The 71,676-nt window shown below is 47.6% G+C and overlaps 1 protein-coding gene across 11 annotated transcripts; it reads right to left on the reverse strand.

Annotated features, from left to right (window-relative positions):
• Positions 1-24,530: 24,530 nt before the first annotated feature.
• EXOC7 (exocyst complex component 7) lies at positions 24,531-57,821 on the reverse strand. 11 transcript variants are annotated; one of them, XM_054047342.1, is made up of 22 exons: positions 57,670-57,821; positions 51,219-51,284; positions 49,328-49,512; positions 48,523-48,628; positions 46,089-46,311; positions 45,231-45,398; positions 43,847-43,858; positions 38,381-38,473; positions 37,185-37,253; positions 35,742-35,887; positions 35,454-35,606; positions 34,345-34,443; positions 33,487-33,549; positions 32,092-32,158; positions 30,248-30,286; positions 28,962-29,027; positions 28,096-28,216; positions 27,499-27,594; positions 26,405-26,468; positions 25,574-25,615; positions 25,303-25,436; positions 24,531-24,769 (listed from the first exon to the last, which is right to left on the reverse strand). In XM_054047342.1, exons 1-22 carry the CDS (start codon positions 57,727-57,729, stop codon positions 24,667-24,669), a joined length of 2,175 nt encoding a protein of 724 aa, XP_053903317.1. In that variant the 5' UTR covers positions 57,730-57,821; the 3' UTR covers positions 24,531-24,666. The 11 variants fall into 11 exon arrangements, with proteins under 11 accessions (XP_053903317.1, XP_053903318.1, XP_053903323.1 ...); XM_054047343.1 differs by lacking the exon at positions 43,847-43,858; XM_054047348.1 differs by lacking the exon at positions 38,381-38,473.
• Positions 57,822-71,676: the final 13,855 nt, after the last annotated feature.

Raw genomic sequence — 71,676 nt, forward strand, 5'->3', positions numbered from 1 at the left:
ATATATTGTAGCAGTGAGTTCCACGGGTAAATACCACAGGTGAGTTCCATTGGCAACTGAAGGGAATAGCTGGCCTTGGGAAGCTATTGATTAGCTAAGCATCCATTCCCCCCTAATGCCAGCAGCATCCTAGGCAACTGGGCTCTGTCAACATGATGAGTATCACCTTGCTATAAACATCCGTAGCCGAGACGCAAAAACCCAGCGAGACCAAGGGTGACATGGTCTCTGGAGTAAAACAGGAATTGTGATGCAGCTCACCGCTCCTCCATCAACATCTGGGAGCAGCATTTCTACTCACTTCACAGCAAATCAAAGAGAGGTGGGAGGCAAGACGCCAAAGTTCCATGTAAAAATTATAGCGCTTTCCCCAGAGGTTTGGAGCTTAATACACGGCTCGCTCCCTCCAACACGGAACGGAGTAACAGGATAAGCTGCTAATCAGTGGCCCATCTGCCACTCCACCTCACCACTCATGTCCGAATCAGAATGTGCCAGGCAAAGCATTTGCCCTAATGCATTCCACAGGCAGCCAGCGCAGGTTCCTCTTCCAGTCCCCCTGTTTATCCTCCTCGCTCCATGTCCCAGAACAGAGTTCAAAGCCATTGGGCCCTATCTCCGGTACTTACCTGGTGCTCAGCATGTAGCATCTGTGATGAGCCCAGGCTGAGAACTTAGACTGCCGTGGATTCGAGGCAGGGCCGGGCTGCTTTACAGATGGGGCACACGGTGGCTAAGTGACTTGCCCAAGTGCACACAGGAAGCCTGTGTTGGAGCAGGGAAATTGAACCCAACTCCAAGCATAGTGCCATAACCACTGGGCTATCTGGCCTCTCCTGCTGTCAGGCCCCGATGATGTTTAGCTGCTGACTGCCCCTGGGGTTACCAAGGCTGATGCCAGGCCGTCAGTGTCAGCCTCTCTGCCTGATATGGAGACAAACCAGTGTAAGTGAGACACTAAACTTAAGGCCCCAATGACTCTAATGCTCAACTCTACATTGGGACACATTTCCAGGGAGCACTCTTCATGCACACGGGACCAGGGCAGGAGTCCAGCTCAAGCCCCCTGGGAGCACAAGGGAAGTGGGTGTGCTCTTATGCAGTGGAGGACAGTGTGTGATGCCCAAAGGGGCATGGCCTGCCAGCTGGTGGGCACAACCAGCCTTTTCAGCTGGCTAGCAGATGTTAAGGTCTGCTGCATTTCCATAGCCCTGCTGCACAACGGGGCTGTTCGCCCTGCTGTGACGAGCTACAATTCACCAGCCGGGAGAGAGAGCTGCAAGAAAATTAGGAAAGAAACAGGATCATTTTCTGCTGGGGTTGGAGGCCAATGATGTGCATTCCCCTGGCTCCTGGCCCTCCACTCATTCATGGAGCTCTGGAGCTACATCTGCTCTCCCATGAGGTCGGGGGCAGGGAGGGGACATGGTACAGAGGCAGCTTTCCCCTCCCTCCTGTCAGAGTTGCCAGTTCATGCAGCGGTTCCCCTCTGTCTGGGAGTCACACATGCCCTTCCCTTCGGTTCTTACTCAGCCAGACTGAAGTCAGCCTGGGAGTTATGCTAAATGATGCCATCAGGGTCTGGCCCAGGTCATTGCTGAAGTAGACAGTCCCATGCTACAGAGGGTTAAAATGGACCCGCTGCTCTAACTTGAAATGGAGCGGTCTTTGGGGGTGGGGCTGGAGTACACACTGCTAATTCATAGGAAATTGCTACTGCCCTCTCTGTGCCTCGGCCTAATGAGCTACCCTCTCCCACTCAAAGCCTCAGGAACATTCAGCCCATGGGCACTTGTGGCCATTACGCTGGCTTTCCCTGCCTGCGTTCCTCAGCTAGGAAAGATGATGCTTTCCCATTCATTGCACACAAAGAGCCAGCATTAAAATACCTGCGTCATAGGGAATTCAATTCCCGCAGGATAAAAGGCTCAGAGCAGCCCTACTGTTTGGGGCAATATCCAGGGTCCCTCTCTCCTTTGGCTACATGCCAAGCAGACTGCAGACCAGCTCCTACGTGCATGGTCAGGCTGTCTCAGCTGGACTAAGCCAGACTGGCATGGGGCACCATGCTGGGAACAAGGCTAAGAAGGGCATGCAAGCAGATCACGTGGGAAAACTGTCACATTCCAAACAAACCATTCAGCTCCACGGCAAGGTGGGGATTTTTTTTTCTTAGTAATGGAAAATAAATTTGCAAAGCAGAGAAGAGGGAAAAGCTACGAATGATGGACTGAGAAAATTGCTAGGTTAAAAAAAGATTTCAGGGGGAGGTTGTTTTTGTTTTCTTAAAATCAGGGAAGAGAGCTCGCTCTTAACTCTAGGCGCAGAGCCACTAAAGATCACTGGATAATACTACAGGGATTGATGGTGAGCATCAAGGTATATATCTGGTGCCAGTTTAGGGGTTGCCACGGACTTCATACCAAGGTTACACTTATCATCAGATATAGCATCTTTCCCAGCTGCAGTGCCTTTGTGCTCTGATAATCACCAGCTGTTTTGCCATTACCTGCTGGTGAAAGTTAGAGAAGCCCTGAGGTTGCTCTAACTTGTGCCAGTGGCTGAACCAGCCCCCTGCAGACCTGAGGCTCATGAGAATTGCAAAAGCAGGTACTCAGCCATTTTTGCCCCTTGCCCTTGGGACCAGAACCATCAACATCACAACTGGCTCCCTTTCTGGCTGAGTGTTCAAAGAAGCCAGACAGTGAACATTTGGGCTGCAGAGTGAATTCCCCAGTCAGCGTCAGCAGCAGCCCCTCCAGTCTTCACAGGTCTGAAGCACAACAGTTAGTTAAGTGTCTGCTAGCTGTCCTGTTGATAAAGGCAGTTTTGCTTGCCATACTGGCATCAGCCCTGAGAAAAGATGTTGGAAAACTTACCGTAGAAGGTACAGCCACACCATAACAATCTCAGCAGTGTGATGCAATTATCATTGTTCAGTTGACACCACTCATATTCAAGCATCTATCTGCTGAAGTGTGGGAACAAAGCTTGAATTCAATCAATTCAAAAAGCTTTTTTAATGAGACCCACTGAATGTTCAATCATCGTTCAATGTGGAGTTAAATAAAAGCAGATTCAACTGGGAAGAGAAAATAAATGGAACAAATTAGACTTCCATCAGAGTCCACGGAAGTTCAGTCTGAGAACCGTCATTACACTGGGACCTTGCTTTACTTAGATCCTTCTAAAGGACAGAGACTTCTTGTCATTAGATTATATGGGCATTGTGTATTAATAGCACCAAATTCATTCCTTGATTTCCTCACGCATTTATAATCAAGGACATTTGGGAACTGGAATTCTGAGTTCTTCACAACTAATGAAAATATTTAGAGATGAGTCAGAACCAGAAAGCAGAGCCCAGTGAGAAGGTATCTGGATCCGAGAAGTATCACTGGATCCGAGTCTGCCTGAATAGACTGGCTCTTTGCCAGAGTTTAAACAAGAAGGGGTTTCATTTCCAGTCCTTTTTTGGATGTAGCAGAAGTCTCCCCAAACCAACCAGCTGCATGAGCAGAAGGCTGACAAGATTAACAAATCTCACAGCATTTTGGTCAGTGGAGGCCAAAGTCTGATGAGAACAGCTTTACAGAGCTTGGTGCCAGCCTCCAAATCCCACCTCCTTCCACCACCTTCCTGGGTTTTTTTTTATTTACTTTAATAACAGCAACAAATATAAGTCTTGACCTAAACTTTCTCCTGAGCTTGACTATTCCTAGAGCTTTTCCCTGCAGCACTCTTCGGTTTGTGTCCCTAGTGCCCTCAGACCCTAAAATTCTTCTATACTCTGGGACTGTTGGTAATAGGACCTACCTAATCTGGCTGCCAGGGTGAGTCAGCAGAAAAGCTCTGCAGTTCTCTGAAAGGTCCTGGAACATGGCACCCTCTTAGATGCTAGACTTATGACATGGACACTTTTCAGGTACAAACTGGACAGAGATCCAGTTCATTTTATGCAGGACCCAGAACACTCAGCAGCTGGTAATAACGGTCAGTCACTACCAAAGTTCTGTTAGCATATAAAACATTATTTGTGATTATATTTTATCCTGCAAAGTCGGGAGGCGGGGGGAGGAAGTAGAGTATATAGACCTATGAAAAGTCGAGGTGGGAAACAAGGTCTGGGATGAGCAACTCCCCCCCCTGTTCCCCATAGCAAATGGTGCCTCTGCTTCTCCCATGGCCCATCCATTCCCCTTTAAGGTAGGGTAGGGAGAAGTTGGATTTAGATTTTGGCCCAGAAATATCCCAGTTACGAAGATCAGAACAGTTTTGCTGTCCCATGGTGTTCACCAGTAAAAATGTAATGGGGTGTTGTGTGTCCTTATAGGATTGTAATCTGATTAAATCCAAGGAAAAAGAAAAAGCTAGCCAGGGAAAACGATGCATTTCATTTATTTACCATAAGCTTTGCCTGTATGAAGTTAAGAAAATCTCCATTCAGATTTCTGGTCCTGTCCGCCGTCTATTCTATTTCTGGTGTTCAGTTGCTTCAGTTGGCAGGGTTCCAGCTGCCATATTTGTGTTGCTTCCAGCGCTACAGAACGTATCAAGTGCAGACCACTTGGAAAAAATCTTGTTTTGCAAAAGGTGGGGTGGGCGTTTCCCTGCGCAGAGCCTGGAGCTTTGTCAAAGCTGGAGTCAATGACCATTGTTAATTAACAGGCCTTGTCAAATCCAAAAGACATTCCTTACCATAAAAGCCAAGGAACTTCTGATGCTCTTACCCCCAAACACCGTGTGCTGTTTGATCAGACCTGAGCAATCAGGGTCAATCTGCTGCAGCCTGGAACATGAGAGTCTCTCTCCTTTGTTCCTCCAACCCCAAATAAAGATGGGGAGACGCGAAGAGAGAGGCACTGGGGCTCCAAAAGCAGGCGTGGCACTAGATCCACTTCTAGCTCTCGGGGTCCAAATCAGTTTACAGCACATTCTTCCTCTCATGGGATACATGAAAGCAGGCATCTGACGAAGTGGGCATTCACCCACAAAAGCTTATGCTTCAATACATCTGTTAGTCTTAAAGGTGCCACAGGACTCTCTGTTGCTTTTTACAGCTCCAGACTAACACGGCTACCCCCGGATACTTGACATCATGGGATACAGGTAAAGAAGCTCAGTGAAATAGGGGCTGTTTACTAGGCAACCGCCAGATCAGGCTTTGAAAGTGACCGTGATTGAACAGAGGCTAATGTCTTCCCCCTTGCTACTGCAAACAGGAAACCCTGTTCCTGGCTGTCTTTTTAATGACCTTGGTTTCTAGAAGACAGCGCCTGACGCTGATCCCATGACATGTGAGATCAACCACATTCCACCCATATTTCCAGGGCTTTAAAATGTGGCCTATGAGCATGGTCTCGGAGCACCTTCCATGAGGAGTCAGCACAAAAAGAATCTCTCTGCGGGTAGGAACAAGCTTCAAGTTATTGACTTTAGATGTAAATAACTAAGGTGATGCCTAGCCAATGTCGTGACACACCATTAACAATACAATTAAATCTCATCGGCATTAAAATGATCAGCTCAACAGGAACTCTGTCTGCCGGCGACCTTCAGAGACTCCTTCCCACATCGGCATTGTCAGAGGAAGCAAACTTTTAAGGCCCGCTCCAAAAACCCTGATTGTTGAGTTGTTTTAAAGATCTACAGCGAGAGTTTGCCCATGTGGCTGATGGGGGAACTCCAGGAAAGCTGTGTCGAAGAGACAATATCTTCTTACCCCAGAGGAGAACCCAGCGCGTACCCCCTGACTTAGGAGCTCTCTGTCTATCCATCAGACCCTCAGGGTTAGTTAACTTTGGCCAGGGAAGATGACCTTTGCTGCCCATTTGTGTAGAGGAGAGAAAGACACAAAAGTTCACTTTGTCAACACGTTTTTGTCTTACCATGGCAGGCAGGGCTGAATGCAAGACAGAAGCCTGCAGTGTGCCGAGTACCTTCAACTTCACGGTAGTGAATAGGAGCAGGATCGGGCCATGCAAACTAAATTCAGAGGGTAGGCTAAGGGCACCTAACCTGATGCGACTTACACCTTCTTCTGGCCCTCTTGACATAGATGTGACCCCAACAGGCCTCCTCTGAGCTCGCTAGCACGTAGCCACATGGAACATGCCCCGTCCTTGACACACCATCTTGGAATCTGGCCCATCCAGGCTATGGGGGTCTGAGCTGGTGTATTGCGCATGCTGAGGGAACAGGGGAGCGAAGGGAAGCCAGAAAAGCATCTAACAATGTATCTGTTAAAGCAGCACACGCACCCCAGCTACAGTAATTTGCACTTTCTTCTAGCTGCTCAGTGCGTCAGTTACACCAGCTGACTCCTTTGCTCTCAGCACATATTGGGGCAATTTACACAGCACCTTTGGTTCTGGCCTTTAGCGGAGCCTCGGCCACGGTCTGGAGTCCTGGAAAATTGATTTCTATACCTGGAACTGCACATCATTAGTCTCTAGGGAAAGAGCACCAAGGGGCACAGCATTGTTTATTTGCAGCCACTCAAGGCAAACAGCAGCCACCCAACCCAGGCATCAACAACAACAGAGCCAGTGCCTGCAACAGCACCTCTGAGAACAATACATTAGCCACAAGCACCACGCCACGCGAAACAAAAAAGAGAAGCACTGAACAAATGAAAGCAGCAGCAGCCCAAGCAGGAGGGCTGATGTACAATAATTGGCATAACAGCTCTGCTGTGTCCCTAATGGTGCAGAGCCGTCACTGCTCGGCAAAAAGGGATAGGAGAGAAAATGGACGCGAGTTCCTCTTGAATCAAACATTACCAGGCGCTGAGCAATAGAAAACAAATCGTACCTCAAGAACTAGTACAGGGGCAGTGGGGAGCCAGCAGGCCAGGGGAGATCTTGTACATATAAGTGCAGGAGCAGTTGAATCCCAAGCCACGCCCACAGACTTCACCTTCCCGGGCTGCTCTCATGATGCTCTTGATCCCCGCACTGAAGCCAATTAAGTTTGGGAGCCAGTGCCCCAAGCGCTGCTCCTGACTTGGGTCTAGCTCAGATGAGACAAGAACTCATTTGAGAGTCACTGATTTAGCCACTGTTTCTGTATGGTCCACAGCCGTCCGGGTTCCTGCAAGCTAGCTAGCTGCACTCAGGCCTGGTTAATAGTGCGGTTTTTGCCCTGGACGTTCCTGCCTGTCTGCAAATGGCACAGAGTGTTCGGAGCTCTAATCTCCCTAATAATAGAAGGTCAGAGTGACCAAGGCTTGACATGCAGGCCCTGTCCACAGTGTAACAGCCCGGCCTTTCCCTGCCAGTCAGGCTGGGATAAAACACTCCTCATCCTCTCTGCTATGTTCTAGAGCTAACACCTCCATTGCCAGACACACCTGAGCCTCCCCACATGCTGAACGGCCTTTCTGATGGCAAAGGTATAATAACAATATCCCTATCGGTTACAAAGTCCACTGAGAAACACAACCGTCAAGAGGCAGACCCGAGACACAATGACTGGGGGCAAAGAGGGAGCTTGGGTAGAAAACATCCTTGGGTAACCCCCGTCCAAGTGCCGAACCATCCGAGAATGGCCCATTAAACCCCCAGTGCAGATCATCCAGCCAGACACAAACTAGCACTTTACCAGCCTCTGCCGAGCCCCTCTCCATGATGCACCCCCAATTCCTCAACGTTTGGAAATGCTGAGAACCCCCTGAGACTGAAGTCCCCCTGTGACCTCTGCTGGGTGGTGGCGGATGTCCGGGAACATGGATGGGAATTAAAAACACGGCAGCCTCTCGACAAACATGTGGCTCCAAGGGGTCCAATAAACAGAGTTTTCTGCAAATCCCTAAAGACCTCATTCGCTTTACCCGACGCCTTCACCCTCCTCCTGTTCGTTCAGCGATCAGCAGGCTGCATGAGGTGGCATTTCCCCAGCTCCGGAACATCCCAGAAGCATGAGGGAGTAAGACACGAGAAGGCTGATGGGCAGCAGATTTCTTAAGGAAAAGGTCTCCCTGTGGGGCATTACAAGGGCCAGCAACTCTTTTCGCTCAACCCCTGCCCCCCTTGAGAGTCCTTCACAAAGCAGGGTTCTGCCCTTCCCCCAGACAGGAACCCCACTCCCTCCTATGTGGGGACAAAATGACAGCTCAGTTTCAGTAAGCTCATTGGCATGGCAAAGTCATGGCGTGTGGCCCATGCTGAGTATGGTGCCAAGCCAGGGACACTCCATGGTGCAGGGGCCAGATGGGTTTGACCCTGTGGGTGAAACCCTGCCCTCGGCAGACTGGGTTCACTAGGAGAGAGTAGGCAGAGTGTGCAGGGACAGCCGCACCCCCCAAACCTCCACCCTCAGACTCCCCCCCCCCCCCCCCCCCCGCCCCGTGAAACAACAAGACTGGAACCTACCACTTGAGAGCTTGTCAGCTTGTGGGGGGACTAGCTAGCCCCCCAGCTGCCACCCACCCCACTTTGTGTTGGCACATCTCCAGCAGAAGGGTTCCTAAGTTAATACCCCTCTGGGACCTTTTCCTTGGCCTCACAGCTGACCAGCTGCCAGGCCTCATCTCTTCAAACTCCACTCCCCGGGAGCTGCTGACAGTGGCAACCCCCTAGGCAGGCAGAGCAGGGGGGCAGGGAGTGGGTACCAGCTCCAAAGCAAAGGGGCTTCTCTCTCATGTGGGCGCTCTGCCCGGAGAGGACCCCCGAGCATCTCTCCCTAGCGCACAGCTGGTGTCGTCGAACACCACGCTCACATCAAGAGTGCACCAAGGTTCCATTTACAACCACTATGAACGATTAGGAGCTAGTAGCTGTAGGCACAGTGCTTAACGGATCATCCCACAGCATGAAGGCAAAGCAAGCTTCACCACAGATCCAAGGACATGGGGTAATAAATCCCATTACAACATGCGGCTAAGGGGTAGCCGTGTTGGTCTGGATCTGTAAAAGCAGCAAAGAGTCCTGTGGCACCTTATAGACTAACAGACGTATTGGAGCATGAGCTTTCGTGGGTGAATACCCACTTCGTCAGATACATGCATCCGACGAAGTGGGTATTCACCCACGAAAGCTCATGCTCCAATACGTCTGTTAGTCTATAAGGTGCCACAGGACTCTTTGTTGCTTTCATAAGGGGAGTGTCCTGAAAGTCTTTCCCCCGCTTTCCCTCCCCACATGGCTGTGTGCTCATTGGTTACACTAGAGACAGCCGCATTTCAGCGGTGCTCTCTGTACATAGGTTCTCAGCTCGCATCGCATTCCTTGAGAGGGTGGTTTGCATGTGCAAGGTGGCACCTTTGCAAAGTGCTTTGGAATCCTTTGCTGTTTTAACGACATGGATTATCACTACCACCACCTCGAGCCATTTCAAATAGCCGCAGGGTTTAAACATTTTCAAGGTCTAATTGTGCAGACCTGGCTAGGGTGACCAGCCAGCAGATGTGAAAAATCGGGACAGGGGGTGGGGGTGATAGGCTCCTATATAAAAAAAAGACCCAAAAATCGGGACTGTCCCTATAAAATCAGGACATCTGGTCACCCTAGACCTGGCCCACCAGTTGGAATTGCCCTAAATAAACAAGTACTTTAAAGTTAGTACGAGTCAAAGAAGATGTTTGTAGCCCAGCCAGTCAATATTTAAATATCTTCTTTTCGTGCCCACTGACGGGATAACGATACTTTCAGAGAGTACATAGAAAGATCAAAAAACGAAAACCAGAGGAAGAAAGCAGCATCTAAACAAACAAGGAGCTAGACATGGGTCTGATCATAGACAGGAGACATAGGTGAATGGAGATCACTGCACAGTATCGCAAAGGGAAACAACTGGTCCCCCATGCCACACTCACAATGGGTATTGGCTTCCCTTTGTGAGTGACCATTGAAAGGAACATGAAAGCCCAGGTACATGAAAGTACTCACTCAGGAGCAGCTATCAGACAAAGGAAAAGGCAGGTGGTCCACCGAGAAAGACAGCTCTGTATTGTCAAATACAAATGCTCTGTTTGCACAGAGGACGAAAGTGAGGAGAAGGGCTCTGGCATCATAATCAGAGCCAAGCAGATCCCCTGGTGATGGGGGCCCTATAAGAACGCAGACAGCTGGCTCCCTGAGCGTTCCTCGCACCACGTCTGATTCGCCTGGTGGAATCCCGCTGCCTGTGCTGATGCAAAGAGGCACTGTCCGCAGGGAAGACTGTCTCTTCGCTCACAGCTCGCTGATTTCAAGCAATCGTGGCTGATGCTGTAGTTGGGATGTCCTGTTTAAGCTGATGCCCGGGAACAGCGTGGTTCAGCTGGTGGGAGCACAGGCATGGGGGCCAGGGTTCTAGGCCCTGCTCTGCCGCTGACTCCAGGGGACCTTGGGCAAGTCATTCAGAGACAAATTTTCAAAAGTGGCTTCTAATTCTGGGTCCTTTGATTGTCCAACCTTCAACACCTACACACTCATGTTGAGCACCCCCAACTCCTACTGACTTCAGAACCTCTGACAATCAGGCCCCAACACCAGCATTTTCAAACTGGGGTGTCTTACGTTAGGACACTACATCCACGCTTGGGCACTGTGACATTCTATACCTTGGGGTGGTGGTGGGGGCATACTGTAACCCTCATATTCCTCATTTTCATATAATCGTGATCCCACCGATAAAGCAGGCCTTGTAAGGTAGCAGGGGAAAGGTTCTGATCTGCTGAAAGTCATTTCTCTAGCCATATATGTGTATCCTTAAGGCATATGAAATTATGAGAATTGTGGTGTATGGTGGTCACTAAAACATGCTATAAGTTGGGGAATCAGCCAGATATTAGCACGCCAAAGGCAACAGCAAGGAAAGTAACCAATGCCCGGGCGGGGTGTCAAACAACCCATCAACAGCCATTGTCCAGCAAGGGAGCTACAATGCAATGACTCACCTGCATGAGGCCACAGCAGGGGAATTGCTCAACCTTGCTTGGAGAGACTCAGCCATGACTCCCAGACATGCCTGAACTTGTGCTCCCCAAGGCATGGGCTGAGGGTATAAAACAGAGTGGACACATACTGGGCCCTTCTCCTGTCCCCACCTTTACTGCAAGCAACTAAGACACTGAGAAGAAGACAAGACTCCAACAGAGGAGACTGGCCCAGGTTTAAGGAACAAACTTGTATATTAAGGACTGCACTATCCAGTGGGGTGAGAAAACCTGCTTAATCTAGATATTGTCCAGTCTAATAGGGTTGAGAGTTTAGACTGCGTGCTTATATTTTCTTTTGGTAACACTGACTTTTTGTCTATCACTTATAATCACATAAAATCTCTTTTTGTAGTTAATAAATCTGTTTGTTTATTCTACCTGAAGCAGTGCGTATTTGGACCGGTGATCTGCCACGTCACTCCAATCCTTGACTCTGGGAGCCAGCCTTACCCTGCTCTGCTGTGAGAACCCCCACTCCTGGGCTGTTCACACACAGAGCCTCTGGCATGTAAGCTGCTCCTTGGATTGTGCAACCGAATGACACTAGCCAATATCTCCGGTCCCAGACACAACCCGAGGAAACTCCGTCTTGCAGTGTCCAGTTATGCCCGCTGGACGCTGCAAGCTTATATGAGTTTGTCAATTTAACAAAGAAATTGATATGTACCAGGCTTGTTATCCCAAAGGGAGTTTCTGACATGCTTCAAACCAAACGTGCTGCTTCAGGTAGAACAAACAAACAAATGTATTAACTACAAGTGATAGATTTTAAGTGATTATAAGTGATAGGCTCAGATATGCCTACCCAGGAAGAAGGCGTGGTCATGGTCCATTCAGGGTGCAAATCAGGCCAGTGAGGGGTTGTGTGTCACTGCCTGTCCTGTAACCCTGGGTGCCTCGCAATGCTTTGCTGTTGTAGCTTCCAACCTGGGCTGCTCACAACTAGCCTATCAACATGCAGGTCACACCCTGAGACTGCCCGGGTTCAGCATCTCTGACCCCAACAGCCTTGTCTACAACTTGCAGGGTGACCCCAACACACTCCCAGTCCCAACACCGTGTGCTCTGCAATGTCCAACCCTCTCCTAGCCAGGTCAGTGAAATAATATGGTTCATTTTTTCCTCTAAAGACACAAAACCACATCCCAGCTTATGAACTAAATGGGGGGTCAATACGCCCTTCCCTTTAACACACTGCACTGAGTTGGTTTATGGTAAAAATGAAATAAATGCATTCACAAAATATACATAGTATTAAGAGAGTTCAAGAATAAGGAATGAAGATAGTTACAAGTAAAACAAAACAAAATAGGCTTCAAAAGGTATAAAACTTAAATTAGCAAGATACCACCTTTGTTCAAGATGGTTTCTCTCACCAGTCATTTTTCTTCCCAGCCATGGCTGACCTTCCCTCAGTCAGAACCTTCCACCAAAGTCAAAGATGCTGGCTCCCCTTGTCTTCTTAGGTGAACAATCTTTGCCTAATCAGATTCCTCACTTCCAGAGACTTCAAGCCCCCCTCCCCGAGGTTGAAGGACCCATCTTTCTCAGCTTGCCCCAGTTCTGGCCTCTTGTCTAGCGATGGATGCCAAAGATGGCCTCTGTCCTTGCTTATAGCTTTCAAAGTTCAATGACCTTGTTTCAAGAGACAAGATGACCTCATGCTGTTCTTTCCTTCCTGTGGCCTTCCCATCCCCTATACATAAATGAGGCTTCCATTGTTTTGATTCTATCATGCTTAATTTACACAGGAGACAGGTAAATAGCTCCCCCCTCATCCTTCCCGTCTGGGCGGGAACTATTCCTTCTTTTGTTCAGCCACGCTCTTTAAAACATACTATGAATGAGTATTCATAATTCCTCCTATAGCATTCATACAGGCATTTTACAATATCAGTCACCAGCGTGTTACAGGCATTCATAAAAGACCTTACCTAGTGCACTACTATTGCATTCAATTGGTTGATTCAATTGCTTATTACACCACTACCTCGATACAACGCGACCCGATATAACACGAATTCGGATATAATGCGGTAAAGCAGCGCTGCGGGGGGGGGGGGGGGGAGGCAGGGCTGCGCACTCCGGTGGATCAAAGCAAGTTCAATATAACATGGTTTCACCTATAACGCGGTAAGATTTGTTGGCTCCCGAGGACAGCGTTCTATCTAGGTAGAGGTGTATTTGAGGCAGAGGTGTATTTGAGGCTTGGCCTCCCTGTCTTTATAGCCCAGTAAACCTTTGAACTGGATTCTTCTGAAAAGTGAAACCCAGACCAAGCCCCTCTCTCCTGCTGGGTACAGCCATGCTGTCTCTTCCCCCGCTTGTTAGCTTTGTCTGCCATGCCAACGTGCCTTCCTTGCCTTCGCCTGACGACCAAGCTGGTCCAGACATGCTGACCCCCAAGCATCTTGGGAGCTTTAATAATTCTGTTTACTGCACATGTAAATTGCAAGCTCATTGTCTCTGCTCAACCCTGTGTCATTTGTATTCAAGACCTGGGCAGACCGGTGTTCCAACTCCCTATGGCATGCCTGGTTTAAACACACTTTAATCATAACTGCAGCCTATATTCATAACAATGCACGTCGCATACTTCCATCACACAAGAATATTAACCATCAGCGAGTTAGTCATTTTCAAATGATACCTCACAAGGCATATTTCATACCAAGCTTATTCCAACGGCGTGCAGGGTGTGAATACAGGGGTGCTTAGCGTCACAGGACTGGAGAAGAGGACACAAGTGGAGGCTACACTGTGGTTGTGAGACCCCTTGTGCCCCACAGCATAGTGCAGAATGCCTAAATGGCTTCCCTTGATCTTGGCCAGCTACAGGGCCAGTAAGGCTTGATCAATGTCCATTGGTGGAATGGACTCTGGCAGCCAGGGCACCCAAGAAAATCATAGAAGCCTCATCCAGCAGCCTCTTGGCCCTTGCCACTTACAAACGGCCATCGATTCCTCCGAATTCCTCAGTTGTGGTATGACCATCAGCTGTCGTGAGTCAAGAATGATTTCACTAGCGGTGCTCACAAGCACCTCCCCTCCCCTTCCACACGCACTCGCCACACACGCGTTGCAGAATCTGGAAGAATAAAAGCAGACGCAGCAGGGAGCATGTGCAGTGATCTGCATAACCCCACGCAGCCTGTGGTCCCTGTCTCCCCCTCAGCTGCTTGCAGCCAATATGCTGCAGGACCGGAAGATCTGGACTGGCCATCAGGTGAGCTGGGGGTGAAAAGCACTTGCTCCCCTTTCTTCCTTCTACAGCCTTCCCCCCACACTCCCTCTTTCACTGGATGCAGTCACATAGCCGAAGTGTGACTCCGGGTCGTTGTCTCTCTGCTGAAGCTTAGATATGACGTGGAAGATTAAATCCCCCCACGTGACACTCCAAAGCAACGGGAAAGTGCATTTTTATGTCCCTCTGTGCATTGATTGTAACTGCAACTACGATCTCTTTTACTAGCCCTGCGATGTCACCAGCTGTGATCTGAGCTTCATCTCCATGAGCAACACAGTTGGGTGAGCGTGAGCTGCCGAACCCAGCTCCTGCAGACAATACTCTCTAGAGTCAATTCACCGAGAATCTCCTCTAGTCTCCTGGAAGTCAAGGCTCAGACTCACTGTAATCTCACATGAGGCAGATTTGCACTCACCTCTACAAAGGGCAGAGCCAAGGGGTCTCGGCAAACAACGTTTTAATAAAAAAAGTAAATAAAAGACATGGAAGTGAAAGGTGCTGGATTGGAGACTGAATTCATTATGCATGGGACATGGCAGCGTTCATGGCCACATGCGTTGCAACTAGGACGGGCAGGAACCACTCAGACTGGAGGAGATTGTTCCGTCTCCATGGCCTAGGCAAGCCCTTGGGCTCTCTGTGAAGATTGCCAAAAAGGAGGGTGGCTGAGGGGGCGACTAAGATGTGGCTGCTTAGAATCACCAACTCGTTTCACAGAAGGCGCCAAAAAATTGCCAAGACAATAGCTTCTGGGTACTTGAACTGAGCCCAAATGGGTCAGTTCCAGAACCTGCCATATCAGCAGATACACAGCCCCGGCACTTCAGTTACATTCCAGCTCTTGTGAGAGCAAGGGGAAGCAAAGAAGGAATAGAAAAGCCCTGCTCTGTTCATCCACGAGAGCATGAACTGAAAACCTCTCCTGCAGGAGCCCACCGTAGAATCAGCTGAGTGGGCAGGGGAAAGAGGCCGGTTAAAGGATCCGGGCTTCAGGAATCCTTTCCTGGCACACAGACAGCAGCAGCGGCAGTGATGTGCAGATTTCACGCTGATTGGCTCTTGGTGTGGGCAGTGGGATACCAGCACATTTATTTTTCCAGTCCAAGCCCTGAACTTCCAGTTTAGTTTGGATGCAAACCAGTGCGCGAGCAATAAAGAGCTCTGTCTCCCAGTACTAATTTCCCTAAGCCATCAGTGCCCCCAAGTTTACCTATGGCCAGAGTGGGGAGAAAAGGAGGGCTGCAGGATGTCACAGGAGGGAAGGTATACCGGGCTGGCAGATTGTACAGGACAGGAAAGTGGGTTAAAGGTAGAGTAATAGCGGGCAGCGTCCCCTCCCTACATAATAGCTCTTCTAGTCCTGGCTCTACTACCCTTCGTTCCAAGTTTCTGCTTGTTTGTTCCTTCAACCTTTAAGGTAAAGAGCTGGAATTCCAAGCCAGCACCTACAATGAAATTCTGATCATCAAGCGCGAGTACCTTGTCACAAGGAGGAGGATGTCACTCAGCGGAATGGCCCTATCCCACTTCAAGGTGACGGCAAGCAGATCACTCTGCCTGTAACTGCTGTAAATCCTCCTCCGACAGCCAGGGAAGGGGAAAAACCAGCTCTGAGAAATTGGGAGGAGAAGTGGAAGCCCAAGGAGAGCAGTTCTACAGTGTTTTAGCTCCTGTTTTTACTGGCATAGCAGTCACAGAGTCCTGGACTCCCCCCTTTCCTGCCCCCACCACTCGGTCCTGGATACACACCCCTCCTCCCCACACTGGCCATTTCGGTGCTGGATTCCTCCCCGCCTCCCTGCACTGGCCATTCCACTCAGTCCCCCCCCCCGACATCCCTTTATTGGCTGCTCCACTCCCTACCTCATCTCCTAGCACCTGCAGATCTACCCCCAGAGAGAGGAAGACTGGCTGTGTGGTTAAGGCACTGGAGTGGGACTCAGGAGATCTGAGGTCCATTTCCAGATCTACCACAGACTTCCCGTGTGTTACTTGGGCAAGCGACAACCTCTCTGTGCTCACTTTCTCCACCTGTAAAATGGGAGCAAACGTCTCTACGTCCCAGAAAGACTTTGTTAATGTAAGGTTCTCAGGGATCCGAGCCATATCAGTGGACAGAAAGTGATCAGTTCCAAACATGGCTGACTTTAGTGTTAGCTTTAGAAGCTAGTTCGGGTCAAAGGAGCTAAACCCAAGGGAACTAAGTGAATGGCAAGATGCGGACAGAGTAATGCCAAAGTAATGGTTAATGAGCTCTCGATTTGGCAGCTGGTAACGGTTAATGGTATTCCAAGTTTTGTGAACGTCCCAGACTGTTTTGTGAGTTTGCAATGTTTGGTTTCCTGTAACTTAAACCCAGGTTTTAGTTTTTGTCCAGGGCAATTTCCATTGGTAATGCACACTTCACACTTCCCTCGGGGTAGAAAACCTGGTTGTGAATTAACCCCTACCAACTCGACTAACCAAGGGTGGGGTATTGGGCTGGGGCGTTTATTTCTCCATGAGAAATCTTTTACCATGTTTTTACCCCCACTCCTCTCTGCTCGCCTCTCCCCATCAGAGCACAAGGCTAGTAGCATTCAAGGCAGGTTCAACTCTCCGCTCCCTAATGTTGGAGTGGACTCAAACAAGTCCACCCACTGCTAGTGCTAATACTACTGGAAGGTGGGCTGGTCCACCCCGTTGCTCCATTTATCCATGGCTCCTGACAAATGCCCACCTTATTCCTCTTGGGTCTCTCCTCGCTGGAGATATAAAACACAGCCATACTCATCATCCTGTCTCTGATCGTGCCCAGTGTTACACTCGTCTTGGTTGATATTTGTGGGTTCTTCCTCCGCATCCGAGACAGGCTCTCTTATACGGTCACCCTGCTGCCGGCGTACTTGGTATTCCACTCCTCCCTGCTCAGTTCCCTGCCCGGGTTTTCCTCCTGCAACCCTCTACTTAGTAAGTATGGGCAGCCAGCAGCTACTGACAGGTTACACGCAGGCCTATAATTGAAGAGATTGAACCTTCCCCCCTTCTAGTCTTCTAGCTGGAGAGAAATCAGAGTACGGCACCAGTCTTCAAAGACTGTGGGTTTTCTCCCACAGCCCTGCTTGCTCTCTGCCACCTCTCATATGACCAACTTACAGCAGGACTCAAGCTCTGGTCCAGCAACCCTGGAGGGCCAAGTGAATCATGACAATCTAGTCAGGAGGCAAAGACACTGCAGCCCTATCCAGAGCCAACGGTGAAACCATGGATTATGACAGCTAGTAATTCCCCCCTTTGCCCACTCCTCAGACTGGTGCACACCAATACAGAGGACATCACATTGCTAGGTTGAGCACATCAAGCCAAATTCATCCCTGGAGCAAGCCCAGTGAAGGCACTGTACTTTCTCTAGGGTGTTACAGGTTCGATTTAATTCAACAACAAGAGACGTCAAATAACTGGGCTTAATCAACTGTATTAAATCAAAGACTATTTGTCAAAGATTCATACTGCATAATACAGGAAGGAAGGCCAATACATTACCAACCCGTCCGGGAAACAGTGGTGCACCAGTTCAACTGTCTCAGTTTAGGGTTGTTTATAACAGATGAGGGTTTCACCATTTCTTTTTATTACTTTAACCCTGACATATTATTTGTCTATATCGTCTTCCACATGTTTTTGGAAACTTTTTGCTAGGCTTGCCCCACAAACCTTGCAGTAAACAGGCAGAGATTGTAACTGGTTTGTTATCTTGTTTTGATCATAGCATTCCAAAAGTCAGCAAAACTTTAGAGTCACCTTGCATCAGCTATGGCTTGGTACGAGGGCATGTTAGCTAAACATCACTAAAATAGTTTGTCTTGTCCTTTTTCTCTGGAATGTCTCTATACCCAACAGGGAGATTACAATACTGCACATCTCCCCCAAACAGCTTACCATAAGTAAAAAGCAATTTGGAAGAGCTTAACATGAATAATCATCAGCACTGTGATATTATATATGATATTGGCCAATGCTATAAACCTTATAGACTCTCTCTTATCTGGCTCCATATATACCTGCAAGACAGAAGATCTGCAGAAGCCAAGCATTGCCTAATACCTAAAGGCTGGTGGGTGGAATGTACTTCATAAGCCTTGTATTTCCCTGCAGTATACAGAGCAAGAGTTACAAGCACCTAACTGTAGTCCAGTTTTAGAGTTCTACATTTAGCAGGATATAAAACATTCTAAACAGAGTTCTATACTTATTTACTATTAGAGACTTTGGTTACAGAACATCATTTTTAATCACACTTGTACCTACTGCAAATTCCATTTTTTGATTAATGGATTGCAAGAGATGAATGCATCTATTTTCTGTTAGTTTGCAAAAAGCTGGTTAATAATTCTGTTTGAGAGAGCTGTTTTCTCAAATTATTCTGTTTACGAGAGTCAGCGCCAGAAACCTTGATGAAGTCCATTCCTTCTCTGGTAACTGTCCCTCCAGCAGTTAGCAATGTACTTAGCTAAAACTTTGCAAAACAGTCATTTCCATGTTGCCTTTAGCCTGGCTGCAGAGCGCCATGGGGCTTTGGTTTAATTTGGTCAACAAAGGATTTGGTCCAAATACTCCCTTCTGCTCACTTGAATATAATTCGAGAACAGGGAACAGAGTTGCCCTCCCAAGAATAGGCTAGGCCCCCTTCTTAAAACAAAATGATTTCTTCTTAATACTCGGCATTCTTGAGCATGAGGTCAACAGAGTGGCTAACATTTGTGATGATGTCTCTCTCCCCCACCCCTCTGATTATTACTTCAGTGGTCTGCTGGTGTTACTAATCATCAGCACAATAGAGACAGTCCTGATGACTAGAGTGGTTGCAGAGAACCTCCATCCCTGGATGAGGTGCAGATTTTGGGGTAGAATTTTCTCAGGCCTGTCCAAATCAGCCAAAGATCAGTGCCAACATCAGCACAAGAAAGATCCAGGGTTAAAAGATAGGAGCAACATGTAGGGGAGCCCCGAGTAGTGAACAGTCCCATCTCATGCAGCACGTGGGCAGGGAGTTGAGCGATAAATGCATTAGCCTTTCTCATGTAGAAAACTCCACTCTAATCTGCAATGCAGATCACCCATGCAATGAGCTGAGAGTACTCAACATAGTCCCAAGAGGCGGTTTTTCCCCTCTAACAAAACCACCCCAGAATTAGAGACAGTTCCTTCTTAAAGCCCTCTTCCTTTGCAGAGCCTTTCAGCAGTGACCTTCCCAGATTGTGGCTTCTAGCCGTTTGCTTTTTAACTGTTTCCTGCACCACCCTCATCCTAGTGTGACTGAAGTGCTCCTTGGGGCAGATGTGCTCTTTGTGAAGCATCACACCCAGCACTGCACAAATTATCATTGCTCTTCTTCAACCTGCGGATACCAGGAGGGAAAAGGGGAGAGCTCTCAGAAGGGACCCTTCAGCTGCTGGAGAGAGGCTCTTCTTTTTCATTTACTTAACCCATGTCGTCATGTTCCACATCCTATTTCTTGCCACCAGGGTTCCTTTGGAAGAGTGAATCAGGTCAGCCACCCAGAGACGTTTCCCAATTCCGAGGCAAACGTGGACAAGGAGGATGAGGTTACTGAATTATACAACAAACTCCTGCAACCCAGGTCACAGTCCCCATGGCACCAACACACAGTTACCAGCTCGAATCAGTTCCTGGTAGCATTTTATATTTAGTTTCTTTCAGAGCAGCAGGTGGAAGCACATATAATGCTAATTCAAATGTTCTCAATTCATGGTTTTAGATGATTCATGCTCCTCAAAGCTAAACACACGAGTGCACAGGAGCGAGAGGGGATGTAGGTCTTTTCTATAAGATTTGTAGGCTATCAGCCATCATTTCCTTTGTGCCAATAGAATCATGGTTCAGTAAATCGTGTTCTGGGCTTGGAATTAGGTAAACCTGTGTTCTAGTCCCAGCTTTCCCTCTGGCCTATATAGTGCCCCTGGGTAAATGATTTAACTTTTCTGGGCCTTGGTTTTTCCACATATGGAATGGGATTATATTCACCCTCCTTTGTAAAGCACTGATTTCCAGATGAAATGCACTATGTATGCAATAGTACAATTATTCCTTTCCACTATCCTTCTTACCAGGGCTTCAGAGCATTTTAAAGCCATTATTTCCATCTACAGCTAATTTGCCCGTTATTTGTAATCTAGTCTTTTACATAAATGTTTTGCAGCAATATTGTGCTGATAGAATTCTGACTCTGCTGAAATTTCCTTGGTATCACGAACAGAACTAGTTTGAGCTATTCAGGAAGCAATGGTTCAAAGCATCTAATCTCAAAGAGCATTTTCCAGTAGTTTGGAAGGTGTGCACCACATATGGACATTAACACCAGAGGGCATTGGTCTGAGAGTCATGAGACCTGGGTTCTAATCCTGGCTCTGACACCAACTTGCTGTGTGACCTTCGGCAAGACACTTCACCTCTCTGTGCCTTTCTTGACCTTTCCACTATGTCTTATCTATTTAGGCTCTAGCCTCTTTGGGCCAGGGACTTTCTCTTACTTTGTGAACATTGAGTAACACAGAGGGCCCCCAATATTGGTTAGGGTCTGTGGGTAACACCACCACTACCAGTATTGAGCATGTCCCAGTACAAGGACCCATCTATGAAACCTACCTTTCCAGAGCCGATGGTTGTACTGGGTACATCGAACACTTTTCCAGGACACCAAAAAAAGAGTACTGCTGGCGTACATATGGCAGCAAGGAAGGGGTTAAACCACAGCGCTCCCAGTGTTCTACAATCCTCCATTGTTCTCTTTATTGTACCCGCTCTCCACTTCATACCTAGCTCCAATTTCACTCCCCACCCCCACCAATTACCAATGCATTGTTTTCATTGTTCTGGGCACTCGCACAATGACACTTCCACTGCTGAGCTACTTAATTAGGCATTGATACATAGATTAGTTCTTGTAAACATGGGTCTGGTTGACGAATGAAATTATTCCCAAACTATTAAGCGCTGGGTACTGCAAATGTCGACATTTTACTTAGAGGGTTTCCATACAGTTCTCAGGGGCAAATAATAAAGGACATCTTGTAGCACAGTAAGCAGGGGAGTTAGAGAGGAGGGCAGCAGGTGCAATATAAGATGTTAAGGTTAAGACTCAAGTACAACTATAGTAACTCCTCACTTAATGTCGGCCCAGCGAACGTTGTTCCATTGTTACACTGCTGATCAATTAGAGACCAGGCTCGTTTAAAGTTGCTCCCTTATAATGTCGTTTTGCAGCTGCCTGCTTTGTCCACTGCTTGCAGAAAGAGCAGCCTGTTGGAGCTAGCTGGTGGGGGCTTGGAACCAGGGTTGGCCTGCAGCCCCTCCATCAGCTCCCCACTCCCCTAAGTTCCCTGTGCCACAGCCACCCAGGAGGCTATCAATTGCCGGCCATTCAGCTGTCCCTCCCCCTACTGCCTTGGAGCTGCTCCCCGGAGCCTCCTGCTTGCTGTGCGGGGGAGGAGGGAAGAGGGGGAAACTAATTTTAAGGTGTCCCCCTCCTCCCTGCTCCTGCACCCCACTTCCCCCTGTCCCATGGAGATGGGGTATGACACGACAAGGCTCAGGACTGAGGGAGCTTCCTGGGAGCAGCTGCTGTCTCAACTTGCTGATCTACTTAACAAGGCAATGTCCTTAGAGTGGGGTCAGAATACTTAAGGGGCAATGCGCATCACACACACGCACCCACCCAATGTCTCCAGCTCAGGTCTGCCATGCTGTCTCCCCTCCCTCCATTCATGCTGCCTTGTAGAGACTGAGGCTACATTAACAACAATGTGTTAACCCTTGAAGGCTCAGCCAAGTGCTAGTTCATCATTTAGCAGTAAGGCATTCCCTGAGAAATATCCCACCCTCCGACTCCACAGCCTCAACCAAGTTTCACAATCATCATCGCTGTGTACAGTATTAAACTGATTGTTTAAAACTTATACTGTGTGTGTGCGCGCACGTGCGTGTGTGCGCACGTGTTAGTCTTTTTTCTGGTGAAAAAAGTTTCCCTGGAACCTAACCCCCCCTATTTACATTAATTCTTATGGGGAAATTGGATTCACTTAACATCATTTTGCTTAAAGTCACATTTTTCAGGAACAAACTACAACGTTAAGCGAGGAGTTACTGTACATGCACATCGGGATGCTTTTACAGGATCTGGTTGGAGGAGGAGGATGTCCAGCAATTGCAGCAGGGCACATGAGAATCATTCAGAGGCAGACTAGCCCATCACTGGTAGATCAAATACGCACTGGCTCAGTTTTCATGTCTAGCATTTCAGCCTCTCACCATGGGAAGGGGATGCAATCAGCTTTTCCAGAAACAAGACATGTTGGATCAGAAAAGGCCAGGAGATATGGAAAGAAAGGGGAAAGATGTTATGTGGGAACAACGTACTCCACAGAAACCCAGGAAGGGTTCATCCTTTCCCCACCCCACCCACCCCCACCACACTTTTCCCTATGGTTTTACTATGCTAAAGACAGGCTAAGAAGAAAAATTCACTAAGAGAAAGGCAAAGCCATCACTGATTGCTCATCCCGAGCTCTTGTACAGTAGGTGACAGACTCCAGTGATTCTGGGAGCAGGGAACTTGAGGGGAATAAACTGGAGTTTGGTGCCCAACTCCCATAGACTTTCAATGGGAACTGGGGGCCTGATTTTCTTAGGTCTCTTTGAAAAGCCCAGCCTAAGTTCTCAGAAGTTGACACACACACACTGTAGCTCACTGCAAAGCTCTTACACAATGGGAAGGCCCAGGGTTTATTTCTATTTTGCTCCGATTCTCTCGGATAGGCTCCGGGGCTACACTACTCGTTACCATGCGGCTGCAGGAGGAGTGCAGGCTCACACCAGCACACCACAAACAATACAAGGCAGGGACCATCTCTAACAGTCCCCACTGCACTCCTTTCACATCAGATGCAATCAGGCATTTCTTAAAACCAGACAATGCCGGTGCTGGTTCCACTGGACCAGGAATTTGGGGCTGCAAGTCCAGAAGTCAGGGTCCTCAGAAGCTGAACCAGTGCACAGTAAGTTGGATTGGTTCCGCCCAGGCCCACTCACTATGGCTAATTCAGTACAGACCTCACTCTCAGCAATACGCGAAACCAAAAGGAAAGGAGCTAAGCCAGGGGCAGACACCAGCGCGTTTTTTCATCTCCTGGAACTCTCCGGTTACAGAGGACGAACGCGGCACTGTAGCTTTCTGCACAGCCTCCTGTTGGTACAACTGGCCTTTCTAAAGGGAGGACAGCTGAAGGGGGAGTTGGGTTAATCTTGTCATCAAAGAACAACCAAACATGACGCAGGCGATTCCGTTTATTGGAGTAACTAAAATAAATAAGGGTTGGATGGCTCAAGGAACTGGTGATGGGCAGAACCTGGGCGGCCCAATTCAAATCCAGCCCTGGTCAGTCAAAACTGAAATTTGTTGCAAGCTGATGGCTACTGGGTGACCTAAGAAAGGAGAACCTGGTTGCTGTCACTGTCCAGTTGCCTGATCTTCAAATCACACTACAAACAAAGCTGACAATCTCGGCAGTAACAAGGGCAAAACAGGCAAAGACTTTCTAGTAGGTAAAATACTCCAGGTCCAGGTGGGCTGAGGAGCGGGTTTGTGGGGATCAGCACATGTCCCAATTGTAACCGTTTGGTAAACGGAGGATTTCAATCCAGTATCTTTTGGCAATACCACTGTAAATTAATTTACACATGCAGATTAAAAGCCCACTAAGCCTTTTTCACCCTGATCTGAATCTTTCCAATTTCAAAGAGCTTATGTCACAGACTTCTAGAAAGAGACTCAAAATATACAGCAGAAGTTAGCAATTTTTTCCACTATAAAACAAATGCCATTATAATATCCAAACTCTCTATAGTCCTTATCCTATAGCACAAGGCTCACTACTCACTTAGCAGTGACTGTCTTACCGATGAAAGAGAAACACTGCTGGGCTCTGAAAGGAACACTCTCCAATCGTCAGTGACTAATATAGAACGTCTGCAACTTATGGACTTTAGTGCAGTGGTGGGAAAATCCTTAGAGATCTAATAGAATCCCTTGGGGGAACTGAGCTACCATGAACACTTCTCTTAGCACATCCAAGTTGCATTAAGGAGGCAGTCACACCTATATATGCAGCATGTTCTCTCCACCAGGACCAAGGATTTCATCCTGAGGAGCTAAGTATTTACAGAGCTCACACGTCTTCCCTCTCCACTCAGAACGTCTCCATCTGGAGACACATGAGCATAACAGGAACCACTCTGGAGTATTTCATCTGTCATCTAAAAGCTTCCTCTGTGATGCGCTTTAAAAAGGCAAAGACAGACAAGATGGAGTGTTTTCGCGGGTTTATAAATCTGATAAATACAAGTATAACACCAGCCCACCAGAATGGGGCGGGAAAGGAAGCCTGGAGGTGACCGGGAAAGCGCTGACTTGCAGATGGGAGCATACGAGATAATCAGTGGTTCATGCTGATGTGTCGAACAGCTTCTCAATCATCTCACCCACCTGGTCGACTCGATATTTGATGTACTTCTCGGGGTTCTTGGTGAAGGGCACATTGCCATACCTGCCGAGGACAAGCAAAACAACCCCGGTGTAACACAGCAGACACTGCACAAAGCCACGGTGCCTGGGACTTCCCTTTTCACTACCATCAGATCCTGCTCTGCTTCTGCCCCCCTCCCAGTGAAACAACATTCCAGCTCCCACATCTTCTGTTTGAGAGCGTGACAGACACTTGGGTAGAGCTCTTCACGGCACGAATACCATCCTAGCAGGGTTGATTCAAATGGGTATTCCTGGGTTTCCATTAATATCAAGAGATTTCTCAATGGAGCCCAGCTTTGCATAGCTAGAACATGGCCACCAGTTGTCTTGCATTTAGAAGCCATTCATGAATGCCGCGATCTAACTGAGAACAATCGTACCAGCCTACCTCAGCTTGCAGAATCTCAAGGGAATCTCAAGAGCTGAGGATGGCTTTGGAAAGCAGAGTGCAGCAAACTGCCTCAGTTTTGGTCTGCTTTGGGCCCAAGAGAATTCAACACATCCCCAGAAGAACCAGGGCAGAGGACACTGCTCCTGCAGAAGAGTTGTCACCTGTGTAAGAAGGCATTGTAGGTCTCTTTCACAATGGTTTTCTGGGCCTTGCGGATTTTGTCCCTCTGCTCCATGTCAGGGATGGCCCAGGCCTTCTGGATTTTACACAGCTCCTCCAGGCCGTCATTGAAACCCTTTCCATTAAAACAGGAGAAAACGGTTAGCGACACATCTGTGTCCAAGTTTCATATGGCGCATTGTACCAGGGAAGCACAGCTCAGGGTTAACACTGATCCAGGGAAAGTTCTCCTGCCCCCCAAAGGCTTCTTACCTTAAAACGCTCCTTTATCATCTGTCTCTCCTTATCCTTGAGCTGGGAGGAGAGAAGAAGGGATGTTATTTCCCCCTCCCAGTATAAATGTCATCACTGCTGCTCACTCTCTAAATTCCTGTTTATTTTATGGGAATGCTCAGATCAGCCCTGAGCCCCAAGCATTTCCAGGAAGCAGCACATTATATGCAGGATCCCACTCCATTAACAGACATGAGCTCTCCACCTGGACTGACCAGCCTTCAGGAGAAAAAGCCAAAGGGTTTATTCCTCGAGAGCCTCTGAAAGGCTCTTACAATCCCACCACTCACGTGGTGCCATCTTTATTAGCGTTCACTGGCTCCCCCTCCCCACACCAACTCTCTCCTGGAAGTTGGTCTTACATGCTTTAGCTAGGACTCAGGAACGGGAACATGGTGGGGAGGAGAGAATCCCACTTTCAATGAATGTCTCTCATCTAAAGATTATTTAAAGAGGGAAATTTGGGGCCAGGACAGGTATTACTGTGCATCTAGAACAGCTTTTGTGCTAGGTGCTCAGGAATTTTATGAGGTGAAGTAGGATCATATGCCCCAGTTTAAGAGAGAGACACTGAGACACTGAGCGGTGAAGGGATCTGACTACGGTCACACAGTAAATCTGGGACAGGAGAAAATAGACCCCAAGCCTGATTCCCAATGCACTCTCCATAATGTAACTCTGCCTTCCTGTAGTATTACTGCTTTCCGGAGACGTTCTCCCTGGATTTTAAAAATATATATCTATATATAGCAGGGCAAATGCTTTGGCCGATTTCCATTATCTGAAATTCATTCTTATCTATCACCTCACCTTGACTCCTGATTGAAAGACAGGCAAGTTTCTCTCCGAGATGTATTCTGTTACTTTTAACCAGCTGCAATTGACACAAGAGGGGATGCATTATAGACATAAGAACAGACATTCTGGGTCAAACCAATGGACCATCTAGTCCAGTATCCTGTGTTCCGACAGTGGCCAATGCCAGGTGCCTCAGAGGGAATGAGCAGGCAATCATTGAGTGATCCATCCCCTGTCGTCCACTCCCAGCTTCTGGCAAACAGAGGCTAGGGACGCCCAGAGCATGGGGTTGCATCCCTGACTATCCTGGCTAAGAGCCATTGATGGATCTATCCTCCATGAATTTATCTAGTTCTTTTTTGAGCCCCGTTATAGTTTTGGCCTTCATAACATCCCCTAGCAATGAGTTCCACAGGTTGACTGTACATCATGTGAAGAAGTACTTCCTTTTGTTTTAAACTTGCTGCCTATTAATTTCATTGGGCGACCCCTGGTTCTTGTGTTAGGAGAACGAGTAAATAACACTTCCTTATTCACTTTCTCCACATCAGTTAAGATTTTGTAGACCTGTATCATATTCCATTTTAGTCATCTCTTTTCCAAGCTGCAAAGTCCCAGTCTTTTTAATCTCTCCTCATGTGGAAGCTGTTCCACACCCCTAATAATTTTTGTTGCCCTTCTCTGTACCTTTCCAATTCTAAGATATCTTTTTTGAGATGAGGGGACCAGATCTGCATGCAGTATTGAAAATGTGAGCATACCATGGATTTATATAGAGGCATTATGATATTTTCTGTCTCATTAGCTATCCCTTATTATCTATAGACAGTGAGTTATCCAGCAAGGAAGCTCACAGAAAGCTAGTAATACTCTCCTTAGGGCTAGAACGTGGACAGTTTCCACATCACATATCTAGATGTCTTTCCATGATGCACAAGTCCCATGGTATGTTAAAACTCTTTCAAATCATGATGTTTGTGGTTCCCTTTTATACTGTTCTCTCCCACCACTCAGTTAGGACTGGACATTAAGGTCTATGCAGAAAGTTGACAGTCTCTCAAGCCATAATGAGGACTAAGGAAAGAGAAAAGACTAGCCCTCCTGACCTGCGCTGGTAGGTCTGGATCTGCTGTTCAATGAGCTCCCTGTAAGACCTCTCTACTGTTTTCTGAGTCACGGCCACCAACTGGATTAGCTCAGACCTGGTAGAAGGAGAGAAGAGCTTATCAAACACCCACAAACCAGCTCATCTCCTGCCAACCCACTGTTGCTAATTAGGTGGTGGGGTTTCAAACCTTCATTAGCAAGGCCCCTTGGCCCTTTTTTAATTAACAATCCCCCATTTTGCAGTGACAGCAGTCAGAACGCACAAGCCAGGACACAGAAATTGCTCCAAACTGGAGGCTTTCCAGCGCTGAATTCTTACTGCTGAGAAGATGAAAGAATCTGAGGCACTCAAAGGCCTGTCTGCTGTTCTTCTTTTCCTCTCTCTTGTGCAATGTAAGAAAGACTTCAAAGGGCAGTTTCAAAGGGGGAAAAATACCAGAGAAGATGAACCAGTGAGGAAACGCAGTCAACATATTGGAGTTAAAAAAAGCAGCAGCAGGGGAAAAACCCATCCCACCCTCACAACCTAAATCCCCCACAGCAGTGAAATTCGGCCTGTTTGGAATGCACGGGGATTTGTCCAGAGATGCACTTACTTTTCAAGGGATTTAAGGATGTAATTGTAGTTGTTGTGCAGGAAGATGGCACTCAAAGCTGGGTCCTCATAAACCTTGGATTTACTGAGAAGGTTTAGTTGCAAGTTGCCCAATACTTTGCCTTAATGAGAAAAAACACATTAATAGAGGAGAAAGGATTTTTAAACAAGACTGTGGAAGATGATGGCCCACAATGATGCCTTGTTATTACAGAAGAGAACATACAGGGCTCAATTTGCAAAATCTTTAGGTGCACAACTGAGCATACATCTACTACATGCAAATCTGCTTAATAATCTGTGCACATAATCATAACCGTGCACACGAATTAGGCGTATAATTTTGTGCATTTTGCACATCTACCTTGTCTGACATTCCAGCACACAATTCCTACTATTCATGCAACCATTTCCTTCAAGGAACAGCTGAGAGCTCCACAAGAGCTCGTACCCCTGCTGCACCATTTCCTACAGTGGCATCTCCACATATTGCATGCCATCACGGATTCCATTAGCGGCACAGGACCAAATTTGGCCCTCGCATCAGTAGCCACTGCTCCCACTGAAGTCGCTGAGTGTTCCATCTGCTCATGCCAGGGCTAAATTTGGCCCAGGAGCTCTCTTCTGACATCAACCAAGTTTAATGCTGACATGCCCCATCGCAGTGGCTGCTGCATGATGACTTCAGTAACAGTCGGGCTCTTCGGTCCCAGGCCAGAATTACCAGTCGAAAAACTTTAACAGCCCTAGCTGCGCCACCCATCTGTACGGTCCAAACACTGCACCGGAGAACATGCCTCGCGGTGCACCAGCAGAGGTGTGGAGAAAGGAGAAAGCAATTGAAGGAGAGCTGTGCATGGTACTCACAGATATAGGTGCTGAGCAGTCGTCTGCTAAATTCAGAACTGTAGCTGCTAGCTGAACTGCTGGTCTCTGTAAGGAAAAGAACCTTAAACCAGTTAACATGCCACCCCCGGAGCCTGGTTTGGTTAGTCTGCCTCTACTCAAACAAGCCATTTTATTGTTGCTATGGAATTATAATGCCAGACTCAAGTTGTCAATGAAAATTGCTCTCCCTCCTCAACCCAGATACACATCAGATTAGCCAGAATAAGAAAGGACAGACTGCACTCAGTTTGACCTCAGTATTTGCACCAACTGCTAGAAAGCCATGCTAAAGGACAGACCTATTCCTTCTTTACTATCGTTTTAAGAGTAAGAGAATGGGAACGGAGATATAGAAGACACCCTATTAATCAGAAATTGAGCAATCGAATGTAATAAAAACTCTTTTTTTAGCACTAGATGTTCTCAACCAAGGAACAGAGAAGTTATTTTTGTTAATAGCAAGCACTTATTGTACCGTACCTGCAACATTAATCCAAACAAGCAGCCTCACTCTGGAAAGTTTCAGCTAACACCCCCCTTGCTGATAATAGCCTGCCCCGGCTCTGCACAAGGACTGTTCAAGTATCATACCCCACCCACACAGGTGATGGGTTTGGCTTGTGCAAATTCTATTGCCTGCACGTGCAAATGTTTTAAAAGCATACACACACATTCTTCTGTGGGCCACACGGTCAGGAAACGTAGCGTGTGAGCAGAATCCAACAGAGGCCACTGTTGGAAAACTTGGCCCATAGAATTATGCATGGCTGTAAGCCAGACCGAGTTTGCTTGAAAGGTTGGGAGCCTTTTGAGTTTGTAACAAAATCCCAAACTGCTTTTGGAGCTGGGTCTGGTGGCGCCACCAGAGAAGCAAAGAGGGCCTTTGCTCCTGTGAGGAGTCTGGACAGTTGTCAAAAAAGGAGCTGGGTCCGCACAGGACACTATGACAGACCAGTCGGGCCAACTTCCCCTGGAAAAGCCTGTCCCCATCAGCATAACAGAGAGAATTCAGTGCAACGATACAGACTTTATCCCATTTTAACTAACATGGCATCCTCCCTGCAAATTAGCAGCTACATCCACATGTTCACTGTAATACAACACGGACTCCCCTCTCCCACTGAGTCAGGGAGCAGCTGGGTTATTTATTTTTTAAAAGACAACTGCTTTTTAATTAGATATCGGTTTAAGAATCAACAGAAATACGTAACTATAGTCAAAGGTGATATAACAGGTCGAATGGGTAATGCACACACTCTGCTTACCTCTGGGATCTAAAGGAATATTGTATGTGTCCCCAAGAACTACAAAGTTTAAGGCAGAGCAGAGAGAAAAGGGGAGGGAGGAGAGAGAAAGAAATGCAAAGTGCAAAAAGACAGGTTAGAGACCACCATCCCTTCAAGAAGAACAAAGCAGATATTAACACAGAGCAGCCACGGAGCTAAAGGTCGAGCAAGCAGGATTCGCTCCTTCAAGACCACAGAAATGGTGCTGGAGATTAAGGAGGAAATGTATATTTTGTACTAGCGCAAAGCAGAATGTAATGTAACACTGTCATCACTCAGGATAAAAAGTATCACCAAGGGCCTGACCAAACTCCCAATAAAGTCAATTATTTCAGTGGGATTGGTCCCCCAAGCAAACTGGGTACTGCTGAATAGAATTGAGTGGCTCTGGCCCCCTCCCTTACTGCAAGCTACAGACCCTTTCTAGGATATAAGTGGCACTTCTGGATGAGACAGAGTCTGCCTGGATATTGTTCAATGCAGGCAGAGAGCTGGTGCTCACCACATTTATTTGTTCTCGGGTGAAAACGTTCGTGTTTGAGCGAAACATTTCACCAGAGCAAACACCAGCCAATCACCTCAGACAGAATTAAGAGGGTGGCCACAGCACTAGAAAAATCTACTGAGATGAACAACTCTGCACCGGCAGGGTTAGGTACCCTGTACTGGGCTAGACTACCTATGGCAACAGGGCTAATTTCTTTGATTCAATGATAGAAGTCCCTCGTATTGTTGGTGCTGCACGAGAACACAATTGGCAAAGTGGGGAAGTGCTTCTGACACTGGGGATCCGGGAGGAGAGAGGATGGGCTAGAATACTTCGGTCACGATTTAGCTCACAGGCAGTTCTGAGGCACCAGATGCCAAGCTGAGTCATCAGAGCCGGAAGCCTGCAAAGGTCTGTAATTATTCTGACCTGTCATTTTACTGAGTAAACTCACTGAAGCAGCATTTTTTTCCTGCTGACTGCCACCACCATCTTTCTACATCTGATGGGACAATTAATTATATTTAAAAACTGAATGAGCTTCAGTCTGATGGTTTCCCAGGCATTTCAGTATATGAACCACACTAAAGGCCATTGTAAGCCTTTTGTATTGTCTTCCCTGTGACACAGCTGCACTTTCCCTCCCTTTAGTAAATAACGTGAACCTCACCTTTTAGGAAACATACAAGAAAATTGAATTTGCACCATCTCTTTGGTCAATGAAAGAGTTAACTCCACAGATGTCTTTCGCCATGCATATAGTTTAGCAGGGAAAGAGAGCAGGTGTTAGAGTAGAGGAGGACATGACGGTATGCTGAGGAGATAGATGCTGAGATGGGTTAGCCACTGATGTGAATATTCTGACTGCTGTTAATGAGAGATGACTGCATGAGGGGGCAGAATGTGAACATGGCAGGTAAAATGTGATTCCTCATTGTCAAACCTCATTACCAGGAACTCAGCGGGAACAATTACTATTCTATTATTCACTCTAGAAACTAGATCTGCACTGATCTGCCTCACCTATTCTTTATACGACAGGCCATTTGTTAGCCATCTTACTCTACCTCACTTCATAGCTATAGAGTAAAGGTTATCCAGCTGTGCATGATGGCAGCACATCTGGAAGGCAAAAAGGGAAACAACTGCAGATCCCTTTGAGATCTCCAGGCAGCTATCTTTTTGTCATGGCAGATCACACAAGAAGGCAACCTACTGGCAGAGGGGAAGCTGGCATGCTAATGAGAGTTCTCGTTAAGGAGGTTTAACCTTAAGGAAAATGGCTCAAACATTGTGGGAAAGTCACCCCTGCAGCCAGGGAGTCCCATGCATGTACCTTGGGAGGCCAGCATGGCGCCTGCTGTCTCCTGGAAATCCAGCAACTGCTGCAGGAAGAGAATGGCCTTCAAGGGAGGGGGGGAATAGAGAGGAAAAGTCAAATGTAATTCACATTGGGTTTCTTATCCTCCATTATTAAACACAACAAAGATGCCCTCGCCCACAAAGTCAGCCAAAAACCTGCAAGAAACAACAGTACGGTCATTTCAAGTGGCATTTAATAATATCTTATCGGATCTCAAAGCACTTTATAAACCTACACCGGTACCAACTGTACAAAGATCACCTGAAATGCAGTCATCTCCAGGGTGGAAGACAGCACCTGTTTAACAGTACGCAGCTACACCTCAGTTTAGGACTGGAAGTGAAGAGGAAGAGCGTATTTAATGGTAAGTGAAGGGGGAATTTTGACAGAAGGATGTAGCTACAGCTGGAGTTTGGCCAAGCCACTGAAGTTGGCATCCCTTTCCAAGAATTACCATTTGATAATTAACATGTAAAAGAGGTCAGGGAGTTGGTTTCACGGCATCTCCAGCAGCAGCACAGAGCCCTCTAACCAGGGGCGGCTCCAGACACCAGCGCGCCAAGCGCGTGCCTGGGGTGGGAAGCCGTGGGGGAGGGAGGGCCTGACGGTCAACATGAGGGTGGAGGTCAGGCAGCCTTCGGCAGCTTGCCTGCGGGAGGTCCGCTGGTCCCGCGGCTTCGGTGGCAATTTGGCGGTGGGAACGCCGAATCCGCGTTACCAGTGGACCTCCCGCAGGCGCGCTGCCGAATCTGCGCTACCGGCGGACCTCCCGCAGGCGTGCCACCAAAAACTGCCAGCCTGCCGTGCTTGGGGTGGCAAAATACATAGAGCCGCCCCTGCCTCTAACACCACACTGGGACACTGGTTCTGTAAAGACTGCCAGGGAAGAGTGCTACCTACTGAATCACCAACACTATATCCTGCAGTTCTGTTTTTCCTGGAAGTCTCCCATCTACAGACTGACAGTTACCACCCTGCTTAGCAATAAAAACAAGCATTTTCCAGGCTGTTGGCTAAGTATATGTTACATCTGTGCAGTGTCCAAGTACTGCATCTTATGTTCAGATCTCCCAGGTTTGGTGGGACACACAGAAACCTTTAATTGCAGCCCCCAGACCCTCACATCCCATACACTATCCTAATGCCTTGGGGAAGAAACCAATGCACGAATCTAGAAACCATGAAACCTAATCTCTTAATGGAAGCCAAGTAATTCCTCTACTGATATCAAAGGCAGCCTAATTTAAACACATGCAATTCCCCTTGCTGCTCCTGTTGAAAAAGAGATACTGGTCTCTGGGGGACTGATGTTAGCAGGAAGAGAGGAGTGGATTTTACAAAGGGATGTTTCAACTCATTGCCACATACATTGCTGGTGAGTTCGTGAACTGTCCCGTCTTTCGGCATGTTATACTCCTTGTCCGGATCATTCTTACAAGGGAGGAGAGAAAGATACAGATAAAATAGTTAATGAAAGTAAAACAAAAAACAAAACAACAACAACAACAAAAAACAACACACAACCAAACTGCTCTTCAGGCAAATTTATTGACGAGGTTGTTTTTCCAAGCTTCCTCAATATTGTCCTCACCCTAATGCTCACAACCCCATCTACTGGTGACCACAGGCTACAACTTCAAAGCAGTCTATAGCAAAGGCAGAAAAGGACAGCTAAAAGCACAACCTGCTTGGACCGAAACATATGGATTCATTAAAGGCTATCGTAAGTTCGGTTCACCAATGTTAACGGATTGATTTAGTGAGAACTCTCCCTTTAGCTGGAGACAGTTTCAAACTTTGGGGCACGTAAATTTAACTCACATATTTTCTGCTTTAAAAAAAAAATTTTTTTAAAATGCAGATCATTTTACGTGCAGTCTCGGCTCTCCCTGTAAAATGCTTTGCAGTACTGTGCATTAGGGACATTAAATTGAGAACTGCATTACATGCAGCCTTAATTATAAATACATTTTAAAACAAGGGATAGAAAAGTCTATTCCTCCTTGCTCTAACAAGTCAGCACTCTGCATTTCTTTTGCAACTGATACCTAAAGGCAATGAAGGGAACGCAGTTCCAGCACTACTCTGGATGTTGGTAAGGTTGCCATCTCGCAGAAGAAACAGGGCGCTGACCTCAGGTCATTGTTCATTAACATAATATTTCCACAGTTCAACCTGGTGATTCTCTTAGGTTACTGAAGAAGAGACCAGTGGAGTGGAAGTTACCTTAATGTTGTCTGCAAAGTCCTCCAGCGCTTTTGCACCTGTGGTTTCCATGGAAGTGATTAGCCCTGGAAGCTTGTTCTTTGTGCTGGCTGCAGTGCCCTGGAACGACCCAGTGCATGGCATAAGATGTCTCACTACCTCCCCTTTCACCCACCATCCGACCTTCCCATCATCCCTCAGGGCATCTCTCAGTCCCAATTCCCTTAGTGGTGGGACTTCGCTGGAAGAATATTTACAGTCTAGTAAACCGCAGATTCTCATCAGAAATGCCACTGATTGGTTCAACAGACAGCAGAGGGGAACGTCCCAAATGAGCCTAGAGCTGAATCCCCATCTTATAAGTTATTTATTTCCCCTCTTGAAACACTTGCAGCCATGAGGCTGCACATTGTGGCCACCAATCTCCAACTATGCAGGACCGGACCGGGGGGCCTTTGAGCAAAGAGTCACTCTTTTTTTCAAACTGACCAGCGGGCGGGCGGGGGCAATCAAACAGCTGAACCCAATGCAATGATAAGGAGCCGCACCAAAGCTGGACATAGTGCCTGGCGCCTGGAGAGTCTTTTTGCAGCCGAGTGGCCCGTTGGAGTTTTTAAACTCATTTACAGCAGTTACAAGTGAGCTTAATCCACCAACCTCTGACCTAAAAGAACCTCTATTTAACACCATCATCTGCTAGACCCCTCCTCAGAACTAGCCTTTCAGATGATGTGAGAAGACTTCCTTAAGAGCACATTCTTAACTAGATTTCAATGGTATTGAAGATTAATGACCTCAGGCGTGGTCACTGGTGTGGTACAAGAACCTAGAAATAGCCCGTCACCTAGTATCTGAGCTCCAAATTACTACTTTAACTGGAGAGAACTGTTACTAAGTGATGCACTTTCTCCAGGGATAGAGCAAACTGCCTCTGCATCATTCCCAGTCTTTGCTGGCTCAGGGAACGAGACACTGGGACGCCAAGCTGGGTCTACTGCATGTTAGCGAGTGGCACAACCACATGGTTAGTTGGGTTCTGTTCTAAGATTTTTAATATTTTTGGCTATTCTAAAAGTCACTTAAGAAGCACTACAGACAAAGCTGCAGGACCTTCTCCAGTCACCACCTACCTGCAAGACTTGATCAAACTCTGGCTTTGTCTGCTTCAGGTGTCTGAGGATGGGGAAGATGGTGAGCACAGCTGAATAGTCATGCCGAATGATGGCCTTCCGGGCTGCCGAGACAATGTTATCCCCCTCTATCATCAGGTTATCCAGAGACTCCTATAAGACAACCACCAGAAACAGGGGGATGTGTCTTCCACTCAGGAAGCACTAGGTGAATGGAGGGAAGTAGGCAGGGAATGGTTTTGCAAACCAAACAATACAAATCAAACCAAGATATTGAGCTTAAGGGACCTGAATGAGGGAGTCAAAGGTCTTCTTCTGGTGGTGCTCTGGGATGATTTCTGTCAGGAGCTGGTACTCGCTCTGGGCCAGTTTCACAAAGGCGCTAACACAGTGAATGTACGCATCAATCTCGATGTCCAACATGTCATCCCTCCCTGTGGGAACAGCACAAGTTTATGAGAGCCAGGACCGTACTGATCCCTTCAGGGCCATATTGACCCCACCAATGACATTTCTCATTCCAAGACCCTGGTTTACACACAGCTCTTTGGGTTTCCTCTGGAGCAGACAGTTCAGGTATTGCACATGATTTTAAAGTGAAAATGGGACCAGTCTGAGCAGAGATCCCAAGAATGTGCCACAGATCCTGCCCATAAGATTTGCTCCTGAAAGCTGCACACACCCAGTAATGTGTGTGTATGGAGGTCTCAAGCTATGGAAAATGGGGTGCAGGGGTGCCACTTGCTCTCTCCAGCAACACAACAAAGCTCGTACTGGAGATGTTTGCTACCAGGACTGCAGGCTTGTGACTACATTTATTAGGGGTAGGAACAAGCTGTTCTAAGACTGGGAAGGGATGAGAGGGCTGCAATGAATTATTCAACACCTTCTCCAGTTTTATTTTTAGTTAGTTGAAATGGTTTCCACCCCTCACGCTGATGAACGACTGCCATTCTGAATCAGCATTTCTGGGAACGCAACGCTTCCCTGGAAGACGTCTGCTCCCCATGGAGAGCAGCTCAGTGCTAGAATGCAGGAGGACATTTAAATTCTATGCTCCTGGAATGTCAGAATGGTTATGCATGAGATTTGCCGCATGGGGCTGGATGTGCACACAGGCCAGCCAGGAACTCTTAAATCATCTGCTATTTGAGGAGTCTACCTGTAACTGCTACACAGCAAGAAAATTGGGGAGGGGTTAGCTTCTGCCATACACTATACATAGCTCCTTTCCTACCCAATATCTACAGCTTGTGATAGAAATAGAGTCACTCCATCATACTGATGGAAGTCCCTTAGGTCAGCCTGTAACAGGGATGCTCAAAGTCTGGCATAAACATGACACACATTTCTAAAATTGTGGTCTACAGACTAGAAAGGACCAAAATGGAGTATTGCATGCTGGGACCTGTAGTCTGTTGGCTTCTTCTTAGTGCTGAGGAAGCCGGTAGCTGCAATCTGTTCCATTTTCTATGAGACAGGAACAGCCCTCCAGACTGCTGATAATCTTTGATTGGGCAAAGTTTGGGCCCCCCTGCTTTAGAGAGTAGGGCATGCGTGCCTAGCAGGAACAAGATCTCTTGAACGGACAAGAGCAAAAGCTTTATAACCAGAGATGGCCTCTGCTCCATGACCGCCCATGTGGAAGGAAAGTCACTGGCTAAGAGACTCTGCGAAACATGCTGAAAAGAAGGGACATTAGCCAGCTTGTTATTACGACGCGGTACTTACCAGCAGCTGGCCCATGCTTGTCGTTCAGGGTATCGGAAAGGTGTTTAACTCGTAAATCATGCTCATGACCTAGTGAGATGTCAGCCGGCACAAACAGAAGGCTCAGTTTATCCAGGATGGGTACAGCATGGATGCTCACGCAGGCCGGAAACCACTTCAAGCTTTGGTTATTCAGTCTGTCAGAAATCTATACACACATGCTGTCCTGGAAAGCCCACCCACGTCCCCTCTCTGGGCACCATAGCAGGAGTAGCCCTTTGAAGCCTGATGGGAAGCGTGAACCAGACATGTCATTTGCCAAGCCCAAGATGCCCTTCACACCTCTCGGCACAAGCTCTACCTGGGCCAGTGGGCATGGGGAATCCAGTCTGCACATTGGCTGTTAAGAGCCAGAACTCAGACAGTCACCTCTGTCGCTCAGTATTTGGGAAGTGTTTTTGAAAGGGTAATTGTAGTTCCTGAGGTCCCCTTTACAGTTGTGTGAACTAAAATATAGGTGAAAAATACCTATATGCAGATGACGTCGCAATCATTTCCTTCAAGCTGATCTCTTTATCTTTACAGGAATTGAAAGATCCTAACGATATTTTTAAGCAAGTGATCTCTCTGCTTGCCCATTTTGTTCAAGTCCCCAAGCAGACAGCAGAGCCAGGGATGACATTTCAGGATGCAGGGGCAAACTTGCTTGTTACTGCCTTTCGTGCATACCTCTGTGAGGAGGAGGACAGCAAATTGAATCTTGGGCTGGTGCTGGTCTGACACATTCTTATCAGGGTTGGAAGGGCCACTACCAGTCTGAAGCCTTCTTAAAGTTCAGGCAAAGTGAAACAAAGACAGAAACACCAAGGAGGATGTCACTAAGGCAGAGCAGAGCTTCCCTTAGCCAGCCGACTGTATAACGGATCGACTTTTCCCAAGATCAGCTGGCCCATGACATTACAGAGCCAGAAGAAGAATGGCTTGCTACCCTGGTTTTAATGCTCCATTCCTTTATCTTCTACCATGTTTTGAGTCCTACACAAATTAAGACTTTTCAATCAGTGTAGCTCCTTTGTCAAATTACCCCATGATCCCCATAGGATATAGGCTAACACTACCCACACAGTGGGGCTCTGGGCTAATGGAAGCCCTGCCTGGGGAAGTAAATCTGATATATAGTAAAGATCCAAGGATGAAGAAGTGAGAGATGTGATTACCTTCCATAGGAATGAGGTTAGAGGCCCCCTTTTTCCCATCTAGACCATGCTGAGAGTACTGTTTCAGAAGGTTCTGAGCCTTCCGGATCGTGCCTGTCACCAGAGCCACAAAGAGAAGAGACAAGAAGACCTAGGAAATGAGTGAGAAAAAAACCCACCAGCAGCCCTCCACCAGTGCTAATCATTGCAACCCAGTGAGATAATAACAGGCAACAGTGAGCATACTCAGTACACACCCTCGAACCCCAAACTGGGTTCCAGACGTGCCAATGCAACGGCCTATCCAAATCCGTGGCTTCCCTCTTACTAGAGAAGGCAGAACTCAACCCAAGCATTGCAGAATTAGCTTCGACATGCCTCGGAGGTACTGGGGGTGGGGGAGAAGGTCAAATCTGCTGAGAAAGGAGGCCAGGCAGCATCCCTCCAGGGACACTTTGATTGAACTTGGGCACAAAATGCTTAAGACGACAATTCCCTGCTGTGTGAAAGCAGGTACCAGTCCAAGCCTTCATATTATCCACAAACAGTCCCCCACAAACCAAGGGCATCCAGTGACCTTGACTACACATCAAGAAATCTGGCCAGGCAATTAACACTACAGAAAGGTATGCCCACCCTGGGAGGTGTTTTATGAGCATGCTCAGTGTGGATCAATGAGGATTCTAACAGCGGAGGTGAAGGAGAATCTCTTGCAGTACAGGGCTAATAACGACAGCATCAGGCATCATTAGCCAAAGAGTGATTAGGGCACAGAATCTGCTCATCCCCCTTCCCTAGTTCTAGCGTTAAAGGGGGCAGGGTGAAGCCAACCACTAGGACACTATTCTTTTGAGGAACTGCAAATCAATTAAGCCACAGAAAAAGAATTAATGTAAAAAAAATATAACAGACAGCATTAAACAATAGCCGGTGCTGGATCCCCATGGCTAGGAAGTGCTGCAAGCACAAAACAGAAAGCATTAAGTGTCAAGTGTAAACTAAGCACTGCTTACATATGGAAAGGTTAGTTTTAGCTCCTGGTATGAACATTAACAGAAAACCCCACAAACACACACACACACACGGACACCCCAAGGCAGATGCTGTTGTCACATTGCTGCATGAATGTGGAACTGAAAATGTTGGAAAGGTATAAGCAGCTCTCTGGAGGGTGAACATGAAATGCAAATAAAGTAACTACAAATCAAAACATAGCCAAAATACAAAGCAAAAATTGCACTTTTGATTTAAAAAAAATCATAACATGCACCAACCCCCAACTTCCAGCAGCAACTCTGGCTGCCACATCACAGGTGCTATTAGCTAGTCTGGAGAGCAGTGTTAAGAGACCTGGTTTACAGTGTCTGAAAAGTGAGAAGTCTTATCCTAACCACCTGCCAAAGTTTAAACTAGAGGAGAGCATGACAGGGTGCTAGCTGTTCCACCAAAGGACAATGGTAGCTTCCCTCTTACCCAGGTGCTCAAGGGAAGGTTTATAAAAGGTGTGGATAACTGGGAGACACAGGAGATAGAATATCTTTGGGAAGCTCGGGGTCCCAAATTGGGTATGATGGGAGTGGGCTGAAGACCCAAGGTGTGTTAAGTTCACTTCCCAATTCTAAAACATTAACCCTCGAGTAAAACACCTCACTTGCAACATTTTCTTTTTCTGATTCATCCCACCAATTTACAAAGTGGTCTTAACTGCTTATTTAAAAAAAAAATCTCAATAAAACAAATTCACATGGTGGTAATTTTCTTATTTCTACAAATTCCAAAGGCTTGGGAAGAGTCATGTCCACTTCCTATATTGATATCATTTATTCCACAGGCCTCTGCAGTATTTGTTTTTATGTAATCGACCTCTACCCAAATCCTAACTGATTCATCTGGGGCCGTTTTAAAACACATGAGTTCTTTTCATACCAACGCCTCCAATTTGTTACAAGCACTTTCAGAAATCTTACTTACAACAGAACTTATTTTATTGTTTCCAATGGCACTAAAATGCGTACAACTCCTGGAAACATTTCTGGTGGTCTCTGGTTTTGTAAGTATTCGTGCAACCCCTCCCCCCCATATATTATAAATTGGAGTCAACTGTAAATTGCAGATATCACTCCGGCTGATCTGTCATGTTGTCAGTAAGAATTCATTTAGCATGCATGCAGCACACATCAGTAGGAATAGCTAGTCCTAGGGGCACGGCCCACAACCTCTTGACATGCTTGCCTCAGATAAGAGCTGCGCTGTCAGTAGTGCATTTTCTCATTTGCACAAGAACAATCAGATGCATTTACATTCAGACATAGCAAGTGTGTGTGTGATTATTTCAATGCTGTCGCATCCCTGGTACTTCGTATCACAATTGGGCCTTAATGGATTCTATTGGAAGCCAAATGCCTTTGTTCCATGATTATTTCCTCTGATTAGGCAGCTTTCCAATCAAATGAGATAGTGCAGCAGTTACTAATGAAGGCATCAAATTCAAGAGCTGAGCAGGGATCTAACTAGGGACACAGAAACAGGTTATTCATCCTGCTGCTCAAAGATTATATTGCCTTCCCCATGGTACCACCTCCCCAACCGCTAGGTAAACTGGAACAGAAAGAAATTAACTGATATGAGCATAAGCTGATGCTTATAGAAAAAGGCCAATACACTCCTGGAGAACAGTCAAAGTCACCTCCAGAAAATTAATGAGTCTTGCCCTCCCGTTAGGGTCAAATACAAGGTGTAAGTTCTCAAACTGCTCTGCTGTCCTTTCCAGTATGACAGCTTCCCATCCTCTGAGCAGTTTTCTAATGCAACAGAAGGTAGCTCTGCTCCCTATCTCCTTGTGAACTGACAGCAGGTGTCTGTAGGAGAGTGGGTGAAATTCAATGGCCTTTGTATGGAGAGGGTCAGACACAATGATCATAATGGTCTCTACTGGACTTACAAGTCTATGAACACCCAACATTTCTGGGAAGAGATTTTTTTAGTTAGCGCCGCCTGCTTGCTCTAGAATAGCAGTTAGAGTGGGGTTTGGTGTACCACACAAAAATGGCACCTTTTAAAAAGCTTCTTGCCAGCAGAGTGGCAGGTGTTTTAAGAATGATATTCAGAACAGGAGGATTTTTCCCACCATGCTGTAGCAATTTTAGGGCAAATACCCCTTTGGAGCCCCAACTACGCTCGTCTTCTTAGACGCAGTGCTAAAATTTAGGAGTGGGAAGTGATCAGCGTTTTCAAAGGGTTGTAAAGCATTATGCCTACAATGAAACATGTTGTACAAGTTCCACTCATTTGAGGTTAGCTTTAAGAGCGTCTCCATCTCAAGATGAAGGATGTTGGAATGCATTTCAATGAATCGCTGAAATTTCACTCCAAAATTTTTAGAAACCTTGCTCATTTTGTCTAACACACAGCTGTGAAAAGGATCACCCCTGGAGGACTATGAAGGCCTTACAAGTATGTGATGTGACCTCAGGAGGGTGCTGAAGAAGTATATGGTACAACTGCAAAAGAAATGGTGATGGTGATACAAGACTGCATTGACACAATGAACAGGTACTGATAAGTTCCCCAGAACCCAGCTTAATCCTGGTGGGTTCTCTGGCTTGCGGTCCTGCCTCTCATACCTTGCCATCGTTTTCACAGACACTAGCACCCTTGGACTTTGCTTAGCATTTGAAAGGGCTGTAGCACAGATTTATTTTAGTGATTTATTCTTTGCAACAGATTAAAGTGTGTGTCAGGGTCTGTGCTGGGATATTCTTCCATTAGGACTGGGAAGCTCTTAACCTACATGCTTGAGTTACCAGATATCCTCCTCTTAATGCTGTCTGAGATTTGATCTGGAGTTCGCTTTGATCACTGAATCGATGGCATAGAAAACATAGCGATTTCCTTGCCCAAACTTTAGAATGATGAAGATTAAAATAAGGGGCATTTAAACTCCAATAGAAGAATTTTGTTATGGAGTGCCACAGTTCTGATTTGGAGATCTGTTCGATCTTCACCTCCAGAGCCGTCCCTGAAAGCTGATGGGTCTGTGGGAAATAAGATAGGCCAATGCCAGGAAAAAAGATCTCATTTCTGGGTAACTATGCAGCTACAACACATGGCTGGTGTATTTGGAAATGAACAAGCCAGTCAGAACTTGAGCCTGGTTCAAAGAGAGACTCTGTCCTTGTCTGAGAATATGGAAGACACGAATTAGCTACTATTATTTCTTGAGACTCACAATACCCTAGATAATCACTTTACTGGATCTCTATTTGACACATGTAATGTCATCTCCATTTGCTCATCTTCTGAGTTTGTTTTTGTAACCCAGAAACACAAATACAAACACAGCCACTGCTTGACTTATCCTACAAACTCTCTGGCTAAACACAGATCTAGGCCAAAATTTCCAAAGTGACTAGTGGTTTTGGGTGCCCAAATGTAGACCTTTTGGACCTGGTTTTCAGAAGGTGGGTGTTCAGCACTTTCTGAAAAAACAGGCCCCTTAAGGTGTCTCAAGTTGTGCACCTAAAAACTGAGGCACATACAAATCACTAGTCATTTTTAAAATGATCTTCATAGTGGGAGAATGACAAAATATTCAGCAATGGAAAGAGAGCTGTTGAGATATAAGGGAAAGCCTCCATTATAATGTGGGTCTGAAACACATTTGCTGACTGTGTTGGTTTAGCAACATTCCACAATGAAAATCTCTCTAATGCAGGAATCTTTTCCTGTATAGTTTCAAGGTCAGATGGTATTGAAGATTGGGGGGCAGATCCTAAATGTAGATCAGCGCAACTACACTGACTTCAATGAAGGTAAGCTGCTTTGCACCCCCTAAGGCTCCAGCCCTCCATCTTTTTTTGCCTGTCTAGCTGCAGCTGTCTAGCACAGAAGTGCTAAATAACCAGAACAAGGCTTAACATCTGCTTTCCTTATTGTAATTATTTGATAGAGCAGGTTCTCCCATCAGGGATGCAGAACACAGAATCAAGTGCTATTATGTTTAAGAATTTGGGTTGGATTAAATATGGGAAAAACACTGACTCCCCTTAGCAAAAATATATACACCCACAGCCATCATCGTTCTGGACAGAGGTTCACATGATCAACTCCATCTTGCAAAACTCAGCAGTAAAGCTATAAGAATGGAAATTCACACCTCTCCAGGTGGCTCGCTGGTGACAGGAAGAGTTCTGTCTGAAACTCAGGTTCACTGTAGCTGGTTATAAAAGTCCTGCCAAAACCTGCCATGTCTTCATAGCTCTCTGAACTGTCAGCTTTCAAGAACAGCTCTGATGCATGGTACTGAATGTGGGGGTGCGTGTTTTAATACCTAGTTATGTGATCACCAGTTTTAAAGATCTTCACTAGCAGATTTTCCCTTTAAATATCCCAGCCAGAGCCTTTGCTATTAGCAGGAAGAGGACTGACTAGGTGGTAAAGAGGGACCTGGCAAGCTGCAGAGGAGACACACACAAAAACACAGTTTACCTGGAATGAAGACTGCCATTCACATAAGGATTATAAAAATAAAGACAACACAATTAAAATGAATACTTTCCTTCCTCCTCTCTGGGCCCTCCACCAATTCCCACTCCCTCCTCCCTTCTCTAATTGTTTTGCATATAGGAAGAGTAAATATCTGGGATCCATACTAGAAATAGCTACGTTTGAAATTATTTCTTCTGCACAAGCTAACAAATTGCATATTAAGTAGCTTGGACCAGATGTGCCAGAGCTTTGGGAGTGCTATATTGAAAGTAGATCCTAACAGAGGATCTGATATTCATTCTGAATTTGTATGCGATTCTTTTTAGTGCTGCTGAAAGTGTCAGACAGACAGCCCTGGAGAGTAAAGTTCTCACTCCACAAAACAGGGACAGCAGCGGGGGAAGCTTTCCCCACAGACATGCCATAACCATGACCTGGAGTTTCCATCTCTGGGGGGAATGGGCAGTTCAGTTTCCACAGCTTGCTAAATCCTTGGCCTCTTTGCTTTGTTTTAGGATCATAGGGCTTCCCAGACTAGATCAGGCATCCTGCCATCTAGTCCAACATCCCATCTGACAGTGGCCAGAACCAGATGTTCAAAGAAAGGTGTAAGAACACCGCACTAGGCAGATGTGAGAGAATCTGCCATCCACACAGGTGTCTTCTCAATCTCTAATAGTTAAAGATTGGCTTAGGCACAGAACCACAAAGTTTCCAAAATTGTTATTAATTATGACAACTCTGGATAGTTACAATATTAATATACATGTCCAATCCCTTTGCGGCTAAGAATTCAGCAAGATTCAAAATGACTTCCTGTGGCGGTGAGCTTCACAGTTTAATTACATGTGGTGTTAAACAGTATTTCATTTTGCCTGTTTTGAATTTCCCACTTTCTAACTTTATAGAATGTCCCTTTTCTCTCATGTTTTGAGACCGAGAGAACAGAAATTCTCAATCTGCCTTCTCTACATCATTCACTATTTTATTGACTTACGTTCCCTCCTGTCTGTCTACTTTCTAAGGTAAACAATCCCAGTCTTTGCAATATCTCTTCATACAAGGGAGTTTTTTTAAAATGTCCCCTGAAATATGGACTGGATGAGCCAACAAAATAAGAGATGAAAGAGGGTCTATAATCTAGGAGCTTAACTCAATGTGAAAGTCCCTGATAAGTAAAAAGGTGTTTGCCATTCAACTCCCATCCACCCTGCTACCTTCAAAACACCTTTTATGACTAGATGCTACCCCATGAGATGGAGAGGCACAAAGGAACACTCTGGTCAGTGAGAGACACACCCATTACAGACAAGTGGAACAACATGCCCAGTGGATGTTCTTTAGCATCAGGGCAGGAAATTGATCCTTAAATTCTGGAACTAACCTGGTCTCTTGATGGGCTTTTTGGTCGGTGTGTCCTTCCTCTTGTTCTGGATGGCGGGGGAGTACGGGATGCCTGTGGAGGAGCTGTTCTTACGGAAGTGCTCCTTCAGACCTTTGATGGAGCGGTCGAGCTGGCTAGAGCGGATTTGGTAGTAAACATTCATGAAGTCTAAGGAGACAAGACAAAGGTATGACTGATAACCAAACTCAAGGCATTCTTTGCACAATGAGGATGCTGTTGTTGGACCTTTCCTGAAAGCAGGCTCTGCACAAAAGAGACTGACCTGCTTTGACTGAGGTCCCACATTCAAGTTCCTGCCTATAGATCTGTCCTAGGGATCTTTTGCTTTAAAGAAATTTGATCCTACATTGTAAACTCTTTGGGGCAGGGAGTATCATTTGCTATTCTCTCTATTTAACAGAGGGGGAAACTGAGCACAGAAGGGTTAAACGACTTCCAAACGGTTATTATAAGCACTACAGCGAAATAGGTTTTAAAAATAAAAACGGGTTGTTACAAGGAATCTGATTTACACTACTCACCTAGAAATGCCTTTGACAGATAGTCAGAAGTTTTGCTTTGCTGACCATTCTTTGTCAGTTTCCAAAGGCAATGTGATCGCTTGGCTCGTTAGTTGCACAACTACCCTGAAAACAGACCTGACTGCTGAGAGGAGAGATCGCTTACTGGCTGAGTTCCACAGTGACACACACAGCCCTCAGCAGACAAGTTTTGCTCTCAGCAATGTGCAATAACATGGTTGATGGATTCCACTGGAGTGACCAAGATAAACATATCATGTATCACATATCTGCTTGTTTCAGAGATTGGCTCACTTAGGGATTCCTTTTAGTTTACCTTGGTTTCTTCCATACTCCACCAGCCAAAGGGAGATACGGACAATGTCTTGCAAGACACTCTCAGGGAGGTGTTCCAAAATCATATCTTCCTGCGTATCAATCTCGTCATCCCCGCTGATCAGATCCAGAATGAGGATCGGAGGAACTGGCTTGGTGTGTCGTGTCATCAGACTGCGAAATTCTGACTCCAGAGATTCCTTCCCCCTCTCAAACAGGGATTTCTGGAGGAGAGAGGAGAAACAATCTCTCCCAATATCTTTAAACATCACCTAATCTCTAGTGTACCTAAATACTGTGTACCACTGACATCTCCTACCAAATGCAATGTAGCCTATTGTCAAAAGAGTTTTAAAAAGTAAGGAGTTGGGAAAAACAAAGTGGAAGAATTACTCTGCAGGGGATGAAGTTTTGTTCTGCTCAGCTGCAACCTCTCTAGCTGCCAAGGGAAAGGCAATAGCTATTCAGAGGGAGTTCTAAGCATTCACAATGAGCTGGAAAAATGGGGTCACATTCTGCTCTCAGTTACACTTCTGCAAATCCACCGAGTTCAATGCAATTACTCCAGGTTTACACTGGGATAATAGCAGATCTGGCCGATGGTATCTATAATAGGAGGTCTTGAAAGAGAAGAGGAAAGTGACATTTAAATAGAAAAGTTGAAGACTGCAGCAAGGATAATGCATAGAAGGCTACAGTGAGCGTACAGTTTCCATCCCTTCTTTCTGATCAATGGTCCAGCATTAGTGCTTGGACTAACGGATTCTGAAAGTACTGCCTCACCAAAGCGTCCATAGCCCAGGTAGCTTAACAGAAGCTAAGTTTAAAAAAAAAAAAAGGGTCGGGGGGGAATCTTATGAATTGTTCTGATTCCTTTCTTGTTTCCCCCACAATGCTTCAGTTGGGACAGTTTCAGCAACTGAGATCTCAAAATGTTAGTTAGCAATTAATTCTTCAAGCCACGCGAAATCTGGAATTTCAAGCTGCTTTCAGATAGTAAAGCCTTCTAGCTGTTCTTGTGACAGCAGCTGCTAAAATAATGCCAGAATTTAAGAGGTGGCACAGAGTGGGGAAGGGATCACAGGTGGTGGTGAAAGAATTCAAGATGACTTCCATTACTACAGTATATGAATGCTTCATAATCTCATGTATTTATCCTCAAAACCCCCTGTGAGGCAGGCAGAGCTATTATCCTCACTGTACAGATGGAAATGGAGGCACAGAGAAGATAAGTGACTTGCTCAGGGTCACACAGGGAGTCTGTGGTGGAGCAGAGCCTTAGAAGGCCAGCGTGATGCTGTCTGCACAGAGAATGGCCGACACCTTGTCTCCTGACAACTGATGGCCTGGGCCCCTCCCCTGCAAAGGTGCCAACTGAAGGTGTTGGAGAACAAAGAAATCAGATGGCCTCCTGGCCGAAAAAGGAGACAAAGGCCAGAGGAGGGGCTGGAGAGTTTCAGTTTTGGAGCTGGCTGGGGAAATGGAGGGGGGCCCAGACAGGGCTCTGGCCTCCCTGCCTCAAGATGGACCTGACTTAGGGATCCTGTTTCCTGTACCTACAAGCTCTGTTCTGGACTGTGTTCCTGTCGTCTAATAAACTTTCTGTTTTACTGGCTGGCTGAGAGTCACGTCTGACTGTGGAGTTGGGGGTGCAGGGCCCTCTGGCTTCCCCAGGAGCCCCACCTATGCGGTCTCACTCTGGGAAGTGCACGGTGTGAGAAGGGGATGCTGAATGCTCCGAGATCAGACCCAGGAAGGTCGAAGCTGTGTAAGCTTCTTGCCCTGGAGACAGTATGCTCACCGAGAGGAGGCATGCTTCCCCAGAGTCCTGACTGGCTTCATATGGAGTAGTTCCAGAGCCTTGCCCGGTGACTCCGTGACACCATCCTCTCAGTATCACCAGAGCTAGAGACTAATCTGTCGTGGCCAGGATTTATACAAACCCAAGGGAGTTAGGCACCCAAATCCCATTACATTTGAAGCACCTAACTCCCTTGGGCACCTTTGCAAATCCCAACCTATACTATTTAGCAATGCTCAGCGCTCTGTTTTCAAAGTGCATGAATGTTTGTTTCTTATCTTGGGGATTCATGGGCTACTGGACCATTACCTCACACTAGCAGTGTTTCATAATAATCCAGGGAATGAGCGTAGCAAATCCTGGGCGGTGGATTAAAGACATTTTCTATCTTTGCTAGGAGTAAGAAATAATTTAGGAGCATGCAAGGTACATGCTTTCAGCTATTGTAGGTCTTATTGGTACAGAATCCTAAGAAAGCCAACAGTCAGGAGGTAAAGCATTATCCTTGCTAACAAATCTAATTGGGATCCTAGGAGAATGTTCCTACAAACAAACCTCACTTTGCCACTATGCTGCAGATGTCAGAGAAGCAGATGCCCACACAAAGCCCCTGGTTTTCAAGCACACTACATACCACCCGGTTCAGTTCTGGGCTGTCAGGATTGTTGTCCTGGAAATATTCCACAGCTTTCTGGATTCTGGCCATGCAGCCCAAATACTCCTCTAGTCTCCCCGTAGGGCTGCAATGGAAATAGTGCACGCATGAGAAAGACACCAAAAACCTCAATGCCGGTTGAAACAAAACCAGTGAAGACCTCAACTCCACTTTCTTCACCACCACCCAAATTCACTAAGCAACTTGCAAAGGCTTGCTTTAAAAAGACCTGATTCAAGCAAAAACAGCAGCCCATTACAGTATTCCACAGTGCTATGAGACTGGAGTCAGTCTGCAGCCTCTCACTTCCCAAGCCAGCAATTGCTTCCTCAGTATTTCCACCAGCACACTCAGCCCTTGGTGGAGTGGGAGCATTTCATATAGCATCACAGTAACCCCTCTGGGCAACCCAAGTGCAAGCAACACTAGCTCCATAAAAGGATGTCCATCCAGTCCACGTTGGCTGGAAAGATGGAGGTAACAACAAGGAAGCAAAGTACCTCTGTAGAAAATTTGGAGAATGGATAGGAGCTCCACACAGGGATCGGGTGCAGAGTATGTAAGAGGACCCCAGTGTAGACATGAGAGCAGGATTTTACCCTTAGAGGTAATGCTAAAAGTTCAGGCTGAGTTTCCTTTGGGGTAAGCACATATTGTTCTTTGTATTTTTTACATACCTAACAAGATTTTTCTGGAGACCTGCCCAATCAACTGCCCCTATTCAAAACAGACATGGGAGAAAGAGATCCAGTAGAGGAAAGTAGGGTCCTGCTACTTGACTCACCCTTCCTTTATGATCTTCTCTGTGTCCTTAGCCACATGGTAATAACTAATGACATGATCCAGACAGGACAGGGTCTTCTCAACGTTCTCCTGCAGACGTTGTAGATTCTCTGTCTGCTTATGCACAGGGATGATGGAGTTCTCCAGCTTCATCAAACGGCTCTCAAAGGAGGAGAGGATGGAAACCTAAACCCCCCCCAAAAGGATCAAACAGCATGGTGTATTTCCTGCCACATAAAACACAACTGTATTGTGGGCTAGTAGTTAGAGCAGGGTACTAGGAATCCTGATTCCCAGCTTCTATTCCTGGCTCTGCCACTGGCTTGCTTGTCTCCTTGGGCAGGTCTCTTAACCCCCCTATGCTTCAGCTTTCCAATGTGTAAATGGAAGTAATACTTATCCACCACATAAGCATATGGTGACGTTTAATTAGCATTTGTATAGCACTCAAATCATCACACAGAAGGTGCTATGGAAGTGCTACTATTTGACAACCTGGGAAACCTATCCAAAAGGAGACAAACTGTAGGTGCCTCAAGTCAGGGGAAAGGCTGAAGCAGAGCCTACCGAATGCTTTGTTCAATTGCACTGAGTACATGTGAATGAATTTTTACAATGAAGAAACCATTTGACTGATGTTCATAGCCCTGCTCTGCCATGGCTACTTGGTTGTCAAGAAACTCCAACTTTGCAACCTACTGAATTGGCGGGCAGGTGGCCTCAGCAAAAGGGGATGTTATGGAGGAACAAAGTTCGTCAAAACCTTCCTTCTTTCTGCCAAGATCACCTCTGTCTTGTCTTCGTTCAGCACGATCTCTCAGCTTTCCCAATATCTAGCTGAGTTCAGATCCTGGGCAAAGAGCAGCTGAAGCTAAACTTCGGCAAGACAGAGGGGATACCGGCAGGAAAAGTATGTTAAGAACTCCGCTCCTCTATATCACCCCCTCTGTCAAAAGCTCCTGCCATCAGATCATCACAGAGGTTTACAATGTTAGGGTCATTTTGGACTCCATGCAACAGCAAACAAAACAAAAACAAAACAATTCCATCTGTATTCTGTCCAATTAGACTCAGATCTGGCTACTGTGATCCAGACTCAATTACTGAAATTGAAAAGTGTGTGTGTGGGGGGGAATTGATAGGCACAGAATGCAGCAGCCCACCTGTTAAGCAACACGGATGTCCATGAGCACATCAACGGCTCTTCCCTGTGCATGGGCTCCCTAATTCATACCAAATCCAATTCTGGGCCTATGTTCTGATGCGATAGATCAATCACCTCTCCCTCCACAGCCAGGATTACTAACGTCAGCTACATTCCACTGGCACTACAAAACTGTCAGCCAACAGGGGAAGGCTTGTGAGCTTAGGAGACAGATCTTTCAGAGAGGAGCTGGACCTAGACTCCAGAACTCACTACCAGATGAATTCAGAAAGACCACTAAGTACATTGTCTTTTCAGAAATAAGTGCAAAACTCATCTTTTCAACTTAGTTTTCCCAATAGCTTTCACCCCTCAGCCCTGACACACAGAACATTAGCTGTTTTCCCCGCTGGCTGGAGAGAATTTATTTCTATTGTCGTATACTTGGGAGGCACTAAAATACTGAGATGAGGAGAACCATATGTAAACCTAGATAGATTAGATCAGATTGAAGGATCATTTGAACCCACGTTTCCAGAACTGACAAGCTTGTGCCCCAACACACTTTGTAACCTTTCCTCTTTCTTTAGATTAGATATCTTGAGGAAAGTACCTATTGAACCCACAAGTTCCTCAAACTGGCACAACCAGAGCTTCCAAAGAAACTCTCAGCAGAAAAAGCAACAGAATCAGAGACCAAGCAAAGCATATCCTATCTTTTTAACTTAATTTATGGGACTCTACTTACCATGTTTTTTGTGAGCTGATCACTTTTTTCAAGGCTCTCTCTTATAAAGGACAGCGTTTCTTCTTCCTGCCATTGGAATAAAGTAGAATTCATCAGTTCTGCATGATAGGTGAATTTCAAACCTTACCCAAAGGGTCAAAGAATACTTCTGTGCATTTCTAACTCCTGTTAAAGAAAATGGCAAGTAATTTAGGTTGAGTTTAAAAACAAACACACGCCTTTAATTAGAACAGAAAACTTAACATGATACAACTTTTTTTTATTTCAATGAAGAGGTATCCTGGATTTAGACATTTCTCTCTGGTGTTATGAACTTAAACCCAACAAAATAGTGCTAGTGGGTGAGAATCAACTGATAAACTGGTGCTACTTTGTATGTAGATTAATTATAGGTTTTAATTTGTTTAAAATCAATTAACCCAGTGTAGCAAACCCTGTTAATTCAATTTATACCTGTCTTACGCCTGGTCTACACTACAAATTTAGGCTAATGCGAGTCACCTTGCATCGACCTAGTTGTGCATATGACTACACTCAAGTTTGTCTCCCACCAATGTAAGCACCCCATTACGACAAAGCAATAAACACCACCTCCCTGAATGGTGTTGAGCCATGGTCAATGTATTGTGGTCGACAGTGCAAGCGTAGTCACCACCTGACCTATATCGATCCTAACAGTCCTCCAGCAGCTTCCCACAATGCTTGACATTGACCACTCTACTCACAATTGTGAACTCTACTGCACAGGGGTCATAGAGACCCAGAATCCCCACATTAAAATCCCACGTATTTCAAAATGCCTTTCCCTGAACTCCCAGCTTGGCAAGCAAACCTAGCAGCTCTCCCTTGTTGCGTGCAACTGCCCAAGTGAACATGCTGACTACACGTGCCTGACACACTCCTGCCTGGAGCAGACAGGATGTCCTGGATCTCCTGGGCCGGTGGGGGAAGAGGCTGTGAAGGTTTTGGAGCAGCCGTAGAAACGTGGACACTGGGGATGCAGGCAAAGGGGTATGACAGGGATCAGCAGCTGTGCTGCATGAAAACAAAGGAACTGAGGCAGGCATACAAAGTGGCCAAGAAGGCCAACAGTGGATCTGGTGCCAAGCTGCACACCTGCCGCTTTTACAGTGACCTGCAGCCATACTTGGCAGAGACCCACCAGCACCTTGCAGAGCACCATGGATACCTCAGTGGAGCTTGAGGCACAAACCCCTACCATGACCGGCAAAGAAAGAGGATGGGGGACATGTGACCTGGTGGTCCAGCTATGCTGCAAGCCAGGAGCCATTCGAGACTTCACTGTAGACTAGTCACTCCTGGCAGCCAAGCATGGGCAAGCCCAATGCAGGGGAAGAAACCTCAAGTGTGTAAATGCATTTCCCATTACAATCTTTCAATGAACAGATGGTGCCTGACCCCAATGTAGCAGGACACAGGTAGCAACTTTCCATTAATTTACTCATACTAGAAGAGGTAGCGGTTCAATAGAGGTCAAATTGTTATTTGCTTTTCATTCCCCTCTTGGGTTGGGAGCGGGGGGCCTGAGGAGCAGTTTGTTCACGTAGACAGGGATGTCTGTTGAATCCTGCTGAGCGATCTTGATGAAACTTTCATGGAGGTTCTCTGCAATCCTCTTCCTAATGTTTCTAGGGATGGCAGCCGTCTTTCTTCCTCTGCGGTAGGGCGCTTTCCCATGCCAGTCCGCAGTGACTTCGGCAGGCACTATTGCAGCACACAGGCTAGTGTCATGTGGGCCTGGGCAGCTTCGGGACAGCTGAACTCTCTGTGCCTTTGCTACCGCCAGGAGCAAGATAGCAGCTAAAACCACCGCCTGAAAACAATACCATTGCCCTGCACTCGCACCCAGGGAAACAGGGGCTGAAATTTTAGTGCTTCGAGTAACCGAACAGTTTCCTCGTCCCCCCCAAACACACACACACACAGCCTGCTGGGCCATACTCCCAATGGCTGGCCCCACACAGCAGCACTGGGCCGCAGCATTCCAAAGCTGAAGTGTCAATAAGCATGTCTTGATTAAAACTTTTGGGGAGCAAGGGGAGGGAGTTCTCAGTCTTAACTTTCACTTTCCTTTGTGATTATAAATACAAATGATACCTCTGTGTGCTTTATGTGTAGCTGCTCCCTTTGTGGCCTTGAGGGGTCCCCAAGGCCACACTTTGGGAACACCCGACCATGATAAGAAGGAGAAAGAGGAGGACACGGATGGACATGTTCAGCGAGATCCTGCAAGCCAGGATTGCATTGGACTGTGAACAGAGAGTGTGGAGGGTGATTATTGCAGACAGTACGGGAGAGGGAAAGAGCAGACAGGAGAAAGGTGCAGAAGTCAGAGAGACAGGTGCACCAGGAATAATGGGGCTTCTCCGGCAGCAAACACAAATGCTGCAGACTCTGGTGGACCTACAGGGCTTGCCTCCTTTTGCAACCAACGGGGAACTCAATTTTAGCACCTCTCTACACCTCCCTCAACATTCCACTTCAGGGGCCTTATCCCTACCCCCACCACTCGACACCGGAGGACAGTAAGGAGAACCATAGCTTCACCTACACTGACCTGTGAGAGTCATGGTTGCTGTATGTGTAGCCAAAATGGACATGAATGTTCTTTTCCCCTTGTTAAATTCTGTTCCATTAATTTATTTCAGAAGTATTTATTGTACTTGTTTTTTATTGCATATTGTTTTTCTGCACTGATTTTGGTATGCAATAAAAATCCATTCACAACATCTGCTACAGAATGCGTAGCGCTAATGAAAGCGCCCACCATTTCTTACACTACAGGGTGACAACTCACAGATTCAAATGACAGTGTAATAATTATAAATGTACAGCAAGCACCACAAAATTAATAGGTGCATTAACAGATAGTGTTATATTCATAGCTGTACACTGAACATCACACAATTCCTACTTGTGGGGCCCTTCCTGGCCCCCCAAACTAGCACAGGGCACCACACCACATTACTGTTGCTGACTGTTAAAGTGCTCTTTACAAGGCCTCCCTCACCCACATAGCTCTGCATAGCTTTTCTAACTGCAGTTGTGTTTGGCTACAGTGGCATGCAGAGTTTATCTCCACCCCAGTGGCAACGTTTCCCTCTTTGCTATACACAACAGGCCACAAACACGCAGATACAACCACTGGGATATTTTTCTCACTGAGATCCAATCTTGTCAGTAAACAACATCAGCATACCTTCAATCTACCAAAAGCACATTCAACAGTCATTCTACACCTGCTGTGTCAGTAGCTGAATCTTTTGCTGGTGCTGTCGAAGTGGCTGGTGTATAGCTCCATGAGCCAGGGGAGCAAGGCGAAGGCTGCGACCCCAAGATCGCTATTGGCATTTCAACATTGCCAATGGTAATCTGCCAGTCAGGAAAGAATGTCCCTGCCTGCAGCTTTCTGAACAGTCCTGTGTTCTTAAAGATGCGAGCGTCAAGCACCTTCTCTGACCAGCCAACACTGATGGTGGTGAAGTGTCCCTGATGATCAACCAATGCTTGCATAATGCTTTAGTTGAGTTACTCTGTGGCAAGGTGAGCTGGTGCCAAAATAGGGACATGCATGCTGTCTATTGCCCACTGCTGTCCAGGAACCGCATGGCTGAAAATCCATCTATGTCCTGCACATTGAGTAGCAGGAGACTGTTAATGACAGTGCACAGTTGCATGACAACAGCCCCTGCTGCGGATTTTTCCAAATCCAAAACAATTTCCCACTGACTGGTAGCCATCCGGCGTTGCAAGCTTCTACAAAGCAATCACCACTCACTTCTCCACTGTCAGTGTAGCTCTCATTCAAGTGTCCCTGCGCTGGTGAGCAGGGGTAAGCTCGGCACACGGATCCAGAAATGTGGCCTTTTGGATCTGAAAGTTCTGCAGCCAGCCACTGCTCATCATCCCAAACCTGCATTACGATGAGCTCCCAGTCAGTGCTTGTTTCTCAGGCTCAGAAGCGGCGCTCCGTTGTCTGCAGCTGCTCCGTGACCACCGCTAACAACTCTGAATGAATGTTCAATCTATTCCACAGCAATTTGTCCTCCACCAAACTGTCATGCCCCCCGTTGGTGTGGTTCTTCCTGAAACTCTGCAAATACTGGAGGATCGTTCATCCTGGGTTTGCAAGCTCATGACAACTGCGCAGAGCTGCGTGGGTTCCATGCTTCCATCAGCGATGATGGACAGTGAGAAGTGCCGCATGGGTTTGTGGGATTTTTTTTTAAAAAGCGTGAAAATTATGGGATATGGATGGCATTATGGAATGGAGAAAGTTGCTTGATGGAAACTTGACCCCTTGCTCCCAGCCACCTCTGCATGACTCCTTTCTGCCCCAGCACGTATTGCCACAATTTCACAAAAGACAACAAGCTGGATGATGGCAAGTTGCATATTGGGATGCCTGTCCATGATGCACCACATTGTGCATCGAGCCAAGCACTCTTGGGTGAGTATGTGCAGTGATGACACCAGCACACAAAAGATATACTAACTGTGGTGGCTTTAAGCTGATGTAACTTGTGTCAACCAAAGTTTGCAGTGTAGACGTGGCTTATCAAGTTAGTTTGCACCTGTAAATTTAGGCAACAGACACAAATTAAACCGTTTTTAATCTGATAAAATTCTGCCCACACAGGGGTTTGCACCAGTTTAACTAAACTGGTTTAACTCCAGGGTAAACCATTCTTTTTTTGTCAAGGGAAGAAAACAACAACAATAATGATGATAATAATAAAGTAAACAACAACATTTTGTCAAATATCAGAGGGGTAGCCGTGTTAGTCTGAATCTGTAAAAAGCAACAGAGGGTCCTGTGGCACCTTTGAGACTAACAGAAGTATTGGGAGCATAAGCTTTCGTGGGTAAGAACCTCACTTCTTCAGATGCAACATTATGTGGTTCTTTCAAAAGCATCTGGCAGTCCAGGTTTGGCTCCGGCCCACCTATTGACTATCCCTGGTTTAACTGATCTTAATTAAACTGCTGCAAGTTGTGCGTGAAACAAGGCTGGGGATCAAGAGTGAAACTGAACTGTCAATTGTCATTGTCCAGGACAGTGGTCCCCAACCTTTTTGTGGCCTGTAGCACATTCATGTTTTCAGAAGAGTGCGGCGGGTGCCAACAATTTTTCAAGGCTTATTTTGTATTTGTACATTAAATAAATACAAAAAAACATCATATTTAATATTACATAATATATGAATCCAGAGAGAAGAAAGAAGCTGGAGAGAAGCCGCAAGGACAGAGAACATCGGCGCCCGCAGCACTCTGTCCCCAGCAGGTGCGGGGCCGCGGCTTCTCTCCAGCTTAAGCCGTAGCCCTGCGCCGGCTTGGGACCGAGAACACCAGCGCCCGCAGCCTGCAGCCCCGGAGTTCTCTGTCCCCGTCAGGCACGGGGCTGCAGCTTCTCTCCCCTGCTGGGCACTAGGCGGGCACACATAAATGCCATGGCGCCCACGGGCACCGCATTGGGGACCACTGCTCTAGAGAGAGGAGCTGTTCCTAGGGAGCGGAGCTGTCCAGGGCAGGGCTCAGGGGGCTCCCCAGGGTCTAAGGGGCGGGAGAGTCTCCCTAGCGCAGGTCAGTCCCAGCGGGTTGAGCTGTCCGAGAGAGGGGCAGTGCCGGGAGGAGGGGGGTGGGTTGTTGGAGCTGCTCTGTGTGTGTGTGTGTGTGTGTGTCACGCTCTAAGGGAGGGAGTCTTTCAATGGGGGGCTATTCAGGGATGTCTCTGGGGAGTTGGAGCGGTCCAGGGGCGAGGAGTTTGGGGGGTGGGGGATCGGGGAGGGGTATGACCGGGGGAGTCTCAGGGAGGGGGTGGAGCTGCCCGGGGTGTGTGTGTGTGTCACGCTCTAAGGGAGGGAGTCTTTCAATGGGGGGCTATTCAGGGATGTCTCTGGGGAGTTGGAGCGGTCCAGGGGCGAGGAGTTTGGGGGGTGGGGGATCGGGGAGGGGTATGTCAGGGGGAGTCTCTGGGGAGTTGGAGCAGTCCAGGGGCGAGGAGTTTTGGGGGGTGAAGGATCGGGTAGGGGTATGTCAGGGGGTGTCTCTGGGGAGTTGGAGCGGTCCAGGGGCGAGGAGTTTGGGGGGTGGGGGATCGGGGAGGGGTATGTCAGGGGGTGTCTCTGGGGAGTTGGAGCGGTCCAGGGGCGAGGAGTTTGGGGGGGTGAAGGATCGGGTAGGGGTATGTCAGGGGGTGTCTCTGGGGAGTTGGAGCGGTCCAGGGGCGAGGAGTTTGGGGGGTGGGGGATCGGGGAGGGGTATGTCAGGGGGAGTCTCAGGGAGGGGGTGGAGCTGTCCGGGGGGCTCCCGAGGCTCCGGGGGATGTGTGGCGGCCCCCAGAGAGCCGGACCCCTGCGGGCTGGCCGGGGAGTGAGGTGGGGGTGCCCGGGACTCCCCGGGACGGGCCCAGCCCAGCGCCCGCCTCTACCTGCTTGAGCTTGTCCTCTATCTCCCTCCTGCGGACGGAGGCCTCCTCCGGAGGGATCATCCTACCCCGCCCTGGCGCCGGCGCTGCCGCGGGACTGCTGGGAACAGCCAAGGGGCACCGGCCTGCCAAGTACCCCCCAACACTGCCGCGCCCGCCGCTATCAGCTTCCCCGCCCCCCACTTCCGCCTCACGCCCACGGCCGTCAGCGCCAACCCGCCATGTTGAGCGTGGCAGACGGTGATGCGCCGGCGCCCTTCCACAGGCAGCCATCTTGAGAGTGGTGGGAATCAGTACGCATGCGCAGCTGGAGGACCCTATGGGGGTGGCTCCTCCCGAGCAGCAATACGCATGCGCTCCTCCAATAGGCGCCATATTAAGAGTGGCAGGCAGTGGAATGACTTTTCAAAGACCGCCATGTTGGGAGTGGCACTGGGTCTCTTTTGGGTATCGCTAATGACTGGGGTAGGAATTAGAAGGAGGCACGTATTAAATACAGCACACTTGTTATTACACCCCGACCCCCTGCACCATATCGCTCCGCCTCCTGCTAACAGCGTGATTGGCTGTGGTAGATCACTGTCCTGCACCTATAGTCTCCACTCCATTACACCAGTTTAACTACTCCAGTGCAGTTTCCCCACCGTAATGGAGTGGGGAGATTAGGCTCAAAAGATCCTGCACAGATCTCAAAAGCCAGTGCCCATTTTTAAAAGATCGTGTCCCCATCTGTTACACACTTAACATTCTCTGCAGTTCCAGGGGGCAGTTATGTGACTATTAAGATGTTTTAGGATCAGGCAACCTTCCCTTTTAAAATACCAGTTGAAAGTAAGGAGGAGAAAAGTTGACTAGTGATTATAGCAGGGATCTGGGAGTTAGGGCTCCTGGTTTCTTTTTCTAGTTCTGCTACTTATTTGGGAGCAGTCACTTGATCTGCTTTTGGCTCTGTTTACCCAACCTCTTGCTTTGTTCTTCAGTTTACCCTATTGCAAAGTGGGTATAATACCACCCTCACAGACACGTCACAAAGATTCATTAATACTCTTTAATTCTCCCAAAACCGGGGATGGAAAGCGCTGTCAAAGTGCAAAGCTGTATTAATATCACCGTGTGTGAGTTATCTGTGGCACTGCAGCTACAAAATCAGCAGCTAAAGGTAGGGTGACCAGACAGCAAGTGTGAAAAATCAGGACAAGGGGTGGTGGGTAATAGGAGAGCATATAAGAAAAAGACCCAAAAATCGGGACTGTCCCTATAAAATTGTGACATCTGGACAGTCACTTTAGCTAAAGGCCAGGGGTCAGGATTTCCCCCTCAGTGCTTGGCTACTGCCACAGAGGCACACAATGCCAATTTATGGGGGCTACACACTGTACTCCCTCCACATGGAGATGAGAGTAAGTCCCTAGACATTCTCTTTCGTTTTGGGAGTTCGCATCAGCACACTCACCTTCTCTTGATAATTCTCCTCCCTGACTAGCTTGCCTGATACAGAGATGCTCAGAAGATACTATGCTGAGGAGAGATGCAAAAGAACCTAGCGAAAGCACACATAAAAGGACAGGTAGACAGCAAATCCCAAGAGCATCTCATGGCCTCTAGCAGCAGGTCTTGATTCCTTCGGAGCCTTCCAAACTGAAAGCCACACAAGAAACACACATCAAATACATCCGAAGAAGTGGGCTATAGTCCACGAAAGCTTATGCTCTAATAAATTTGTTAGTCTCTAAGGTGCCACAAGTACTCCTGTTCTTCTTTTTGCGGATACAGACTAACACGGCTGCTACTCTGAAACATCAAATACTGGCGCTGTGAGAATGAGAAGAGCAAATGGGACAAAAAAGAGCAAATTTCAATGGGACAAAAGATCAGCCACATGCAATGAATTCCCAGAACCATTAAAGTCTGAGAACTACATGTAAAATGCAGCACATCCACCAGATGTCCCCAAGCACCAGCTTTCCTCCTTTTGCTGCTTAGTACAGGAGAAAAAGGGGGAGTTATACAGTAGAGCAGCGGTTCTCAAACTGTGGGTCGGGACCCCAAAGTGGGTTGCAACCCCATTTTAATGGGGCTGGTATTAGACTTGCTGGGGCCAAGGCCGAAACCCGAGTCCCAGCCTCACTGCCTGGGCCAAAGCCTGAGCCCCACCCAGGACCGGCTCCAGGCACCAGCTAAAGAAGCAGGTGCTTGGGGCGGGCAATACCAAGGGGCGGCACTCCAGCTGCTATTGGGGCAGCACGTCCGGGTCTTCGGCGGCAATTCGGTGACGGGTCCCTCAGTCCCTCTCGGAGCGAAGGACCTGCTGCCGAATTGCCACCAAAGAGTGGAGCGGCACGATCGCGCTGCCGCAGCTTTTTTTTTTTGCCGCTTGGGGCGGCAGAAAACCTGGAGCCGGCCCTGGCCCCACCAGTCAGGGCCGAAGCCTGAGTGCTTCAGCCCTGGGTGGTGGGGGTCAGGTTACAGGCCCCCTGCCTGGGGCTGAAGCTTTAGGCTTTGGCTTTGCCCCCACCCCTTTAGGGTGGCGGGGCTCGGGCTTTGGCCCCCGGCTCCTGGGGTCGTGTGGTAATTTTTGTTGTTAGAAGGGGGTCGTGGCGCAATGAAGTTTGTGAACCCCTACAGTAGAGTCTCTAGGGCTAGCCTGGAACCAAAGAAACAAATGAGGAATTTCCAGCTATTAGCCAGAGCAGCCATAGGGGGAATATTGTTTTAGGCAACTCGTCCAAGCCAAGCCAATCCTCCAACACCCTTCACCGCTCATGTGCAGCATGTGCCAACTGTAATTTATTTGAGACATTCCTTTGGGGGATGGAGGGAAAGGTCTTAATGCCACAGATCAAGGTAAATATTATGTCGTAAGCTATTTAGCAAACAATAATGCTAATATACAGGGAAGTGGGAACTACATTACTTGGCTGAGAAGTCATTGACAGCTAGAAACATAGTATAAAGAGGGGAATTTCCCCACCTTGGTCCCCGATAAATGAATCGGCACATCATGGACTGCCCAGTTCCCTGAATCCATTACTGGGGAAGGGAGCTGTATTGTAATGATTAGAAGGAAGTCTGAGGTGTTTTCTGTTATTATATCAGAATACTAGCTCTTTGGAGCAGGGACTGTAATTTACTATTTGTTTATACAGCACCTAGCACAATGGGGCTATGACCTAGGGGAGGCTTCTAGGCAATACAAAATTGTAATACAATAAAATAAAAAATAATATTTTGCCCTTCACAGCATCTCAAAATGCTTTACAAATAAATCACAAAGTATGTCAGGCCCCTGGGGGGTAGGAATTATTATCTCTATTTTACTGAAGGAAAAACAGAGCCAGAGAAAGATTAAGTGACTTGCCCAAGGTCACATAGCAAGTCAATTGCAGAGATGAGGACCCCTCCCAGCTCCAACCATTAGAAAGCATTACCTCCCAAGCAGAAAGGACACCTTGCCCCTATGAGCATCCATCTTCTCTGCGCCACAGGGAGCTGGGTAGGGGAGTTAGATTTATTTGCACAGATGATGCCACACTGTTGGCACCAGACTCACTTGCTGCCCTCATACTGCTCCCAGCAACCAAGAATGTTGCCGTTTATGGGGCGTTGCCCTTTCATCAGGACACCATCCAGTCGTTTTTGGTTGTTTGCTTTTTTATTTTATTTGCAGCTAGTAAAACCCTCTTAGAATCTTGAGGGAGAAGGGAAAAGTCCCCTTGCCTTTTTCCTTCAGTTGGCAAACATTGATTTCCCCACCCCGGTGTTTTGGATGGAGCTGAAAGTAAACCAGGGGCTGTCTTTGTTCAACAACAACTTCAGCATCTATTACAGAGCACCTTATCTTGCTGCAGACAGCTGTGTTTGTGCACCCGCTTCACTGAATGGGATGTGTACAACAGTGTGTTTTGCCTGTGAAATTACCCAGCTGTGACCATGCAGACATAGTGTGCAGGTTCTGCTGAGGTTCCTAGTTTGGAGACTTTGGCCTATGTGTGTATGGAGAAGAACCTCTCTCCAGATCCCCCTGCGTTGGTTTGGTGCCCGCATCACGTTTCAGATACCTCATATTGCTTCTGCGACAAGCTTTGTCCTACAGATATTTGAGACATTAATGGGAACACAGAGATGTCAGATCAGTTCCTTTTCCCCCAAATGGCTGCTGTCGATAACAGCCCTTCTGCCGCTCTGCCTGCATAAGCAGCATCCTTTATGTCAAAGCTTGCAGTCTCGTTCAAAGGAAAGCACAAGCTGAAAGGGCTACTGATGAGAGCTTTCGAAGTTCCATCTTTTTTCTGCACCATGCAATGATATTACTGTATGTTTGCTCCCCTCCCACTGTCCCACCGCCTCCCCCCTGCCCTCCACTAAGGGACTTGGATGCTAGAGGTGCTGGCTAGACTGTGGCCCCCTTGACATCAGCCTTTTGTTTGAGGATCTTCTGAACAGAGCTTTATGTCTGTCCTGAAAGACCAGTGAAAAGGCTCTGCTCACTCCCTGTGGAATCACTTGGCCCATTAAGGGAAAGAGGTGAAGCTGGGGTCAGATGCCAGAGAGAGCGGCATAGGCCATTTCTCAGGAGCCGACCCTGCCCCCTTCTCGTGGCCTCCTTACCAGGCAAGCTTGCTGTTTTCCTTGTAGGAAGGAATTGAATTTGTGTTGGAGAGTTTGGGATGGAGGGTTTGGAGCTTCTGAGCTGATCTTGTTTTCACAAAGCCCTTAGGAAGCACCTGCCAATAATCAATTGGCCACATAATCAGGCAAGCGTAGTCAATAAACGTACAATGACCAGATAATCACAAATCATCGATAAATCACCAGTCCAAACACAAATCACAGATATAGCACCACATCAAAGATAAGACTTCAGCTCAAACACTGAGTGTTGGTAAAACGTGCTTTCATTGAAGAAGGAACAGCTAAGGAGTTAGTAAAAACACCAGCAATTTCTAAAAAATTTGAAATTAAAATATGAAGGCCCGGGGCACTGGGTTGCTTAGGGGATCTCATCTCCAGGCCTCCAGATTCAATCCGTCCCACACTGGTAATGACTGAAAGCTGTCACCTTCGATGGCTGTTCTGTGGCCTATGTGAAATGAGTCTCGGTCCTGTTCCCTGGTGCAGAGGTGACCCCCCCACAAACCAAACTACTGTCAATTGTTGTCCAACTTAGCAGGGAGAGCAAGGACTGCAGGGCCCATGAGGACTGAACCCCCTGGGTGCATGTTGGGTGGGGCAGCCTAAACTATGCAAGAAATTCCAAGGAAAAGATTTCAAGGGGTTAAATATAAGGGTCCCAGCAAAGTGACAATAACCCCTGTTGCAACCAGCACATACAGGCAGATTAAGTGCTGTGTCTGGATTTCGTGCTGGTGAAAGGGGCCTGCCGGACAGACCTGGAGAAGGAACTCTTTTCTCCACAAAACAGGCAGGGCAGGGCAGCAGCAGTGCCAGCTTCCCCCATGCTGGCCTATTTAAAGGAGATAGTGACAAGCAGGGAAGCTCTCCCTGCACCAGCCAAGGAGGAGGGGGAGCTGTGGGGATGCACCGCTCCCCCAAACCAGGGCTTTCAGACCAGGAATGGGAGCTGTTCTCCCACTGCGCCCCCTTTCTTTAACACCTGCGCAGTCCTGACCGTAGGGGACCCCCTGGTCTGAGAGGGGTGTTCAGTCTCCAGGCCCCATTGAGTATTTGGCTTCTGCTGTTCTCCAGCCAGTGGCAGGGCTGAGTCCGACTGGCAGGCAAGGATTCCAAAAAGGCAGAAGAGCAAAGGCCGCCTGTTGCCGTGCCCTAGCCCCTTTTCTCTGCCTCTCCTCAGCTTTGTTCTCCAACCTCTTGCGTGGACCAACCTGCCAAACCACCCAAGAGAGGGAAACTTCTTGACCACAAGCTTCTACCTGCTTGGCCAAGGGGAAGGAGGTGGAAGGCCAGGAACACAGTTATGAGGCTGAGCCTGTTTTGGATCCATTGTCTCCAGAGGAGAGACATGCAGGGCGGTAACTCTGGGGAAATGGGAGGGGGAGGAGTGAGCAAGGCCTACATGTTTCTTGAATCTTAAAGGAGGAGGAAACACTATAAAGGCCAAATTCTTGCTGGTGCCCCAGCAACGAAACTGCAGTTGCTTGTAGGAATGGGAGGTCAGGGGTGGAGAGTGGGCGGAAATTGAGTGCCCCCATGCTGGCCCCTCTAAGAGTCATGGAGAAGCCACAGATCTTCCATAACCGGAGGGGGCATTGCAGGATATGCCCTAGAGGTCAAGGGGCTTGATCCACATATTAGTGTGTGGCAATGAGCCGGCAATGGCCTTTCCGCACAGCTCCTGGGTCCACTTAGAGGCCAGAGGGAGTTGGCAGCCTCTTCTACTGGAGCTGGTAACTGTTTGGGGGCTGAACTTGGGGTCCCTGTATGAGCAGTACCCTACATGACCACACAGGTACCCTGGGCCACCAATGGGAAGCAGGAAGTACCAGTGCCTCCTCTGGAAAGATTTCCAGTCCCTCTGTGGGTCAAACAGCTGTGGCATTCTAGTTTGGGAACATCCTTAGAACCCACTCCCATCTTCAGTGCAAGATTGATCAATTGCATCCTAATGACTTTTTTCCACCAAGGATTTTCTCAGCAACGAGCTGCGGTATTTAGACTACTTTTGTCTCCATGAAAACTGTCCTGCAGTTTTGCAGGGGGCAGGACTCCCCCAGGCATCTCTTCCAGTCCGGTAGAGCAACTGATACTGACTTGAGAGGAACCTTTCTGCAGAGTGAATGAAAGTAGGAGACACATTGATTCAGAATTGGCCAGGGGATGTCAGCAAGGGGGCTTCAGCAGAATGCCAAGTCATCGGGGAAGCCTCCTTATTATCAGGCAGCATGAGGGGGAGAGGGAAAGAGCAGCCCTCCTTGTTATTGCAGGAGTCGGGGCAGACTAGTCCAATTAAGCTGAATAATGATACTGTGGGGCCTCTGTGGTTGCTTGATTGCGGTGCAGGGAGCAGAGCTTTCCAGTGTCACTTGCAGAGCAGCGAGACAGGTGACCGTGCGCACGCATAGCCGAAGCGGCAGCGTTGGGAAACAGGAGGAAGTAAACAGAGAAAATGGTTCTGAATGAGAATCTGTTCCTCGGTATCGTTTGGCCAGGGGCACCCGTTGCGCAAGAGTAACGATTTTGTTTGCAGGGCGTGTTGAACAAAGATAGAATTGATATGTTGAAAACGTCACTGCCTGGGATGCTGTGGTCAGATCAGGGCTCAGTAGCTCTGATCATGCAGTCTGGTTCAAAACAGTCACCACTGTCAGGCTACTTAAAGGGCCCCGTAGCTTAGATACAACTTTTAAAGGTAGGTTACAATAGCAAGTGTCATAGGCACAGGGAGGCAGGTAGAAATTATAATATTTTGTACTTCTCTAGCATTTTCCATCCAAGGCTCTGATGGCACTTTGCAGACATTTAGGGTGACCAGACAGCACATGTGAAAAATCGGGACAGAGGGTGGGGGGGTAATAGAAGCCTATATAAGAAAAAGACCCAAAAATCGGGACTGTCCCTATAAAATCAGGACATCTGGTCAGGGCCGGCTCTAACTTTTTTGCTGCCCCAAGCAGCAAAAAAAAGCGCCGCCCCACCAAGCCCCCCCCCGCCGAGCGCTGCGCCGCCAGAACCTCCCCGCCGAGCGCTGTGCCCCGCGCCACCCCCCCGCCGAGTGCCGCGCCGCCGGAGCCCCCCCCGCCGAGTGCTGCGCCGCCGGAGCCCCCCCCCAGCGCCGAGCCCCCCGCCGCCCCCCCCGCCGAGCGCCACGCCACTGGAGCGCACCCCGCCGAGCGCCGCGCGGCGCTGCCCCGCCCCCACCCCAAGATTGGCCGCTCCTTACCGGGAGCCGCCCCAAGCATGTGCTTGGTTGCCTGGTGCCTGGAGCCGGCCCTGCATCTGGTCACCCTACAGACATTTATGAATTCTGCCTCACAGGAAGGTATAGTTTACAGATGGAGAAACGAAGGCATGGAGCAATGAAGTGATTTGCTTAGAGCTGCACAGTAACTCAGTAAGAGAGCCGGGAACGGAAGCCAGATTTCCAGTGCTCCCTCTCATGTTCCCAAGGGCTGCTACGCAAAGGATATAGTTTTGCCAGATTCTGATCAAAGCAAACCAAGTATTAGTAGCTCCAGAAGTGAATGGTTTCCTACCCTTATATTATGGTTAAATGTCTTCCTAGTGTCATGGAAGGATTCGTGCTTAAAACTGATTACTTCTTTACTGCAAAATTAAATATGCTACAAAAAGTGCTGCAGTTCCTGTAGGTCCTACACACACAGCAATGTAAGCACGCTATGACTGCAGAGGAGCACGTGTGGATAGATATAGCGGTATATGTGAAATCTGACAATGCCCTTTTGAGTGCTGAAATTCCAGGTTTCCCAGTATGTTACAACGAGGAAAGATTAGGGCAGCGAGAAGTCTACAAAAGGCTTTTGCATTTGCTGTGGGAGAGGAGAGAGAGAACAGAGCCCAGAGCAGCCAGGATTAACATAAAATTACAAAACCTTCATTATTGCTTGAAGGGACGTCCCACATTGGGAGCGCTCCCCCACCTCAGATTCCTCCTCCCCTTCCTGCGTGACCTCCTGATGCCCTAGAATGATAGAATGCGTGGGAACAACCTCCCCAATGCCACCAACCACTGCTTCCCCATGCTCCCCCCCCGTCTTACCCACAGACACAGAGTCTATTATCCATTTCATTGTGTCATCCAGATTTCACTTGCAGACACAGGGTTAAAATAAGAGTGTGTGTGTGTCTGTGTGTGTGTGAGAAAGAGAGAGCGAGCATACAGGTGTGTGTATGGGAGCAAGACAGACAGAGTGCATGCAGAAGAGCGTCCATGAATTTGGAGGTGCAAATGTTAGAAGGGAACCATCCTTCCTGTTAAAGTCCCTTCTGGGATTGTTGTTTATAACAACATCTCACTGGAAGCTTGAAGCTATATTCAGGCAAGGCCAGGCACCTATAACCGCCTCAAGGTGCTGAGCCCCACACGTGAGAGTTGCAGGTGCTCCCCAATTCGGGGTTCAGACCTGTCTCACTCAGGGCACGTCTACCCTAGAGCTGGAGGTGTAATTTCCAGCTCGAGGAGACATACCTGCGCTAGCTCTGTTCAAGCCACTGGGTTATAAATAGAAGTGTAGCCATGGTGGAGGGAGAGGGGCTAGTGTCCGGAGTATTATCCCAACAAGAAACTAGGTATGTACTCAGGATGCCAGCCTGTCCTACTGCTTGTGCTGCTACAGGTACACTCCACTTGTAGTGTGCTAGTGCGATCAGAGCTAGCGCAGGTATATCTGCTCGAGCTGGAAATTACACCTTCCCGCTCCAGTGTAGATTTACCCAGGGGCTCCAAGGGCCTGGTCCAAAGCAGAGCGAAGACAATGGATGAAGGATCAAGAGATGGCCAAGTCCACTTCTCCTCCACTCCCTGCTCCAAATGCCGTAGCTAGGATCAAGCGTCCCCTCCCGCACCGGCCCCCGCTGACAAGAATTAGGGACAGAAGCAGCACGAGATGTCAGGCCCTGGGCAGAGCAGATGTAAGGGAGGAGCAGAATTACAAAAGACAGGTGCAGAAGCGGTGTCCCAAGGCAGCACCATGATGGGACAATGAGAGAGCAGCCTGGACCTGGGAGCAATCGCAAAGTCCAGGAGCTCAATATGTAATGGCTGCTGGCTCACCTGCTAAATAGTTTCCCCCAGGCTTAAGCTCTGTACAGACTTTCTCTTCAGTCTCGCTGGCAGCGTATAAATAAATGTAGTGCTGGTGAGATTTGCTAGGTAGGCAGCCCTGGAGAATGTGATGCACAGAGCAGGCAGCAGTGAAAGCTTCCCACTGCCCCATCTCCCACTGAACTCTGGGCAAGGGGGTGGTGCAGTTGCCACGTCAATGGCATCTTGTGCTTCAGTCCTGTGGTGATGGTGCATTTTTGGGGGGGGGGGGGACCTTCGTCTCCTGGGACATGAACTGAGACCACAAACTCATTGACACGGGAACCCGAATAGGACTGAGAAGGTAGCGGGTTTTGGATACTACTGACCTGGACTTAAACTGATGAGCAGTAAGCTGCTGAGAGAGGCCATGGCCAGTGATCAGAGCACTTGCAAGGGATTCACTTTCCTACTCTTTAAAATTTGGCTGGGACCTTTTCTTCCAGCGTGGTTCAGACCGAAGACCCTCAGTGGTCCCTAAGTGTGGGATTTGTGATAGGTATTAGTCTCCCAATGAGCAAGGGTGGAATAGAGAGCAGGGTTTGGCACACTGGCTCCAGGCAGTTAAATTCTACAATTTATTGGTGTAACAATTCCCTCACCATGGGCATCCAGTGGAGATAGAAACCTAGACCTTCAGCTGAAACGCACAGGTCTCCAACACAGAGATAGAGGAGTGACTTCATGGCAGTAGTAGTAGGCGGTTATCCTCTTTGTGGATCAGCCACTAGAGGGGAACACAACCTATTTAGCCAGAGTGTTACCATCAGTACCGTGGGTTCTGAGTGACTGGTTAGCAATGGGATCCCTCAGGAGAACCTGAATATCCATCATCCAGGGCCCTGCTCCTCACTGAAGTCAATGGCAAAACTCCAGCAGTGACAGGATGAGGCCCTGTATGTGGATTAGCTCCCTATGACAAAATATTCTTGGCTGGCCCCTGAGGAAGAGCCCAGGCTGATATCCCAGAATGAACCCCAACTAGTGCATTACAGGCACAAGCTGTGGTCTCCCTCCCCTGGGCTTTATTTGCCCAGGGAATTATGGTCCTGCTGGGAAAGCCTTCCCTCTGCACTGATAGCTGCTTGCATAGTGGTCCCTAAATGACTATTTGTAAATGAATGATCAGGATTAACTAGCCTACGCTTTACAGTGTTTACTTAGTGTTCAGCCCCCTGCAACTCTGAATCCTCCAGCTATGCTGTCCAAGGTCCAGGAGCACAGGCAGATCCCATCAGCAGGCAGCGATGAGATTTGGGAGGCTAGAAATAACCCCTCCCCCACTTGCCTTTCTCCTTAGAGACGGGTATCTGTCAGGGTTCCTGGGACCACCAAGAAGCCAACCCTATACAAGAGAAGAATGAGATGCTAATAACTGCCCCAAATCCCATGTGCACAAGCCAAGAAAGGTCTGAAGGTCTCCGATCCAAAATGCTTTGGAAGGAAATTCCCAACCAGACTTGAAAGAGAAAGTCTGATATCACTGGTTGCATGAGTGTGAGTGAGGGCAGGATCTGGTCCCGCATGTGGAGTAGCTACCGCACATGGTGCTGCCTGGATTTTATGTTAGGTGAGATGCTGAATCACAATGTCCATCACTGTGCAAATCTATGTCCCATCCTGCAGTGACCCAGAGGGCAGGAAAAAGTATTCCAGGATGACCTTTCCAACCCTGATATCTATAGATCAAGTAGACTTTGGCATCACAGTAAGGGAAATCAAATTTCAGACAGCCATAGAGATGGGTGTTTATTTTCCTAGTGTCTGCAGTTTTAAAATAAACTACTCTGCAAAGTGGGTCCAAACTGCCAGCTCTTCTCATTGCTCAGGTTCATCGTAACCACTGACTTGTCTGCCACATTCCCTGTCCTGTGGCTGGTGAACACATCTCATTTCATTGACGAGGCAACAGGCGCCAGTAGATATAGAACTAGAGGGGAATCAGGAGTCCTAGGTTCTATTCCGGTCAACGCCACTGACTTATTGTATGACCCCGGGCAAGTCACTTCATCTTTCTGTGCCTCAATTTCCCCTCCTGTAAATTTGAGAGATCTCTGGAGGAAAAAGATTATTATTTCCCATATCCACTAGAGCCTCCTCTAACACTTTCCCTTTGTTTTTATCTGCTTGTTTGTTTTTTGTTGTTACTAGTTCCAGAGACTGCGGCCTGACCTCACACACAAATTGCAACCTAAATTGATACCTGCTGAGTTAAGAGGGCCCACCCAATGGGGTGACATCAGCTTAACTAAATCAATTTAGCAACAGATCAGTGCAATTCTTGTGCACAGAGCAGGCCCATGAATCAGAAAGGGAGAGAGGCAGCCAGGATCCTGCCATTTGGGGTTTCACAGGTCGAAATCAACACCATAAACTTCTAGGGCAGGATTGTCGGTTCTATTAAGGCCCCTTTGCATCATCCTGGCAGCACAAAGGTGCTTAAAGTGGCTGTCAAGTTGGCAGTGTAAAGGCTCCTTAAAGCATGTAACTGAGAATCAGGCTCCTGGAGTTGTCAGCGCTTCAGTTTTTACTCCAGTTCAATCACAGCGCTAAAGCATCTGAGCAACGGTGATCTATTGTCTTATGTTTTTAAAAAGTACCATGGCTGTGCATGGTGCCTTAGAGGCAAAGAGAAGAACAGGACCCATGCAGGGTGCATTTTGGAAGCAATATGCAAGGATATAACCACGTGACTCTCACTGATGCCAAGTGGAGTAGGGTCCAATTTCAAGTGAGTTAGGAGGAACAGCAGAATATGTGGGCTACAGTTTTATCCTGTCTCTATATTGCAGGCAGGCATGGCTTGGATTTGCCTCCGTCACACAGAAGCGCCTGGCTTTTGAGCATGGAAGGCTCTGGGTGAAATTCTGGCCCTAGTGAAGTTTTGCCATTGACTCCCAGGGGCCAGAATCTCCTCCTCTTTCTCTCTCCCGGGGTTTCCTATCGCGCCCCTCACCATAGTGTGTGAGTGTTATGGCAGGCTCCTTTAACGTGGTGGAAGTAACTGCAAATCACGTTCCATCCAGTGGAGCTCAGTGACCTTTGGATATTTATACATTCCTCCCTGTTAATGTGTCTCATACCAAATGCTGCTGGAGCAAACCATTACCTCCCGCAAACACAGTACACTTGTGGCCATGGGGGTCACCTCTCAGATTCCTCCGGACAATTCATCAGTGTCCGTCTCTCACGTCCTCCCCCACGCCATCCTTCTAGTCTACAAAAGAGTGTGTGCACACCCACACGAACAATCTCTTCGTTCCCATGCACAAGCAGATGGGCGCACACACCCAGAGATTGCTTCTGCACGAGCAAACAGCTGTAATTCCCCAATGTTGCAGCGCCATGGGTGCTAACTACAGTGTAAGTGCTGGTGTGGCTAGGACACAGGTTTTTGTAATCACCATGTGGACGCTGCCTCCTTACCGCTCCCACCTCTGAATATGGCCCTGCCTAGGCCAAAACAGGTTCAATCAGAACTCAGGAAAAAGTCATGGGCTGGGAATATTTGTAAAACCAGGCTCATATTCAAGGTCCCAGGCTCTGGGGGGGCTACAGCATTTTGATGTTCGAGTACAGAACGACATAGCAGATCCACCCATGAGCACTTTTCCTGCTGTGGCTGGATGTCTCCAGATACAGTAGTGGGGTCTCACATCATTACTGCCATTTTGGCCTGGGGCTAGCTGCTTGGGTGGGGCACTCAAGCTGAGACTGGGGCCTCAGACCAAACCAGGCTAGCTTGTCATGGTCCAGCGGGTCAGGCACCAGGAGACTGGGATCTATTCATGGCTTGGCTGTGGGTTCTTAGGCATGATATTTAGCATCTCTGTACCTTGCTTTCCCCACCTGTAAAATACAGGTAAGAATACCAACTCCTTCCGTTATAGTACAAACATATGAAATCTGGGATCAATGGCACGAAAAATGGTATATAAATGCTATGTATGATCATCACTGAGTTGTGACGTGAGCTTACACGGTGACACACCGACACCATCACGGTGAGGAAGCTCTCATTCTAGTGGGCTGGGTTTAAAAAGCAGGCACTAGTGGCCATGGTCATTTAGACCCTTACAACTCTGGAGGGTGTTCTGTCCCATGGTTTCAAACTCATTCCTTATCCTACAAGAGGGATGCGCCAGAGCCCTGAGAGCTCCATTCTATTCTGAAAAGTGACCATGTGTAAACAGCATCGGGAGGTCTATGTTCATTCCATCTCAGTGGTTTCCAGGGGCAATGTGCTCAGTTTACAAGCACAACCAGGTTTT

The sequence above is a fragment of the Malaclemys terrapin genome, chromosome 13 (assembly GCF_027887155.1).
Source record: "Malaclemys terrapin pileata isolate rMalTer1 chromosome 13, rMalTer1.hap1, whole genome shotgun sequence".
NCBI classification, from domain to species: domain Eukaryota; kingdom Metazoa; phylum Chordata; order Testudines; family Emydidae; genus Malaclemys; species Malaclemys terrapin.

Coding starts and splice junctions, on each gene's coding strand:
- EXOC7 (XM_054047342.1), bottom strand. CDS start 57,729: ATGATCCCTCCGGAGGAGGCCTCCGTCCGCAGGAGGGAGATAGAGGAC. Junction 45,399..46,088: donor GGAGTATGGAAGAAACCAAG/GTAAACTAAAAG, acceptor TTGTCTCCTTAG/ACTTCATGAATGTTTACTAC. Junction 35,888..37,184: donor CAAGCATGGGCCAGCTGCTG/GTAAGTACCGCG, acceptor CTGTTCCCACAG/GGAGGGATGACATGTTGGAC.